This window comes from Dipodomys spectabilis, unplaced genomic scaffold (assembly GCF_019054845.1).
Source record: "Dipodomys spectabilis isolate Male_0828 unplaced genomic scaffold, ASM1905484v1 ptg000344l, whole genome shotgun sequence".
In the NCBI taxonomy this organism is placed as follows: domain Eukaryota; kingdom Metazoa; phylum Chordata; class Mammalia; order Rodentia; family Heteromyidae; genus Dipodomys; species Dipodomys spectabilis.
The window spans coordinates 2,740,105-2,812,193 of record NW_024871021.1 but is presented as its reverse complement, the minus strand read 5'-3'; the positions used below and the strand labels follow the sequence as shown (position 1 = coordinate 2,812,193).

Here is a 72,089-nt window from a genome sequence, read left to right as displayed (position 1 = left end):
TCATAGAGATCCTCCACTTCTTTGAGTATGTTAATTTCTAGGTAATTTATTTTTTGTGGGGCTATTACAAATAGAATTGTTTTCCGGGTTTCAGCACGATTTTCTCATTGTTGGCATACAGAAAGGCCATTGATTTTTGAAGGTTAATTTTATACCCTGTTACTTTACCAATATTTTGAATCAGCTTGAGTAATTTGAGAGTGGAGTCCGTGGGATTCTTTAAATACAAGATCATGTCATCTGCAAAGAGGGAAAGTTTTCCTTCTTCTTTCCCTATTTGGATCCCTCTAATGTTTGCATCTTGTTTTATGGTTAAATTAGGCATTTTAATTCTAAATTGAAGAGAAGTGTAGAGAGTGGATATCCTTGTCTCGTTCCTGAGTTAAGAGGAAATGGCTTTACCTTTTTACCATTAAGTATAATGCTGGCTGTAGGTTTGTCATATAGAGCCTTTGCTGTACTGAGGAATGTTTCCTGGATTCCTAATTGTTGCAGAATCTGCAACATAAAGGGGTGTTGGATCGTGTCAAATCCTTTTTCTGCATCTTTTGAGATAACCATGTGATTGTTGTTCTTGCTCTTGTTGATGTGATGAATTATATTAATTGATTTGCATTTATTGAACCAACTTAGCATGAAATGAAACCTGAAATGAATCCTGTTTGATCGTGGTGTATGATTTTTTGGATGAATTGTTGAAGTCGATTGGCCAAAAGTGTGTTGAGAATTCTTGCATTAATGATCATCCAAGAAATGGGTCTATAGTTCTCTTTCCTTGATGACTCCCTGCCTGGTTTTGGGATGAGGATTATGATGGCTTCATAGAATGAGTTTGGTCGTGAACTTTCTCTTTCAATTTCGTTGAGAATTTGGAGGAGTGTTGCTGAGAGCTCTTCTTTGAAGGCCTTGTAGAATTCCACTGTAAATCCATTGGGATCGGGGCTTTTGTTAGATGGGAGGACTGTTACTGCTGTTTCTACTTCAATGTTGGATATGGGCCTGTTAAGATGGTTTAACTCATCTTGGTTTAGTTTTGGCATGTCAATATTTGCTAGGAAAAGGTCCATTTCTGCCAAGTTCTCAAACTTATTAGCATAAAGTTTCTAGAAGTATTCCCTTAAAATGTTCTGAATCTTGGTTGTTTCTCTGGTGATGTTTCCATTCTCATCTCTGAGTGTATTTATTTGGGTGTGTTGTCTTCTTTTTCTGATAAGATTTGCTAAGGGTCTGTCAAATTTGTTAATTTTATCGATGGGGATTATCTTGTTGCTCTTATTCAAGGAGGCTCAGATATCTCATTAAATAGTTGGTTTCAGATCTCTACAAGTTGTTTGTGTTGCAACTCAGGGCTATAAACTTGTCTCTGAGTACTGCCTTTGCTGTGTCCCAGAGTAGGTGGTAATTTGTGTGTTCATCTTTGCTGAATATCATGAATACTTGATTTCCTTTCCAATGTATTTTATGATGCACTGGTCATTCCACAGTGTGTTTTTCAGCCTTCATGTGGTACAGGATGTTCTACGGTGGCTTTTGGTGTTGAGTTCTAATTTTATTCTCTTGTTGTGTGAGAGAATGCAAGGTATAACTCAATGCTTGTGAATTTGGAAAAGTTTGTTTTGTCATCTAAAATGTGGTCTATTTTGGAAAATGTTGCATGTGCTGCTGAGAAAAACGTGTGTTCTGATGAGGCTGGGTGAAATATAAGGTAGAAGTCTGTTAAATCTAGTTAATTTATGCAGTTGTTTAGATCTGCAATTTCTTTTACTTTTTTTTGAAATGCTTTAATTTTTTATTTTTTTATATTTTATTTTATTTTTTTTGTGAACACACTGTACAGAGGGGTTACAACTACATGGGCAGGATAATGCGTACATTTCTTATCAAGCATTGCAGCTTCCTTCTTTGTTTACCCTTCACAGCCCTTCTCAGCCTCCTTCCCCACCCAATCCTCCCCCCTCCCCCGCCAGGCCCCCCCGAGCATCAAGGTAGTAAAGCTCGTTTTCGACGTGACAACTTGTACTTCTCATTGTTGCAACAGGTCCACCTGTATCCTTAAACGACTTCTTTTTCCCCATCTCCTCCACAAGTTATACTGACAACAAATATAGTGAAAGCAGGGGTTATACTGTGGGGGAGGGACATACAAAGCAACAAAGAGATAATCTTATAAATGCATTAGAAACAAATGCATGAAAGAAAAAAACATTAAAATACATATCTAAGGGCTCATTTTCCTAACATCACATTATCTGACCTTTTCCGCTTGACTCACACATATACTAGATATTTCAAATAAGGGAAACCATGTGACCTGTGTTTCTTTGGTCCTGGCTTACTTCACTTAATATAATTTTTTCCAACTTTTTCCATTTCCTAACAAATGGGGCAATGTCATTCTTTCTGATGGAGGCATAGAATTCCATTGTGTATATATATATATATATATATATATATATATATACAACATTTTCTTGATCCATTCATCTACTGAGGGTTGGTTCCATATCTTAGCTATGGTAAATAATGCTGCAATAAACATAATTGTGCTGGTAGCTTTAGTGTCGGCCTGTTTGTAAACATTTGGGTAAATGCCCAAAAGTGGGATTGCTGAGTCATAGGGGAGCTCTATGGGAAGTTTTTTTGAGGAACCTCCACTCTGCTTTCCAAAGTGGATGAACAAGTTTACATTCCCTTCAACAATGAAGTAAGGTTCCCTTCTGTCCACATCCCCTCCAGCATCTGCTGTTGTTAGAGTTCTTGATTTTTGCCATTCTAACTGTAGTGAGGTGGTATCTCAATGTAGTTTTGATTTGCATTTCTTTTATGGCTAGGAATGTTGAGCATTTCCTCATGTGTCTATTGGCCATCCTTCCTTCTTCTTCAGATAAATTTCTCTTTAAGTCTTTATCACACTTATTAATTGGGCAGTTGTTTCTTTGAGGATTTGTTGTTGGGGGATTTAATTTTTTGAGTTCCAAGTATATTTTAGATATGAGACCCTTGTCTGTTTTATGGCTAGTGAAAATCTTCTCCCAATCCGTGGGCTTTCTATTGATCTTGCTAGCTATGTACTTTGCCATGCAGAAGCTCTGCAACTTCATGCAATCCCATTTTTCCAACCTTTCTTTCATTTGTTGTGTTTCCAGGTCTCTATACAGAAAATTTTGGCCTGAGCCAAAGAGACCTAGGGTTTCTCCTATTCCATCCTGTAGTGTTTTCAGAGTGTCTGCTTTGACTTCGAGGACTTTGATCCATTTGGAGTTGATGTGTGTGCAGGGTGATATATAAGGATCTAGCTTTAGTTTTTTACAAGCAGTTAACCAATTTTGCCATCACCATTTACTGAAGAGGCTGTTTTTCTTCCATTCTATTGTTTTAGCTCCCTTATCGAAGATTAGATGGCTATGGGTCTGTAGGTTCATTTCTGCGTTTTCAATTATATTCCATTGGTCCTGAGTTCTGTTCTTATGCCAAACCAAGCTGTTTTGATTACTATGGCTTTATAGTAGAGTTTGAAATTTGGTATTGATATTCCTCCAGCAGTGTTCTTTCTGTTGAGGAGCGTTTTTGCTATTTGGGGTCTTTTATTGTTCCATATGAATTTTTGGATTGCCTCTTCTATTTCCTTGAAGAATGAGGGTGGAATTTTGATAGGTATTGCGTTGAATTTGTAGAGAGCCTTGGGAATTATTGCCATTTTCATGATGTTAATCTTTCCAATCCAGGATCATGGGAGGTTTTGCCATTTTCTAATTTCTGTTTTAATTTCCTTTTTCAAGATTTTAAAGTTTTCATAATAGAGGTCCTTCACTTCTTGGGTTAAATTTATTCCTAGGTATTTTGTTTTTTGTGGGGTTATTACAAATGCAGTTGCTTTCCTAATTTCAGCCACACTTTTCTCATTGTTGGAATACAGAAAAGCCGTTGATTTTGGGGGTTAATTTTATACCCTGCTACTTTTCCAAAATTTTGAATCATCTTGAGTAATTTGGGAGTTGAGTATATGGGATTCTTTAAATACAAGATCATGTGTTCTGCAAAAAGGGAGAGTTTTATTTCTTCTTTCCCTATTTGGATCCCCTTTATGTTTGCCTCTTGTCTTATTGCTGTAGCTAGGCATTCTAATACTAGATTGAAGAGAAGTGGAGAGAGTGGACATCCTTGTCTTGTTCCTGAGTTAAGAGGAAAAGGCTTTAGTTTTTCTCCATTAAGTATAATGCTGGCTGAAGGTTTGTCATATACAGGCTTATTGTATTGAGGAATGTTCCATGGATTCCTAATTTTTCCAAAACCTTCATCATAAAGGGGTGTTGGATTTTGTCGAGTGCATTTTCTCCATCTATTGAGATAACCATGTGGTTCTTATCCTTGCTCCTGTTGATGTGATGAATAATATTAATTGATTTGCGTATATTGAAGCAGCTTTGCATCCCTGAAATGAATCCTGTTTGATAATGGTATATGATTTTTTGGATAAATTGTTGAAGTCGATTGGCCAAAATTTTGATGAGAAGTTTTGAATCAATGTTCATCAAAGAAATGGGCCTAGAGTTCTCTTTCTTTGATGAGTCTCTGCCTGGTTTTGGGATGAGGGTCATGATGGCTTCATAGAATGTGTTCGGTAGTGAACTTTCTCTTTCTGTTTCATGTAAGAATTGGAGGAGTATTGGTGAGAGCTCTGTATTGAAGGCCTTGTAGAATTCCGCTGTAAAACCATCTGGTCCTGGACTTTTCTTAGCTGGGAGGTCTCTTATTGCTGTTTCTATTTCAATGCTTGATATAGGCCTGTTAAGATGGTTTACCTCATCTTGATATTGTTTTGGCATTTCAATATTTGCTAGGGAATGGTCCGTTTCTGCCAAGTTCTCAAACTTATTAGCATAAGTTTTTGAGAAATATTCCCTTAAAATGTTCTGAATCTTGTTTTTTTCCATGGTGATGTTTCCATTCTCATCTCTGAGTGTATTTATTTGGGTGTGTTGTCTTCTTTTTCTGATAAGATTTGCTAAGGGTCTGTCAAATTTGTTAATTTTTTTGAAGAACCAACTCTTTGTTTTGTTGATTTTTTCTATAGTTTTTTTGGATTCTAATTCATTTAATTCTGATTTAATTATAAATATTTCTTTCCGTCTACTGGATTGGGGTTTATCTTGCTGCTCTTTTTCAAGGAGGTTTGGATGTTTCATTAAATTGTTGGTTTCATATCTCTCCAATTTGTTGGTGTGGGAGCTCAGAGCTATAAACTTGCCTCTGAATACTGCTTTGTTGTGTACCAGAGGAGCTGGTAATTTGTATGCTCATATTTGTTGAATAGCATGAACATTTTAATTTCCTTTCTAATCTCTTCCATGACCACTCGTGATTCAGCAGTGTGTTGTTCAGCCTCCATGTGTTACCGGACTTTCTTTGGTGGCTTTTGGTGTTGAGTTCTAATTTTATTCCCTTGTGGTCAGAGAGAATGCAAGGTATAACTTCAATGTTTCTGAATTTGGACAAGTTTGCATTGTGGCCTAAAATGTGGTCTATTTTAGAAAATGTTCCATGTGCTGCTGAGAAAAACGTGTATTCTGATGCTGCTGGGTGAAATATTCAGTAGATGTCTGTTAAATCTAGTTGATCTATGCAGCTGTTTAGATCTGCGGTTTCTCTGTTGAGTTTTTGCCAAGTTGATCTATCTAGTGGGGAGAGTGGTGTGTTAAAATCCCCAACAATTAATGTCTTTGGATCTATGTGGGATTTGATGGAAAGTAGTGTTTCTTGGATAAATTTGGGTGCTCCATTGTTTGGCGATTAGATATTTAGAATTGTAATATCCTCCTGAAGGAGAGATCCCTTAATTAGTATGTAGCGACCTTCTTTATCTCTTCTCACCAATTTTAATTTGAAATCTATTTTATCTGATATTAGGATTGCAACTCCTGCCTGTTTATGGGGGCCGTTTGCTTGGTAGATTTTGTTCCAGCCTTTAACATTGAAAATGTGTTTGTTTTTACGGGCAAGATGTGACTCCTGAAGGCAGCAGATAGAAAGATCTTGTTTTTTAATCCAACTTGACCGTCTATGTCGCTTCATTGGTGAGTTAAGTCCGTTAATTAAGAGATAGGAAGGAGAGGTATTTGGGTGTTCCTGCCATGTTATCCACCTTCTTGGGGGTTGCGAAAACTGGGTTCTTCCTATGGTTCTTGGATTCTCAGTTTGGGTGAAGTTTCTTGGCCTTTGTTGTGGTCTTGTTGGTTTACTATGTGTAGGACATCTTTAAGAATCTTTTGTAGGGCTGGTTTGGTGGAGATGTATTGTTTCATTTTTTCTTTGCTCTGGAAGGTTTTTATTTGGCCTTCAGTTATGAGCAGAGTTTAGCTGGGTACAGTATTCTTGGTTGATAGTTGTTTGTTTTGGGTGCTTGGCCTACATCATTCCAGGCTCTTCTTGCTTTGACTGTCTCTGCTGAAAAATCTGAGTTGATTCTAATTGGTTTCCCTTTATAGGTGATGAATCTTTTCTCCTTGACAGCTTTCAGGATCTTTTCCTTGATCTGAGTTGATGCTTTGTGGATTATAATGTGACGGTGGGATATCCTATTCTGGTCTGGTCTATTTCGAGTTCTAAAAGCTTCTTGTAACTGAATAGGCCTATCTTTTTGCATGTTTGGGAAGTTTTCTGCTAGGATCCTGTTAAACAAATTTCCTAGACCATTAACTTCTGTTTCTAGGTGCTCGTCTACACCCATTATCCTTAGATTAGGCCTTCTGATGGTGTCTTCCAAGTTTTGGATAGATCTATCATATTTCTTTGACTTGTCTTGGATGGTTGTATGTTCTTTCTCTATAATATCTAGGCTGTCTTCAATCCCTGAGATTTGATCTTCTGCATAGTCTAACATGCTGTCAAGATTTTCTACTTTGTTTTTTATCTATTTTCCTTCTAATTGGTCAGCTTTGATGGCTTCAAATTCTTTGTTGAAGCTTTGTTTCAGATCTTGTATGAACTTCTTTACTTCCTTTATTTGGTGTTTAGTGTTTATTCTCAAATCACTTAGTTGATTGGTTATGGTTTCCTTGGACTCCCATTCCTTCTGTTTGGTTCCATTCAGCATTCCCTTTGTGGTCTCCCTGACTTCCTTCAGCTCTTTGTTAATCGATTCCATGAATGCCTTTAGTGATCTTTGTGTATTCTCCTCCTGCTCTCTCAATTCCTGTAATCCTCTTTGATTAAATTCCTCCCGTTTGTGTGATTCCTGTAGTTCTCTTTGAGTGTTCTCAGCCTGCTCACACCATTCCTGCCTTTCTCTTTGAGTATTCTCAATTGAGCTGCTCATGCAAATCCTGTATCAGTTTTTGAGTAGCTTCCTCACGCTTATGTTATTCCTGTATAAACTTTTGGATTGCCTCCTCTCTCTCCCTATCACGCTCATACAGAGTCCTTTATATGTTTTCAAACTTTTCATTTATCATGTTTGCCAGCAGTGTTTGTAGAGCTATTTGGGAACTCTCCTCTGGGTTTTTCATATGAGCAGAATGGCTCAAAAGCTTTGTATATAGGACCATACAAGATCATGTTGAGCAAAATGAACACCTAGATATGGAAATAGAGATTTTTCTTTGTGGTTGTTTTTTTTAATGTACTATGTGATTTCTTTTTTCTTTTGTGTTTTCCCCTATAGTTTATCCCCTGCTGTATTTGATTTCAGTACTGTGTGTATTGCACATGCATTTATCTTAATTTGACAAGGCAAGAAAGGAAAAGTGTGAGAAAAATGAGGTAGTGGTTAAAATTTCAACATATTAGGTATTCACTACCTTAAAATTAATGCAACCCCTGTTTATATCACCTTAAAAATAAAATTAAACTAAAAATAAGTTACATAAAGTATAATTTCACTGTATTGCTATAGTAAATATTATTCTATGTGCATTACCTTTTTTAAAATGAACACTATTTGGCATCTAATTTGAATTAATTACACCTTTTTTATCAGAGGTTCATCAACATGAATGTTATCAAAATATACAATATTTTCACAATATACCTGCTATAATTTTCCAAAAAAATATAATTTCAGTATTGTCTCATAGTAAAACAGAAAACAGTTTAATTCTCTGGAAACTTCTAACTTTTAAAACTGAATAACTGTTCAAAGGACAGTATATACGTGTTTCAAATTTCTTACAAATACTAACTACTCATTTTCAAATTCTGAGCATTTCATATCAGAGATATTCAAAACAGTACCTGTTTGGAGGTTATTTAATTCTGCAATAGCTGCAGTTTCTAATGGGGTGTTACATATTGAGAAATCAACAGAAAAATAATAGCCATATTCTGGTGAAGGATATAACTACGAAGTATGTGTAATAATTAATTCCTCAAGAGTAAACATTTGTTTATCAGAGTAAGCAATTATTTCTGTGACCATCAATCCCAAGCTTTTGTGCCTTAACGTCTTCCTAGCCCAACAGTTGCCAATTTGTAAGGTACACCTTAAAATTCCCTTAATTCACATCATGAATAGCTTATCACTGTTGTGAAAAAATACTACAGTTGTGCTAATATGATGCCCTTCCTATTGTGGAATGTACACTACACTAAACTTTGCTGCAACATTTTTCTGATTTCAAGAAATCAGAACACATGCAAATATTATTATCTTTTTTATCTATCATAGATATTCAGGAGAATGAGATCAGAAGATTATGGTTCAAAGCCCACGCAGTCAGGAAGATTCCTTAGATTCTTCTCTCCAATAAATTTCTCAGGAAAAGACAGACTCAAGTGGCAGTGAGGTTGAAGAGGTAGGTCATGAGCCTTGAGCACAAACCAGCTCAAAGGGAGTGGCCAGGCCCAGAGTTCAAACCTGAGGACAAACCAAAAAATAAAAACCAACTCCAACCCTAGCATTTTTCTTATTGTATACAGAGGCATGTAATTAAGGAAATTTCTTCCTCTATTATGAGTAGATAGAAGACCTAAGACCTCACACAATTACTCTCTTCATACCAGGTTACACCAAAGCCTCAAAAAATTGCTTGTTCTAAATTTATAAATTAATATCATCCATTTGTTGGCAACTCTGTCTAGATTATTCACACTATCAATTTATACATGAACTGTTGGAATTATGAATTAACTAAGTTCTAATTATACCTCGCTTCAAAGAATATTTTAGGCAAATAAAATGCCTGATTCATGTGTGATTTTGTCAATTAAAACCTCTACTTAAAAAGAATTTTGTAGTATCCTATAGAATATGAAATTACAAACAAAATCAAAATATTTATTTTAAATCTAAATTCTAACTTAGCAAGGTCTATAAAGTCCTACATTAGATGAACTTTGTAGTTTTCTAGGCTTAAAATTTTGTAGTCTTTTATTATTTCTTTGAAATCCAACAGAATGATGCTTACTTTTTCAAATTTTTGATTGGGAATCATGAGCCATTTTCCATCCAGGAATCTTGTATAATGAAGAGAGCACTTAAAACACAACTGAGGATTATATATGAGTTGCATTTCAATAAGAAACTTGCCTTCTCAAAACATAATGACAAAATTAGCCCAAACTTCCAACTGTGTATTCCTTTCTTGTTGTTTGGCTTGTTTCATTGAGACAAAATTATACAACCTGGCCCAGGGAAGGTATCACTATGTAATCCCAATCTCTAATCTCCTGTCTTAGTCTGAGTGCTAGAATTCCAGGCTTGTATCAAATTGCCCTGCCATAGTTTGGTGGTTTATTTAATATAGGTACAGACTAGCAATTCTGAACTTCTCCTATGATCTTATCCATTAGACTGACTGCTGAAACTTTTTATGTACTATTTTCAAAGATGTTCTATCATTTGACAGAGGATATGATGATTTTCAGATGCACTTGCAGGGGTCTCTGATTCATTCTTCCATGGATCCAATCCCTTTAATAATGATTAATTGACTTTCTTATTATCTCTGGTCCCTAGGTATGTAATATTCTCAAACTTCTTTGAAGAAATTTCACTTGAGGACTTTCTAATATTAAAAATTATCACTTGATCTGGTCTTACTCAGGATATATTTTCAATTGTTTTCTAACATTTCTCCACATTCTGAGAGTTGTTTCATTTGTGCAGGTGGGTTTGTACATGTATGTGCCTCTGTGTGTATATGTATGTTTGTATGTATGTGTGCAAAAGCCTCAGCAACCTTATTCAGAAATCTTGCTCATGACTAGTATTCCATCACTTGAGCTCATGCCTATAATTCTAGCTACTCAGGTGGCTGAGATCTGAGGGTTGTGGTTCAAATCCATTATGAGTAGGAAAGAAATGTTCTGAGGCACTTATCTCCAATTAACCACCAGAAAGCTGGAAGTGGCGCTGTGGCCCAAGAGGTAGAACACTAGCCTTGAGCTGAATAGTGGAGAGATATTGACCAGGCCGAGTTCAAACTCTGCCACAACCGTCAAAAAAAAAAAAAAAGATAAAAGATAAAAGAAAGAAAAAGAAATGAGATCTTGGCCACCAGTTCTTTGCTAGTATAATTCCCACTTTCTCACCATGGACTTTTTTTCCAGTTAAGTCCATGCTCTTATATCTAACTTGCTTTGGAACCAGAATTATTCTTCCATTGTACATTTTCCAAATTTGAGTGATAAGGAAACATGATTTAGAGATAGAATTTGAAAGACAGTGGCCTCATCATTCATGTTCCTCTTAGTATTAATTATTTCTCTATGTCACTCCCATAGATCTACATAATGGCCTTGGCTTTATTGGTTCAATGTTGTCTTATTTGCAGAATCTTCTATAGTATATTAAACCATTATACTTAAACACAGAACTTTTCTTTCTCTTATTATTCCTATTGTTTCTTCTACTGTTAACTTGTGTACACTTGGGAAATAATGCAAAACACACACACACACAAATAAACTTTTCTGAGAATCTTCTCCCAGTTAAATTTAATTTAAGAGCACTGATGAAATTTGAACTTAATGTACTCCTAGGTAAAGGTTTCTTTTTTTATAGTAAAAATAGTGTACAGAGGGCTTAGAGTTACATAAGTAAGGTAATGAGTACACTTCCTATTGTTACATCCTCTTTTGTTTTTCCTGTGGTATCTGTTCCCTCCCCATCTACTCAATTCCCCCTCCACTCCCCACGTTGTAAAGTTCGTTTTCTACATAGTGTCTTGTTCATATCATTGTTAAAATAGGTCATCCTGAATCTTTGTTTCAGAATTTTGTTGTTTCCCTTCCCTCCCCACACTAGAAAAATGTACATGCAAGATGCAAGGCACCAACATCATAACCAGTTCAAACAGGAGTTATATCATGGGAGAAGAACATGGAGGAGAAATGAAAAAATCACATAGTACATTTGAGATACATTAAAAACAATTGCAATAAAGAAAAAAAACAAGTTGTGTCCCTATCTTGGGGTTCATTTGACTTAACATTATCTTATAAGGCCATATGTACATGAATAATGTTTTTATAAGCCATTTAAATTTTATATTTTGTATTTACTAAGTTGTCTCTGAAAGGCGCCTTACCTCATGTCCAAAGATGTCTTTGTGTTAGTTCAATGAAGCCTGAAAACATTCATTTTACCTGGAGCAGTGCCATAGATTGTTACTGGAAGTAAGTAGAAGCAAGTGTTACTGCAGGTGGAAACTGATCCCAAAGGAGAAATTGAACACAGAGAAATGACAAAGTGAAAGTTAATTTGTGTGTTCCTTTTTGCTATACAAGAAAAGACTCCATTGTCCAAATTCAGAAACATTGAAGTTATACATTGTATTCTCTCAGACCACAAGGGAATAAAATTAGAATTCAACAGCAAAAGTCAGCAAAGAAATTCCTTTATCACATGGAGGTTGAAGAATACACTGCTGAATCATGAGTGGGTAATGGAAGAGATTAGAAACGAAATTCAAATATTCATGATATTCAACAAAAATGAACACACAAATTATCAGCTCCTCTGGGACACAGCAAAGTCAATACTCAGAGACAAGTTTATAGCTCTGATTTCCTACATCAACAAATTGGAGAGATCTGAAACCAACAATTTAATTAGACATCTGAGCTTCCTTGAAAAAGAGCAGCAAGATAAACCTCAAAAGAGTAGATGGAAAGAAATAATTAAAATTAAATCAGAATTAAATAAATTAGAATCCAAAAAAAACATAGAAAGAATTACAAAACAAAAAGTTGGTTCTTTGAAAAAATTAACAAAATTGACAGACCCTTAGCAAATCTTAACAGAAAAAGAAGAGAACACACCCAAATAAATAAACACAGAGATGAGAATGGAAACATCACCACAGAAACACCAAGATTCAGAACATTATAAGGGAATACTTCTCACAAATTTATGCTAATAAGTTTGAGAACTGGGCAGAAATGGAACTTTTCCTAGCAAATACTGACATGCCAAAACTAAACCAATATAAGTTAAAGCTTCTTAAGGGGCCCATATCAAGCATTGAAATAGAAACAGCAATAAGAGACCTCCCATCTAAGAAAAGCCCAGGACCAGATGGTTTTACAGCAGAATTCTACAAGGCCTTCAAAGCAGAGCTCACACCAATACTCCTCCAAATCATCAATGAAATAACAGAAAGTTCACAACCGAACTCATTCTTTGAAGCCATCATAAACCTCATCCCAAAACCAGGGAGGGACTCATCAAAGAAAGAGAACTCAAAATCAATGGCTTTTCTGTATGCCAACAATGAGAAAGGTTTGGCTCAAATTAGTAAAGCAACTCCATTCGGTATAGCCCCACAAAAAATAAAATACCTAGGAATCAATTTAACCAAAGAAGTGAAGGACCTCTATGTTGAAGACTTAAAAATATGAAAAAGGAAATCAAAACAGAAATTAGAAAGTGGAAAAACCTCCCATGCTCCACGATTGGAAGGATCAATATGGTAAAAATGGCAATACTTCCCAAGGCTATCTACAAATTCAATGCCATACCTATCAATATTCAAACCTCATTCTTCAAGGATATAGAAAAGGCAATCCAAAAATTCATATGGAATAATAAAAGACCCTGAATAGTTGAAACGATATTTATCAGAAAGAACAGTGCTGGAGGAATATGAAAACCGAATTTGAATTCAACTACAAAGCCATAGTAATCAAAAGAGTTTGGGACTGGAACGCGAACAGACCTCAGGACCAATGGTATAGAATTGAAAACCCAGAAATGAACCTACAGACCTATAGTCATCTAATCTTCGATAAGGGAGCTAAAAATATAGAATAGAAGAAAGACACCCTCTTCAGTAAATGGTGCCGTCAAAATTGGTTAAATACTTGTAGAAAACTTAAGCTAGATCCTTATATATCACCCTGTACTAGAATCAACTGCAAATGGGTCAAAGACCTCGGAATGAAAGCATACACCTTGAAAACTTTACGTGATGGAATAGGAGAAACACTAGATCTCTTTGGCACAGGCCGAAATTTTCTTAATAGACACCCAGAAACACAGCAAATCAAAGAATGGTTGGACAAATGGGATTGCATGAAATTGCAGAGCTTCTGCATGGCAAAGGACATAGCTAGAAAGATCAGTTGAAATCCCACAGATTGGGAGAAGATCTTCATTAGCCATAGAATGGACAAGGGTCTCATATCTAAAATATAACTGGAACTCAAAAAATTAAATCCCCCCAAACAAAACTTCAAAGAAACAACTGCTCAATAAATAAGTGGGATAAAGACTTAAAGAGAAACTTCTCTGAAGAAGAAAGAAGGATTACCAAAAGACATATGAAGAAATGCTCAACCTCCCTAGACATTAAAGAAATGCAAATCAAAACAATATTGAGATATCACCTCACCCCAGTTAGAATGGCTATAATCAAGAACTCTAATAACAACAGAGGCTGGAGGGGATGTGGACAGAGGAAACCTTACTGCATTGTTGGTGGGAGTGTAAACATGTTCAACCACTTTGGAAAGCAGTATGGAGGTTCCTCAAAAGACTCCACATAGAGCTCCCCTAAGACCCAGCAATCCCAATTTTGGGCATTTACCCAAATGTTTACAAACAAGGCAACACTAGATGTACCAGCACGACTATGTTTATTGCAGTCTTATTTACCAGAGCTAAGGTATGGAACGAACCCCGATGCCCCTCAGTAGATGAATGGATGAAGAAAATGTGATATATATACACAATGGAATCCTATGCCTCCATCAGAAATAATGACATTGCCCCATTTGTTAGGAATTGGAAAGACTTGGAAAAAATCATATTAAATGAAGTAAGCCACACCCAAAGAATCATAGGTCCCACGGTTTTCTTTGTTTGCAATAATTAGTATATGTCTGAGTCAAACAGAATAGGTCAGATAATTTGATGTTATGGAAATGAACCCTGAGTTATGTATTCGAATGTTATTTTTCTTTCATGTGATTGTTTCTAACACGTTTATAAGATGATTTCCTTATTGCTTTGTATGTCCCTTCCCATGGCATAACAATAACCCCTGCTTTCACTGTATTTGATATAGCTATAATTTCTGGAGGGGAAGGGAAAAAAAAACAAATCATTTAAATAGGGATACAGAAGAGTTCCAGGAAGATGGCGGAGGAGAAGCTGGAATCTGAACAAGCTCTTCCATAGAAAATAGTTTCAGAGTTCCAGTGAACAGTCCCAAGCCAGAGAATCACACCAAGTGTGCCATCAAAGGACAGAGAGTTAGTCAAGAGAGGAGAAGCCAAGCAGACACATCTGAGCAGCTGCTGCTGCGGCGGCAGGGTCGCAGCGGCGACCACCGCCGCAGAGGCATACCTGAGACGCAGTCTGGGACGAAGGAGCCAGACGCAGCGGACGAGCGGATTCTACTCAACACCAGCAAGAACCGACAAGGAGCAGACAACTTCATCCTGCACTTTGCAGACCAGAGACGACCCGGGATCCAAGACTCCGCGTGAGTAGAAGCCCCACTTCCTCACTCCTTCTCTGGGAGCAGAGGAGGGAAGGCCACCCCTCCCCCCCCAGCACCGGTGATCTCCATCTTGGATACCGACAAAGCTCGGAGGAGCGGCTAGCTCCAGCTCAGGCCTTGGAATAAAACAAGTCATTTAGCAGGTCACAAGAACTTAACGGCGAAGTGACCTCACAGACTCAGTTCCATCCAGGGAAAAGTCACCCAGCTCAGGCGCCAGCCATTGGAGTGGCTCTCCTCACCGGGTAACCAGAGCCAGAGGCTACCCCTCCCTCTAGCAGCCACCACAATCAATTGATAAACAGAAACCCTGAGAATGGCTCCAGGCTGGGTGCTGTGAGTTTTTTTTCACAAAATAGCCCCAGGGAAAAGCTACTGTTTGTTGAAAGGCCTCAACTCTACCCAGAACCTAGCCTCATCACTGCATCCCCCTCTTTTGTGATTCTCAAAGCAGATCACCCTCCCAGTAAACTAACCTGGGAGGGGGATCTCAAAATCTTGGGTAAAGCAGAGCATTTTTCTGCCTGTTCCAACAAACTGACTTAAGAAACCAATCAAGCCACAGGACCTCAAGCTGACCAGAGACTCCAACCAGACTCTGATTACAGACAAAAGGGAGATACAGGACTCTTCCCACCCCTCCCAAAAAAAAAAAAAAAAAAATCAAAGAACTTTTTTTTTCTTCTTCTTCTTTTCTTTTTTTTCTTTTTCTTGTTTTGTTTTTTTTCATTTTTTGTTACCTTATATATATATAAAATTTTTTATTCTTTTCTAAAACTTTTATTAATCTTTAATTTTTGCCTCTTCTGAAAAAATAATTGTTTTCAATTAACTTTTTTTTTCTCCTCTTATAATTTTTATTTTAGGAATACGTGAATGTGTGTTTTCTTTTCTTTTCTTGTCTTCTTTCTCTTTTTCTTTCATTCTTAATTATCTTTTTGTTTTTTTTCTAGCTCTACTGAACTTCTGATCTTTTCTTCTCACTTTCCTATCCTTTCCATTTTTTCCTCTTTGTTCATCTTTATGTGACTTAACTCTTGTCCTGCACATCCTCAGATAAACCCGTAGTTAACCAGTAGACCCTATCCCCCATTGCGTACACACTTAATCCAAAAACTTATTACTCAATTCAAAACCTCTGAGACTTAAATTCATTAATAGCAGTACTACCTCTTTATACCTATATAATATTTTAAGCATTTTTTTAAAGTTTTTCTCATCTCCTCTATGTCCCTCCCTTTCTCTCAGCATATTCATATTCCTCTATAAATAGATGGTCTTTTAATCTCTAAAATAACATTAATTTTTACGTTTCTATTTTATTTTCTGGTCTCTTTTCATTCCCCTTTCCCTTTCTTCTTTTTCTCTCTCTCTCTACTTACATCCTACCCAACCTATTTCCTGCATTGTGATTAGGACATAGTTAACTCTCCCTGTGCCTCCCCACACCAATCTATTCCTATTTTTTACCCACATCTCTCCCTAACCCTAATAATTTCTGGTTTTCCAAATTCTTCTCTGCGGTTCGAAGCCCTTTAACATATAGTTGTTTGATGTCGAATAGATGTATCTGTTGAGCTAGATTGTATCTGTAGACTATTGACTGTACAAATGCAAACTTTGGTTGATGGTTGCCTTAAGATAGTGTTCCAGCACAAAACTGGTGCTATCTTCATCTCAAATGGGCAGAATAAGCCGGAAAAACACAAGAAAAATGGCAAATTCGGGTATCTCAATTCTCAATCCTGATAATCAGGGGTTAGAACAGATAATGAATAATCCAGAGGAGAGTTCCCAAACAGCTCTACAAACACTGGTGGCAAACATGATAAATGAAAAGTTTGACAACGTACAAAGGACTCTGTATGAGCATGATAGGGAGAGAGAGGAGGCATCCCAGAAGTTTATACAGGAATATCATAAGCATGAGGAAGCTACTCAAAAACTGATACAGGATTTGCATGAACAACTTGAGAATACTCAAAGAGAAAGAGAGGAATGGCTTGAGCAGGCTGAGAACACTCAAAGAGATCTGCAGGAATCCCACGAACTGGAGGAAGCTAATCAAAGAGTAATACAGGAATTGAGAGACCAGGTAGAGAACACACAAAGATCACTAAAGGCATTCATGGAATCGATTAACAAAGAGCTGAAGGAAGTCAGGGAGACCACAAAGGGAATGCTGAATGGAACCCAACAGAAGGAATGGGAGCCCAAAGAAACCATAACCAATCAACTAAGGGATTTGAGGATAAACACTGAACACCAAATTAAGGAAGTAAAGAAATTCATACAAGACCTAAAACAGAACTTCAACAAAGAACTTGAAGCCATCAAAGCTGACCAACTAGAAGGAAAAGAGATAAAAAACAAAGTAGAGAGTCTTGACAGCAGGTTAGACCATGCAGAAGATCGAATCTCAGGGATTGAAGACAGCCTAGATATTATAGAGAAAGAACATACAACCATCCAAGACAACTCCAAGAAATATGATAGATCTATACAACACCTGGAAGACACCATCAGAAGGCCTAATCTAAGGATAATGGGTGTAGAGGAGCACCTAGAAACAGAAGTTAATGGTCTAGGAAATCTGTTTAACAGGATCCTAGCAGAGAACTTCCCAAACATGCAAAAAGATAGGCCTGTCCAGATACAAGAAGCCTTTAGAACCCCAAATAGACCAGACCAGAATAGGACATCCCACCGTCACATTATAATCCACACAGGATCAACTCAGAACAAGGAAAAGATCCTTAAAGCTGTCAGAGAGAAAAGGGTAATCACTTATAAAGGGAAACCAATTAGAATCACCTCAGATTTCTCAGCAGAGACAATCAAAGCAAGAAGAGCCTGGAATGATGTATGCCATGCCCTAAAAACAAACAACTATCAACCAAGAATACTGTACCCAGCTAAACTCTCCTTCATAACTGAAGGCCAAATAAAAACCTTCCATAGCAAAGAAAAATTGAAACAATACATCTCCACCAAACCAGCCCTACAAAAGATTCTTAAAGATGTCCTACACATAGAAAACCAACAAGACCGCAATAAAGGCCAAGAAACTGCACTTAAACTGAGAATCCAAGAACCATAGGAAGAACCCAGTTTTTGCAGCCCCCAAGAAGGTAGATAACATGGCAGGAACTCCCAAATACCTCTCAGTCCTATCTCTTAATGTTAACGGACTGAACTCTCCAATTAAGCGACATAGACTGTCTAGTTGGATTAAAAAACAAGACCCTTCTATCTGCTGCCTGCAGGAGTCACATCTTGCCCGTAAAAACAAACACATTTTCAATGTTAAAGGCTGGAACAAAATCTACCAAGCAAACGGACCGCATAAACAGGCGGGAGTTGCAATCCTAATATCAGATAAAATAGACTTCAAATTAAAATTCGTGAAAAGAGATAAAGAAGGTCGCTACATACTAATTAAAGGATCTCTCCTTCAGGAGGATATTACAATTCTAAATATCTATTCGCCAAACAATGGAGCACCCAAATTTATCAAAGAAACACTACTTTCCCTCAAATCCCATATAGATCCAAAGACATTAATTGTTGGGGATTTTAACACACCACTCTCCCCACTAGATAGATCAACTCGGCACAAACTCAACAGAGAAACCGCAGATCTAAACAGCTGCATAGATCAACTAGACTTAACAGACATCTACCGAAAATTTCACCCAGCAGCATCAGAATACACGTTTTTCTCAGCAGCACATGGAACGTTTTCTAAAATAGACCACATTTTAGGCCACAGAGCTAACTTGTCTAAATTCAGAAACATTGAAGTTATACCTTGCATTCTCTCAGACCACAAGGGAATAAAATTAGAACTCAACACCAAAAGCCACCAAAGAAAGTCCAGTATCACATGGAGGCTGAACAACACACTGCTGAATCAAGAGTGGGTCAAGGAAGAGATTAGAAAGGAAATTCAAATGTTCATGCTATTCAACAAAAATGAACACACAAATTACCAGCTCCTCTGGGACACAGCAAAGGCAGTACTCAGAGGCAAGTTTATAGCTCTGAGCTCCTACATCAACAAATTGGAGAAATCTGAAACTAGCAATTTAATGACACATCTAAACCTCCTTGAAAAAGAGCAGCAAGATAAACCCCAATCCAGTAGACGGAAAGAAATAATCAAAATTAAGTCAGAATTAAATGAATTAGAATCCAAAAAAACTATAGAAAGAATCAACAAAACAAAGAGTTGGTTCTTCGAAAAACTTAACAAAATTGACAGACCCTTAGCAAATCTTATCAGAAAAAGAAGAGAACACACCCAAATTAATAAACTCAGAGATGAGAATGGAAACATCACCACGGAAACAAGCAAGATTCAGAACATTATAAGGGAATACTTCTCAAAACTTTATGCTAATAAGTTTGAGAACTTGACAGAAATGGACCTCTTCCTAGCAAATATTGACATGCCAAAACTAAACCAAGATGAGGCAAACTATCTTAACAGGCCCATATCAAGCATTGAAATAGAAACAGCAATAAGAGACCTCCCAGCTAAGAAAAGTCCAGGACAAGATGGTTTCACAGCGGAATTTTACAAGGCCTTCAAAGCAGAGCTCACACCAATTCTCCTCCAACTCTTCAATGAAATTGAAAGAGAAAGCTCACTACCGAACACATTCTATGAAGCCATCATAACCCTCATCCCAAAACCAGGCAGGGACTCATCAAAGAAAGAGAACTATAGACCCATTTCTTTGATGAACATTGATGCAAAACTTCTCAACAAAATTTTGGCCAACCGACTTCAACAATTCATCCAAAAAATCATCCACCACGATCAAACAGGATTCATTTCAGGGATGCAAAGCTGCTTCAATATACGCAAATCAATTAATATTATTCATCACATCAACAGGAGCAAGAATAAGAACCACATGGTTATCTCAATAGACGCAGAAAAAGCATTCGACAAGATCCAACACCCCTTTATGATGAAGGTTTTGGAAAAATTAGGAATCCATGGAACATTCCTCAATACAATAAAGGCTGTATATGACAAACCTACAGCCAGCATTATACTCAATGGTGAAAAACTAAAGCCATTTCCTCTTAACTCAGGAACAAGACAAGGATGCCCACTCTCTCCACTTCTCTTCAATCTAGTATTAGATTGCCTAGCTACAGCAATAAGACAAGATGCAGACATAAAGGGGATCCAAATAGGGAAAGAAGAAATAAAACTCTCCCTCTTTGCAGATGACATGATCTTGTATTTAAAGAATCCCATAGACTCCACTCCCAAATTACTCAAGCTGATTCAAAACTTTGGCAAAGTAGCAGGTTATAAAATTAACCCCCAAAAATCAATGGCTTTTCTGTATGCCAACAATGAGAAAAGTGTGGCTGAAATTAGGAAAGCAACTCCATTTGTAATAGCCCCACAAAAAATAAAATACCTAGGAATTAACTTTACTAAAGAAGTGAAGGACCTCTATGATGAAAACTTTAAAATCTTGAAAAAGGAAATCAACACAGAACTTAAAAAATGGCAAAACCTCCCATGCTCCTGGATTGGAAAGATTAACATCGTGAAAATGGCAATACTTCCCAAGGCTATCTACAAATTCAACGCAATACCTATCAAAATTCCACCCTCATTCTTCAAGGAAATAGAAGAGGCAATCCAAAAATTCATATGGAACAATAAAAGACCCCGAATAGCAAAAACGCTCCTCAACGGAAAGAACACTGCTGGAGGAATATCAATACCAAATTTCAAACTCTAATATAAACCCATAGTAATCAAAACAGCTTGGTATTGGCATAAGAACAGACCTCAGGACCAATGGAATAGAATTGAAAACCTAGAAATGAACCTACAGACCTATAGCCATCTAATCTTTGATAAGGGAGCTAAAACAATAGAATGGAAGACAGACAGCCTCTTCAGTAAATGGTGCAGGCAAAACTGGTTAAATACATGTAGAAAACTAAAGCTAGATCCTTATATATCACCCTGCACCAGAATCAACTCCAAATGGATCAAAGACCTTGAACTCAAAGCAGACACTCTGAAAACATTACAGGATGGAATAGGAGAAACCCTGGGTCTCCTCGGCTCAGGCCGAAATTTTCTGAATAGAGACCCGGAAACACAACAAATCAAAGAAAGGCTGGACAAATGGGATTGTATAAGGTTGCAGAGCTTCTGCAGGGCAAATGACATAGCTAGCAAGATCAATAGAAAGCCCACGGACTGGGAGAAGATCTTTACTAGCCATACAACGGACAAGGGTCTCATATCTAAAATATACTTGGAACTCAAAAAATTAAACCACCCAACAACAAATCCTCAAAGAAACAACTGCCCAATAAGTAAGTGGGCGAAAGACTTAAAGAGAAGCTTCTCTGAAGAAGAAAGAAGGATGGCCAATAGACACATGAAGAAATGTTCAACATCCCTAGCCATAAAAGAAATGCAAATCAAAACAACATTGAGATATCACCTCACTCCAGTTAGAACGGCAAAAATCAAGAACTCTAACAACAACAGATGCTGGAGGGGATGTGGACAGAAAGGAACCTTACTTCATTGTTGGTGGGAATGTAAACTTGTTCAACCACTTTGGAAAGCAGTATGGAGGTTCCTCAAAAGACTCCACATAGAGCTCCCCAATGACCCAGCAATCCCACTTTTGGGCATTTACCTAAATGATCACAAACAAGGCCACACTAAAGCTACCAGCACAACTATGTTTATTGCAGCATTATTTACCATAGCTAAGACATGGAACCAACCCAGATGCCCCTCAGTAGATGAATGGATCAAGAAGATGTGGTATATATACACAATGGAATTCTATGCCTCCATCAGAAAGAATGACATTTCCCCATTTGTTAGGAAATGGAAAGGCTTGGAAAAAATTATATTAAGTGAAGTAAGCCAGGCCCAAAGAAACATAGGTCCCATGGTTTCCCTTATTTGCAATATCTAGTATAGGTATGAGTCAAGCGGAAAAAGTCAGATAATGTGATGTTAGGAAAACGAAACCTCAAATATGTATTTTAATGTTTTTGTTTCTTTCATGCATGTGTTTCTAACGCATTTATAAGATTATTTCTTTGTTGCTTTGTATGTCCCTCCCCCACAGTGTAACCCCCGCTTTCACTATATTTGATGTCAGTATAACATGTGGAGGAGATGGGGACAAACAAGTCGTTTAAGGATTCAGGTGGACCTGTTGCAACAATGAGAAGTACAAAATGTCATGTCAAAACCAGCTTTACAATGTCGGTGGGGGGGGGGGGGTATGATTGGGTGGGAGGGAGGGGGGAGGCTGGGAAGGGAGGTGAAGGGTAAACAAAGGAGGAGGCTGCAATGCTTGGTAAGAAATGTATGCATTATCCTGCCCATGTAATTGTAACCCCTCTGTACAGTATGTTCTCAAATAAAATAAAATTAAATTAAAAAAAAATAAAATAAATAGGGATACAGTTGGACCCATTGCAAAAATGAGATATACAATTCGTTATGTCGAAAACGAACTTTACAACTTTTTTGGTGAGGGGAGGAGGATTGGATGGGGGGGGAGAGGTAAGAATGGGAAGGGATGGGAAGGGGAAACCAAGGAGTAGGCTACATTGCTTGATAAAAAATGTACTCATTATCTTGCCCATGTAATTGTAACCCCTCTGTACAGCATTTTCACTATTATGTATATATATATATATATATATATATATATATATATATATATATTCATTGTTAGAAAAAAAAAAAGAATCCAAGGCTTGAAGGAAACTCTGTCCCTGACTTTTTTCGAGTGTGTTCTTTATTCATATAAAAATTATCTGGAAGCCGGGCGCTGGTGGCTCACGCCTGTAATCCTAGCTACTCAGGAGGCTGAGATCTGAGGATCGCGGTTCAAAGCCACCTTGGGCAGGAAAGACCGTGAGACTCTTATCTCCAATAAACCACCAGAAAACCGGAAGTAGCGCTGTAGCTCAAGTGGTATAGCGCTCGCCTGAGCTGAAGAGCTGAGGGACAGAGCTCAGGCCCAGAGTTCAAGCCCCACGACCGACAAAAAAAAAAAAAAAAAAATTATCTGGAAACTTCTTCTTGAAAGTATTACAAAAGGAAACAATATGCCATTTGAAGGCCAGCATAGAATAAAAGGAAATAACGTTGTTTTAAAGTGTTCTATTAAAAGGAAACAAAGACTTGGAGGTTTTAAATTGTCTTATGCATGGATATTTCACTACTGAGATGATTCTGTTGTTGCAGAAGTCATTTATTAATTCCTTTAGTCTTGTCCTAAATTCTCCAGCGCAATTAGTATTCCAGAAAAGCCGGATCCACTAAGTATGATCAGCAAATGGAGCCTGTTCTCAAACCAGGATGGTCCCTAAGAAATATGTGCGTTTTTTTTTTTTTTTTTTGCTTGTGGGTTTGTGTAGTTTGTTCTTGTTCTGGAGCTTGAACTCAGAGGCTGACCTATGTCCCTGAACAAATGTCTTCCCTGGCCTACTTCCCCCAAAGCTAGTGCTCTACTGCTTTAGCAAAAACCACTTCTGGTGTTTTTGGTGTTTAGTTACAGATAATGTGATAGACTTTCCTGTCTGGGTTGGCTTTGAACTGAGAAAGTAAAAAAGCCATGTGACATCAACTGTATCAATATTTCTGTTTTGAACCAAGGAATACTAGACAAAGTTTATTATAAAGCTAATATTTGACAATTTTTTAAAGAAAAGAATATGTCTAACAAAGAATCCATAACTTAAATAACTCCACAAATGTAGGTGCACTGAATCATTTTGGAAGCATTTTTTCAACTGCTTGGGAAGATAACTATTGACTTCATAGATCCTTTTGGGGAAACTTAGTGATATTTCCCTGTTGTCACTGGCTTTGTACACGTGTATGCTGTACATACTTCAAAGGGTCTTACATAAAGGAAGTCTTGAAATTCTCAACAATATTTAAGTAAGATGCTCCCTATATTTCTTTTCACATTTGGGGATCACTAAGTACCAAAGTTATGTAGAAGGCTAGGGTTAGAATATGGACATGAAATCTGTCTCCTAATATTATAAAGATAATTTATGTCATTTTGAGTTACAGTTTCTAAAGTAATAAAAAATAAGGTAAAACAGTAACAGAAACATAATTTTCTATCTTTCCTAACTCTCCAACAGAAATTAGAGAATCCAGTAAAGTTACAGCAATCCCAGGATGGTATAGGATTTTATAGGATCACTAGATGGTGAAAAAGAAGGTAAAAAAATGGTTCCCCTGAAACAATGGGAAACAAAATCTGTACCTACAGATTGTGATAAAGCTGGAAAATAGTTTCCACTATGCTATGTGTTTGATATTTTAGGTTTGTTTACACAGCAACTTTCCTCTCTCAGGAAATTACTCTATTCCTACTTAAGGTTTTGCAGCTTATAACACATCAACAAATAATGCTTCTAAATATAAACAAGCATGATACTAAGAGTAACCAAGGCTACTTCCGTTGCCATAGGTGATAAATAACAATGCTGTTGGGGAATAGTCAAACAATTTTGAACTTTTTCATACCTTTCCTCTTCTCCAAAATGAGAAGTCCTAGTCATTATATGTAAAACATTAATAAAGGATTTTTATATTTTTTTATTTTTCACACTAAAGCAAATACACTTTTCTTCCTTGCAAGCCTGATTTTGAAAGAGTCACTCACAATTATTTTATAGACAAAAGTTTACTGCTTTGGCTTAGGTGTTTTCCTGCCTTTGGGTGTTGCTCTCTATTATTTTGGCAACTATATAGAAAAACAAGAAAAATCCATTATGCTTTTGTTGAATTTTTCAAAGTCAAGCTGTCTTCAAACACAGTTGTCTATTCCCTTCTTCACTGCTAATTAAAGTTTAATTATTGCACTTTAAATAACAAAAACATAGTTTAATGTATATTCTCATTGAAACCAATGAAAACAGGCGTGTCTGCCATTGCTTTTTAAATTGTTTCCAAGTATTTTCCTTGGCTATTTTCATTATTGCCTTTGTTCCAGTCTTCCAATCAGGAATACAGTGTTACACAAAAAGATCTTCCTAAGATATAGGATGTTAGGCAGAAAAAAAATAGATATATAATTAAAGATTTTCATCTCTTAAGAGACTGAAAAGCTCAGAAGACATTTTGCTATTACTGGCATGGTTCTTAAGCTAAGTGAAATGTATGTAAATGTGACAGTTATTCCAAACAATAATTATGGCTTATACTTTTCTGCTCCAATGAGATGAGGAACTTTACTGTCAATGAAATCTCTGACAAGATTGGAGGGCATATTGATTTTAGGGTAGGAAGGTTAGTGTTAGAAAGCCAAGGGAGATTCCTAAAACAGCACTGCCTATCACTTATCAGTTAATTATACTCATGGCATATAAATACATAAATATGAATTGATTGAAAAATGTGTGACTTACACAATTGATTCAATGGTTACCAAAACCAGAAAACACTTCTCATTTATTATTATATCTTTTATATCTAGTGAGGATTCAAAAATTTTTAGAATTATATTTTAACATTTATGCCAAAATATTTGTTTATTTTTAACAGTTTATTTTTAAATTTTGTCGGTCGTGGGGCTTGAAATCTGGGCCTGGACGTTGTCTCTCAGCTCTTGACCTCAATGCTAGTGCTCTACCACTTGAGCCACTGCCAGTTTTCTGGTGACTCATTGAAGATAATCTCAAAGAGCCGGCGCCAGTGGCTCACGGCTGTAATCCTAGCTACTATGGAGGCTGAGATCTGAGGATTGCAGTTCAAAGCCAGCTGGGGCAGGAAATTCTGTGTGACTCTTGTCTCCAATAAAACCACCAGAAAACCAGAAGTGGTCGTGTGGCTCAAGTGGTAGAATGCTCACCTTGAGCTGTAGAGTGTAGGGACAGTGCCCAGGCCCAGAGTTCAAGCCCGACGATAAACCAAAATTTAAAAAAGAAAGTCTCACGGACTATACTCCCTAGGCTGGCTTTGAACCATCATTCTCAGCCATCAGACTCCTTAGTAACTAGGATTACAAGCATGAACCACTGGCACCTAGCTACATAATTATTTTTTACACATTTATGAAGTATGGAGTGGTAATCCCATTCATTTATAGGTTGTGTAATGATCAAGCTATATCATATCCATTAGTTTCTGTATGTAACATTTCTTTTTAGTGATACTGCTCGAAAAGTTATCTTTTGGCTGTGATGAAATATCTATTCTTAACTATAATCACTTTGGTCCTTATGGTATACAATTAATATATTTACTTTTAGTATTAGAAGTCTGCTAATTAAACTCATAGAAAACATGAATTGTATGGTGAGAGAAGTTCATGGTTCCATTACTTGTTTTAGGAAAACAATTATGCCTTTTGTTTTCAATTATATTTCTGTGGGAATGTGAACTATTCACTGATTTAACTGTTAAAGTTGATAACTGTTACATTATATCAAGTTGATTTCAACTTGTATTTGAAAATTGCACATTTAACACAAATATGCTTGCACTTTCTTCTACCACATAACTAAAATAACAGTAAAGCAAAGCTTGGTGTTAGTGGGTCATGTGTAGAATCCTAGAAACTCAGGAGGCTAAAACCTGAAGAAATTTGGTTCAATGTCAGTCTAAACAGACAAAAATGTGAAAATTTATCTCCAATTGTCCAGCAAGAAGAAGAAGATGAGGGTATGGCTCAAAGGATAGAGTGTGTTCAGCCATGAGCAAAAAGTACCAGGAAGACAATTAAACATAGAGTTCAAGCCCTAAAAATGGCATAGACACACAAGACAACAATAAAAAGTACTATGAACATCAATTATGAAGACAAAATAGTAGAAAAGATCATGAGAAATATTGCATAAAGAGCTGGAAGACAGAAATCATTTGACAGAATTTTGATTCAGGAGAGGGAAAAATCACAGTCTCATTGGTACAATCACATTGTACTCATTTGTGTTGAAACCTCGATACTGGGTAACATGTGAAAGAGAAGATTGGATTACCTGACATAACAGACATTGCCTGTGACTGACTATGCACCATCCCACTCTGCAAAAATCTAAAATTGTGCTTGCTAATTTAAATAAAACCTCATATTAGATACTGTTTGGTCCACACAGACTGGGGGTCCTTATTTTGAGGCTTCAGACTTATGTGAGGCTTTTGTTAATAACCAGTCCTGTTGTACCCACTTTCCTTTGTGCACCTATACCTTACAAAGCTGACACCAAGCCAAGGCTTTGAACTAGACACCACGGCGTTAATCTCTCCCTTTCTCCAGCTACAACTCTTTTCACATGCTATCCCTGTCTTAGTATTAGTTGTTTTCTTACTAATCCCCACCAGGAAACTCTTATATTCATCTAAACTCACTATAAATATCCTAGTTCAAAAAGGGATTAAAGGTTTACCATTGGCTGAGGCTCTCATGTGTAGGTTTGCTCCCTAATAAATCTGTGCTACAATATCTCTCTTTTCTTCATGTCTTTTGAGTCTGACAAATGAATGATTCGGTTAGATGTAATCCCATTTATCCAACCTTACTTTGGAAGTTTTGACCTGTCCCAAGGAGCCCTCGTGTTTCCTCGAACTCTTCCTGTAAAATTCTAAGGTATCTGGAATTACATTAGGGTCTTCAATCTATTTGGAATCGATTATGGTGCAGGAGTATATATAAGGATCTAACTTCAGGTTTCTGTGTACACACAATTCCATCAGCGCAAGTTTTTGAAGAATTTGTCTTTCTTCCATCCTGTGTTTCTGGCTCCCTTATCAAAGATTATGTGCCTATAGGAGTGGATTCATTTCTGAGTCTTAAATTCTGTTCTATTGATGTAAATCTGTGCTTCTATTGGAAAGAATGGCATTATCACATTCCTGAGGAAATTGACTTCTCTGTAAACTGAAAAGCAAAATTCTAAGTTTATAAGATAAAATTGAGGAAAATTTTGAGCACATAAACTATAATATATAGAGAAAAATATGGGAGAGAAAAGATAAGATGAAAAGTAGAGTAGCTATCAATTGAAGAACTCATAAACAATTACCAAAACTATACAAGAGAGCTGGGGTAAAGCTCATTTGTAGGACTAGACTAATATATACAAAGCCATAGGTTCAATCTCCAAGAAGACCTAATAATAAGTTAATAAATAGTAATAATAAAATAATTACTTGAAATAAATGCTTTCATATTAGAGAGGCCTAAATCCTAAAACAGTAAACAAAATACCCTCAATTCTTGTATCCAATGACATGAAACTACAAGAATGAAGAGGAAATAGTTTTCCATTTCTCTCCTTTCTTTTCCTTTCCTGATTTCTTCTTTTCTTCTTTCCTTTGGCACTACTGGTGCTTGAAGTTGCTAAGGCTCTGACCACTTTAGATTATTTTTCAGATGAGGTATTCCTTTTTGGCCAAGCCTCCCTTGAGCAATAATCTCTTACCTATGGCTTCCACAAACGAGAGATAACAGGGAAATTACCCTATATCTTGCTTTCGTTTTGTACTTTCTCATGACTTTTTTTGGTCAGAACTGGCCCAGGATATCAGTCTTCTAAATCTCTGCCTTCTAATTAGCATGGCGTAATTCAATTAAAACTTGGACCCATACTATTTTTCATTGTAAACATTCAATATTGACTTCTGTTTTCTAGATATCATTAAATTCAATTGAGGTTAGTATGGATATTTATGATGTTATAAGAAGAACATAGAGAAATCCCTTGAATAGGTATTTTCAGTTTCTTTAAATATTTATAGTATGAGACTAAAAGTAGGACATTAATATTTCACAAGTATTATGCAGACTATATTTGTTTTAATGATTTGGTGCACACATTAAGTTCAATATAATTTTATCAACTCTATATGAATACTTACAGACACGTTTCTTTACCAAAAATAAGTCTGTCTCATGCTTCCCTTTTATAATTAAACCCACTACTTCTCTTGGTCCCATCCCAAACCTGTTTCATCCTGGAAACCAAAACATTTTTTTTTTCTGCGACTTCTAGATTATGCAATAAATAAGCTTTTAGGATTGCCCTCAAATCTATGGTAGAGTATTCCCCGTTGTTTTATGCGTTAATATTGTATTGTATTCACTCAATTAGCCTTTTGGTTCTGTTATTAGAGAATGTAGCACAATTCGTTTCCCATTCACCTGAAGAAAGCTTGAATTGATTTCCATTTCTTTAACTAGAGGAAATAATGTTGCTATCATCCTCTGTGTTTTGACGTTTGAGTGAATGTTAGTTTATTTTTATGAGACAAAGCCTGAAGAGCTCAATTCCTGTGCTATACTCTAGATGGTTGCATATTTCATATTCTAGGAACCTGTCAAAATGTTTTCAGAAGTGGCTTTCCCATTTGAGATTCCTGCCAGCATCCAGTTTCTCTGTTTCTTGATAGCATTTAGTATGGGCAATATTGTATTATGTGCAGTAATTCTCATACATGTTTTATGATGCCATTTTTGTTTTAATGTGCATTTATTTGATGACTAATGATGCTTTTCTTGGGCTTATTTTTCACAAGATATATTTATCTAGTTTCTAATTGATGTTCTTTTTAACATTAGTTTTTTTGATAGTTCTATGTAGAGTATAATTTGAGGCATTCTTTAGGTACAGGATTTGCAAATATTTTATTCTTGACTATGGGTACACTTCATCAACATTATCTTCATCATCATTATCATCATCATTATTATCATATGTTGGGTCTTCATCCATCCTACAAAAGACAGCCGGGGTCTGAGGAAATGTAAGTGCGGCAGCTCGCCTGTTACCCAGCCTCCCTCAGCCCAGGAAACAATCAGACCCATCAGGGAGTCAAGTCAAGCAGGAAGAAACTCGTTTATTAACACAGAGCAGCCCTTTTAAAGCAAAAAAGAGCAGGTGGCATGGCAAGGGAGGAAGAGGAACCAATCTCTGTCAAGGTCACACCCTATCATGAACCTAAGCTTCCACAGGCTGGTTATGCACTGAACGAAAGCAAATTGGGCTCTGCCCACTCAACTCCCTCTCAGCACCATCTTTGCCGCCCATGTGCCCTACAATCATCATCATCATCATCATCAATCATATCATCATCATCACTATTAGTAGTACTATTATTAGCTTTAAACGTGTATGTATGGTCCTGGGACATGAGCACAGGGTACCTGAGATTAGTTTCAATTTGTTAACAATTTACCATTTCAGTCATGCCTCATTTCTGGCTTTTTTGCTGATTAAACAGAGATAAGATTTTCAGGGATTTTATTTTGTGGGCTGCCGTCAAACAGCAATTCTCACATCACAGCCTACCAAGTAGTTAGGTTCAGATACATGAGTCCCCTGCTCCCAACTTCTATTCACTACGTGCATATGAGCTTTCACAGACTAAATTATTTTATACATTTTTGAGTTCTACTATATCGAGTTTTCCTTTCCTACAATTTTAATGCCAAATTTATGTATGTTTCATCTCCAAAATTGTCAAGGCATCTTCCTTTGTTATACATTTATATCACTCTTTTTGTTTTATATGCCACCGTCAAATCCTGCTTGAAGTTAATATTTGAATAAATTGTTATTTTAAGTCAATGTTCACTTTTTAATTCTCGCCAATATTGTCTAACCTATCACCACTTATTAAAGAGAATGTCGCTCCACAATTGTTTGGTTTTACACTCTTATTACATATTCTTTGATAACAATTAAGTGGCTCTAATCTGGTGTCCTACAGACACATTGAGCTGTATTATCTTTCCTCTACAAATATAACAATTTTACTCTAACATAGCTTTAATATTAGACAGAGAAATATATTCCAGTTTATTTTCCTTTGTCAATGAGTCAAAGAGTGATGGTCAGGTGTTTTTAGAAATTTTCATAAACATAAATAAAACTGTGAAGCTGGGCACTGTTAGCTCACGCTTATTATACTAGCTGGATAGGAGGCTGAGATCTGAGGATTGCGGTTCAAGGCAGCTGCAACATGAATGTCTGTGAGTCCCTTATCCCCAATTAACCACCAGAAAACCAGAAGTGGCACAGTTCCTCAAAGGGTAGAGCACTCACTTTGAGCTGAAGAGCTGAGGAACAGTGCCCAGGACCAGATTTCAAGCCCCATGTATGACCCAAAAAAAGGTGGTGGGGACAATTAATACCTTTGCTCAATTGTATCCTCCAATCCATAAAAAGTATATATTTCCATTTACTTAGATTTTTGCTTTTATATTCAGCATTGCATAATTTTCAATAAAGGTGAGTCAACAACACTTTAATAAATTTTGACGATATGTGGAGATGGAACAAAAAATTCACAGAAAACAGACGAAATATCAGGGGCAATGGGAATGGAGAAAGATAAAAATGAGTTAATCAAGCCCTTGATCAATATGTGAGTGTGTAAAATATTTCAATAACATTTCTTTGTACAATTAATATACACCAATTAATAAATATCTTCCAAAGGCATTGGTATTCAAGTATGTCATAAAGGATAAATAGAGATTTTGTGGTGAAATAAAAGATAGAAAATACATACTTATATTAATAGTTATAGTAATAATAAACTAAGAAATTTGGTCAACATTCTGAGGTCTCATGGCTCATTAGAATACTAAGCCATTGGTATCTAACATAAGACTAAAATGTTAGACTTGAGCCTATCTTTAAGACTGCTTAATGCTCTTGCCTTTTGAGTAAGTATTCTCTTTATTGTTGTTGTAGTTGCTGGTGGTGGTCGTGGGCCTTGAACTCTGGGCCTGGGCGCTGTCCCTCATCTATTCAGCACAAGGCTAGATCTCTACCACTTAAGCCACTTCTGTATTTCTGGTGGTTTATTGGAGATAAGAGTCTGATGGACTTTTTCTGCCCAGGCTGGCTTTGAACCATGATCCTCATTTCAGCTTCCTGAGTAGCTACAATTATAAAATGAGCCACTAGCACTGGGCTGGAAACAGTATTCTTAGTACAAAGAAAAAATACAAGTGATTTGGAACCAATATGTAGAAGGCTGCCTTTTTGGCTTCAGAAGAGAGCTGGCTGGTATCTTTTTTTTTTTTTTTTTTTTTTTTTGGTCGTAAGGCCTGAACTCTGGGCCTGGGCACTGTCCCTTGGCTCTTCAGCTCAAGGCTAGCACTCTACCACTAGAGTCACAGCTCCACTTCCGGCTTTTTCTGCTTATGTGGTGCTGAGGAATCGAACCCAGGTCCTCATGCATGCAAGGCAAGCACTCTACCACTGAGCCACCTTCCCAGCCCCTCTGGCTGGTATCTTATGAGTAGATAGATTTAGGAAAAATTGAACATATAAGTCCACATGGAAGGCTACAAAAAATTTTAGTGAAGTTCCAAAAATGATAAGGACATGAATTGCAATAACTAGCTTGGTAATAAGGGGCATGTTTGGAAGTTCGGTCTCTATTGTTACTTTTGTAAATGTACAATGTCATTTTATTCATTTTTGTTGTTGTTTCATTAGTATGTTCTTTCTCCTATGGAATATCCCCTGTTGTCACTGTACTCGATTTTGATACCCTGCATCTTGTATATACATGTCTAATCTGGGGAGGGTAAAGGGAATTACAAAACGCTGAAACTGGTTCATGTTAGGGAAGAAGATAACTTCAGAGTTAGAATCAGGAAATTTTTGGGAATTATGGCAAACTGTACTCATTTCCAGAGTGCAAACTGGAGTATTCTTTAGAATGATTAAAAACTAGAGTCTTTTTCTTAAACATTAGAATTGGACTATAATTAGGGTCAAAGTTAGGTCTCAGTTCCAGCTGGGATTAGTGTTAGCATTAAGGAAAACTTCATTTTCAACATAGTGTCTTGTGAGTATCATTTTTGAAATGGTTCATCCTATGTTGAACCTAAATTTTCTATTTCTCTAATCCTAATTCTAATTCTTTCTGGGATCCTAACCCTAACCATAAAACCATAATAGTAATGATAGCTCAATTCAAAAGTTAAAAAAGTATTCAATTTTTATTCATTCTATTAATCCACTTTACATCTTGAGTTAAGCTGCAGTTTAGCTTAACTTTTCCAAATTAGTTTATATGTGCATATATAAAGATGTAATTTTATGTGAAAAACAAGATCTTTGGAGGTACCAGTAATGAAAAGGAAATAATCAAATACTTTAAATATATTATGGAATTGCCACGTCTGACAATTAATATCCATTAACAAAATAACTAAAAATTAATAAAACACTGCCTTCTAGTGTTCTTTAAGAGAGCCATGACATGTCTTGTGAAATACTTACGTTAGATAAACTTTGTTCATGCATAATTTATATTATTATTGGCCAATTATTTAACTTAATGAATAAAAATATATCAAATAAGATTCCATGACAAAAAATATAAAACAGTTACTTAGTAATTGTTTGAGAAATAGTTATAGTCTTGCGTTTTAGGAAACTGAATTTCTGTTTCCCTACAAAGGAATGAATTAGGTTTACTAATCTAATATTTGTAGTAAGTTTAGAGAACATAATTGGCATGAAAAACATCTAACAGTTTCTTGATCCATTCATCTACTGAGGGGCATCTGGGTTGGTTCCATATCTTAGCTATGGTAAATAATGCTGCAATAAACATAGTTGTGCTGGTAGCTTTAGTGTGGTCTTGTTTGTAAACATTTGGGTAAATGCCCAAAAGTGGGATTGCTGGGTCATAGGGGAGTTCTATGTGAAGTCTTCTCAGGAACCTCCATACTGCTTTCCAAAGTGGTTGAACAAGTTTACATTCCCACCAACAATGAAGTAAGGTTCCTTTCTGTCCACATCCCCTCCAGCATCTGTTGTTGTTAGAGTTCTTGATTTTTGCCGTTCTAACTGGAGTGAGGTGATATCTCAATGTTGTTTTGATTTGCATTTCTTTTATGGCTAGGGATGTTGAGCATTTCTTCAAGTGTCTATTGGCCATCCTTCTTTCTTCTTCAGAGAAGTTTCTCTTTAAGTCTTTCGCCCACTTATTTATTGGGCAGTTGTTTCTTTGAGGATTTGTTGTTGGGGGGTTTAATATTTTGAGTTCCAAGTATATTTTAGATATGAGACCCTTGTCCGTTGTATGGCTAGTATGGAATTCTATGCCTTCATCAGAAAGAATGACATTGCCCCATTTGTTAGGAAATGGAAAAACTTGGAAAAAATTATATTAAGTGAAGTAAGCCAGGCCCAAAGAAACGTAGGTCCCATGGTTTCCCTTATTTGTAATATCTAGTATATGTATGAGTCAAGCGGAAAGGGTCAGATAATGTGATGTCAAGAAAATGAACCCTTAGATGTGTATTTTAATGTTTTTTTTCTTTCATGCATGTGTTTCTAACACATTTATAAGATTATCTCTTTGTTGCTTTGTATGTCCCTCCCCCACAATATAACCCCTGCTTTCACTATATTTGATGTCAGTATAACTTGTGGAGGAGATGGGGAAAAACCAGTTGTTTAAGGATACAGGTGGACCTGTTGCAACAATGAGAAGTACAAGTTGTCATGTCCAAAACGAGCTTTACAACGTTGGTGCGAGGGGGGGGGGAGGGGGGGAAGGAGAAGGATTGGGATTAGGGGGGGAGGGGGGAGGCTGGGAAGGGATGTGAAGGATAAACAAAGGAGGAGGCTGCAATGCTTGGTAAGAAATGTATGCATTATCCTGCCCATGTAACTGTAACTCCTCTCTACAGTATGTTCACAAATAAAATTAAATTAAATTTAAAAAAAAAAAAAAAGAAAAACATCTAACAGTACACCTTCTCTTGACTGAGTGATATTTTAAACATTGTCTTTTATTCAAATGAATACTTAGGTTTACATTTCAGAATAAATGCAATTTTATCTCCTTTCAGAATAAGTACTTGCCCTGCAATTAAATGTACTAGCATATTCAGATATTTAAAAGCTAAATTTTCTGTTTTATATGTAGCTCGACATATTCAGAATGACATGATTTTTTATTCATAAATATCTTACCTTAGATTTTTGCTTCACCAATATAAATTGTCTCATGAGGTTGTAGTGAAGGCTCCAGTAACCAGAGTGGTCAAAATCATTTCCTGAATTCTAAATTTTAAATCTAATAATTTTTAGGCTTTGATAGTATCATTTATTGTCTTTTCAGAGCAACTAAGCTAAAATAAATACTATTTTTAAACATTTCACTCACATTGTAAATAGTATTAACATAGGTTAAAAAGAGACTAATTATTTAAGATTCAACATATTTGGTGATCTTAGTGTGAAGAATGTAGAGAGTAGAGATTTTTATATTCAATAAATATTTTTGGTTAAATTAAATCATATATCTGGATTTCTAAATTGGAGGTTAATCACATGGAAACAGGAAAACAATAAAGGAGTAATTACTTTGGGAACATTTTTCTTCTTAAAACTATGAAGCAAAAGTATCTCTAAGAATATATTTTTCAATAAAATGTTTCAACTCTTCGTAAAGTGCATTATACTTTAATATAAAGTTTTTCTCAAAATAGAAATTCTGCAACTAATCTAATGTATGTTTTCATGCACAAAATTCTGTGACTTCTAGCCTTGTTATGTGATTTTGTTTATATTTTTTAGTTGTGACATGATCCCTATTTACATTTATTACAAACATCTGTAATTAAACAAATCATCCCTGTACACACTAATTTATGTAAGATAATATTCAAACAAAATTATCTTTTTTCCTGTCTCCAACCGGGAAGGATGATGTGCTGAAGTATATTAAATGAAAGTACTCTAACAAAGAGTTTTTATGGAATGAAAATTTGCAACATGTGGATGTTCTACTTGGCTGAACAGGAATTCTTGTTTCTACAGGGCTATCTTACCTTTTAAACCCAAGGAAAGCCACAAAATTTGAAGTTCATATGAAGGAATTGCATTCCTAAATTATGTGGCAACACTGCTCAAAAGTTTGATCTTATCACGAGTTTTTGTGCTTGCTGGCTGATCTATTTCCTTATCATACGTTCCATATTTTTAAGCATATTAGTAATTCAGCTGTGAGTACATTGCATGAGACTCCTGAATTCACAGCTATTGCTGTGTAATAATCAGAAGAGAGGAAAAAGATTATATTAATCTCCAATTCCTCCCTTTGACCTTCAATATACAAATTAATTGTCAAAACAATCATGTAAGATGTTAGTTAATTTTTCCCTTTCTAATTAGAGCTTAAGCAAGTGCTTTTAGCAGTTAAAAGTGGATTGTGTTACAGATACAAAGTCTTCTTCTATAGGCTCGTGAATTGAAAACTTGTCTTCCTATATTGAAAGCACAATTAACATTTACAATTTTCCAGTTATTTTGCTGACCTATCAGTTCTGATCATAAATCCTCTTATGAATTTTCATAGTATATTTGAATAAATCACATGATTTGCATGTACTTATCATCTTAAAGAAAGGCAGTCTACTTTTATATTTTTCATTGTATGTGACAAACCCTTATTTTTTGTTTCTCTATATGCTGAAAAAAATGTATACATGGAAACAAGATATTGACAGCAAATCTGAGTGTAATTTTCATTTTTCAAATTTCAAATATAATATAAACTTTGTTTTGACTCGTCATTTTTTAACAATGAGTGATATTCATGAACACTAATATTTTGGTGCTTTTAAGTAAATTGAGACTTGATGTGGTATGGTAGTTCTTGTGTCTAGTTGATTTAATCATTAGATTATTCATATATAAACATGTGCATTGCACTTTTTTATTTTTTTAATCTTTTTGTGGAGGGTTCCGGTCATGGGGCCTGTAATCTGGGCCTGGGCGCTGTCCCTCAGCTCCTCAGTTCAAGGCTAGCACTCTAGCACTTGAGCCATAGTGCCACTTCTGGCTTTTTTTTTCTGCTTATGTGGTGCTGAGGAATTGATCCGAGGGCCTCATGCATGAAAGGCAAGCGCTCTACCACTGAGCCACCTTCCCAGCCTCTACTTTTGTATTTTTATATATAAAATAGTCCCCAAGATTTCACTTTAAAGTATAATGGGGGAGGGTTGTCTTCATGTTAAAAACTTTATATATATTTCAATTAAAGTATTAGAATGGATTTATTGATTAAAACATAGAAAAGAGTAAATAGTCAGGTTTCTTGCTTGAGACTGCATAAATTTCATATGAATGCAGCTCAAGATGAGACTGAGAGATAAATTAATATTTATATCAATGAGATATACATCACAATATAGGAAATATAGGCATTTTAAAGAATTAGTCATTCAAAGCCCTTGATATATAATGGAGGAAGAATGGAATTGAAAATAGCAGAGGATAACAAATCAATATGCAGAGATTATGATTTTCTAATACTAATCTGAAAGAATTGAAGCTTTAGTCTTCTGAAAAAGAAAGTTTAGCGTGTAAATTCAATATAAGGCATCAGCTGTGATGAGTCTTATATCTTTCCTCCAAGATATCCAATAGTACTATACTCATCCTCTAAAAAATAAATAAGTAATTATTTTAATAAGCTTTGCTTAATATTAATTTACTTGAAGAAAAAAGGTTAAAATGTCTGCTCTTTCATTCAATGTAATAATATACATTTCATATTATTACTGTCTCTTCATACAAGCCTGAAATCACTATTTCAAAGTAACATAAACAGAAATACAGAAATAACTGGAAGTGAACAGACAAAATATTACCTCCTCTGGGACACAAGAACACAGGCAATACTCAGGAAAATTTATAGCTTTGAGTATATACATCAACAAATTAGAACAATCTTAAATCAGCACTAATAATTCAGCACTAGGTCCTTGAAAAACAGGAATAAGCCAATTCAAAAACTGGTAGATAGAAATCATACAAATTAGATTAAAGAAATAAATGAATTAGAGTCTCAGAAAAACATACAATCATAATTGACTTCTAACTACTAGTAGCTCAGAAATTCGCCCAATAATGTAAATGTAGCTATTTTCAGAGATAGACTCAACCAGCTCAAACCAATGAACAAAACATACTCATAAGATTCTAAGAAAATGCTTTGTTCGACTTTTAAAATAAATTTACTCTGTTGTTAAGTTGATTTATAGATGGATTACAATTATATGAGTCAGGTAATGAGTACATTTCCTTTTATGAAATGTCTTCAGTTCCCTCATATTTTCCCATTCCCTACCTTCTTTCCCCACCCATGTGTTAAATAGTTCACTTTCATCAATATTCATGGAACTCCACTGCTTCATTTTTTCACCCTTTCCCTAAAGCTCTGTGCCCACCCCCACCTTCCTGAAGATGTAGAATGAATATACCATGCATAAGGTAAAGAAGACAGAATCATCACAAACTATAAATAACAACAACATACACTAAACAAAAAACGGAGTCTTCTGTTTCCATACCTCATAGTTTGTTTCAGGATGTTTATCATGTTAAATAAATGTAATTGTTTTTATAATAAAGTCAATTCAGGGATTAAGGTATGATAAACTTATAATTTTCTTTCTATTTAGTAATGCTTTTATTTTACATTAATATTGTAAGTAACACAATTCAAATCCTAGTGAAATTTGAAGGTTCAGATTTAAAGTTAAATATTCGAAAGGTCTAATATTTCCATTTTGGCAACCAAACTGAAAAACAGGCATGTTTTATCCTCAGGAATGTCATTATGTCATATGCAATTTTCATATGTAATTTTACCTACATTTTCTCTTATATGATAACATATTATCTGCTAATCAGAGAGATAGAAAAAGATTTTTAATTATGATATGAAAAATGCATTGACATGAATGAATGAAATCAGGGAGTAGATGGCCAGAGCGGGGTGGTTCTGTTAAATATTCTCACGATTTTGAATGATCTGGTGTTTTTGTATGTGTGGAATTATGAATGTATTTTGTCTGGACAAGAAAGTTTGATTAAAAGATCATTGTCTGATACCCAATATCTGGAATCTAACCTGAGTCAGAGTGGTAAGTACGTGTGTGTGTGTGTGTGTGTGTGTGTGTGTGTGTGTGTGTGTGTGTGTGTATGTGTGCATGTGTGTGGGTGTGGGTATCTCTCTGTCTGCCTGCAAGTCTGGATTTAGAAGGAAGTATTTTATTTCCCTGAGGGTATATACTTAATTCTATTAGGTATACTCCATTAATGACAGCAGATAAAGTTAATTAACATTTTGTGCCATATATTTATGTTCCTATGATTGCATGAACAAACTAAAAATTATGTTTGGGGTATGAGTTTGTAAAAGGTCAGCTGAAAGTATAAACATTTGTAATCTTGAGAAAGATATCAATGGCAATCATTTCAGTGTAGATAAATTTTGACAACACTTGTAGTGATAGGTAAGCCTATATCAAAATGCAATATTTATTGATTTTCCATAGCTACACTATTCTATAAATTTGTAGGAAAACAAGTTAAATTATGGAATCATAAAAGTAATGTGATTATTTATTGCAAACAGTTTTACAGTTAGGTCCTGATTGTAAGCGCTAGGATCAACAGAAATAAAAACACAATATACAACATGGAGTTATATATTTTTAATGAAGCACATTTTAATATACTCTACATTGTTAGAAAGACTAGAACGTTGGGTGAGCTTTATAACCTACCATAATAAGTGATATTTTCCATTTATTAAGCAGAAAGGCTTACTCAGATTTACAAGACTGAATGTTTCAGTGTATGTTCAGCTGGTTTTATTGCTTTGCGGGCCAGTGCCAAGACAATGTCAAGGAGAAGAGTATGTCAAAGAGAAATGTTTTTTACCTAGAATGATTAAAAGATAAAAGAAGAAAGAAGATGAGAGTCTTTTTCTCATGGGTTTCACTCTGAAGAACTTAATCTCCAGAAGAACTATTCAGGTATGCTCCACAGTCTGGGAGGAATTGGAATGTCATTTTTCTTTAACACATAGGTCTTTCGGGGGCATTCTAAAATCAAATGGCAACATCTTCACCAATGATAATAACTTGTCCAGGGGTGGAAGCCATTAGATATTTCTATAAATTCTAATCAGATCTCAGCAGACTAAATATTTTATGGAATTCCCATTAAAATATTTTCTTGCAGACTGACTGGGTCTTCATAATGTGTATCTGTGTGTTTCTATGTGTGTGTTTGAATAAACTAATAAAACAATGTGGCAGATAAAAGTATTAGTATGGTCTTTTGTTTTTCTTCTCATACTATGAAAGTCTTTCACAATTCCCAATCAAATCCCATCCAAGCTTCAAACATTAATGCGGTCCCAAAATTTCTTTATGTTAACCTAAGTACATCCATCTCATTTCAGATGGCCATGGTATAGGAAATTTTTAAGTCTTCCAATTTCGTTGTCAACAAGGAAACAACATAAAATATTGCTTTAAAAAAACCTAGAATGTAGAACATTTTAGCCAGAAAATTGAAGGAGTATACATTATAGGATGTAATTTAAATATTTAGTCACATAAATGGGTACTCTTTATCCCCAACTCAGAGCCCTTTTAAACTACGTAATTGCACAACTCATCTATTACCATCTTCCATGAAGACAGTCCTTGCGGTAAACAAACCAGATGTGGTGAACAAATTAACATGTACACCATTGTTACATGCTGCTGTTCTAAAGCATGGAAATGAAAGAGCATTTAATGTCTGTGAAGTGCTGGTTCTAAGGACTATGGAAAGTGATTACTTTGCACCATAAATAGAAAAATCCACAGATGTTTTAAGTTGTGTTTTGTTGTTGGCATTTGTGAGATATATTTTGGAAAGCACAATGAATGAAAGAATGCTATTTTGTAAAACTTTGCTGGCAGACACATTTACTGAAATGCTTCATATGAGAAGGCAAACAATAGGGTGGGTAGGATGTAGTATGCAGCTTTAAATACAGACAAGCAAAACAAAGAATGGGAATATTTTTTCTTAACAAATGCTTTCTGGTTATATTGTGCTATACACTATAATGATGAAATAAACATTTCTTTGGAAAAGTAAGGAGAAAACACTGTCACCTGTTGAATTTCTTTTTAAAGTAAATCTTAAATGTCAAGGTCAAAGAAATTTAAAAGCCTTGTATATGACAAACCTACAGCCAGCATTATACTTAATGGTGAAAAACTAAAGCCATTTCCTCTTAACTCAGGAACAAGACAAGGATATCCACTCTCACCACTTCTCTTCAATCTAGTATTAGAATGCCTAGCTACAGCAATAAGACAAGATGCAGACATAAAGGGGATCCAAATAAGGAAAGAAGAAATAAAACTCTCACTCTTTGCAAATGACATGGTCTTGTATTTAAAGAATCCCATAACTCCACTCCCAAATTTTTCAAGCTAATTCAAAACTTTGGCAAAGTAGCAGGGTATAAAATTAACCCCCAAAAATCAATGGGTTTTCTGTAGGCCAACAATGAGAAAAGTGTGGCTGAAATTAGGAAAGCAACCCCATTTGTAATAGCACCACAAAAAAATAAAATACCTAGGAATTAACTTAACCAAAGAAGTGAAGGACCTCTATGATGAAAACTTTAAAATCTTGAAGAAGGAAATCAAAACAGAACTTAGAAAATGGCAAAACCTCCCACGCTCCTGGATTTTAAAGATTAACATCATGAAAATGGCAATACTTGCCAAGGCTATCTACAAATTCAACGCGATACCTATCAAAATTCCAACCTTATTCTTCAAGGAACTAGAAGAGGCAATCCAAAAATTCATATGGAACAATAAAAGACCCCGAATAGCAAAAACGCTCCTCAACGGAAAGAACACTGCTGGAGGAATATCAATACCAAATTTCAAACTCTAATATAAAGCCATAGTAATCAAAACAGCTTGGTATTGGCATAAGAACAGAACTCAGGACCAATGGAATAGAATTGAAAACCCAGAAAGAAACCTACAAACCTATAGCCATCTAATCTTTGATAAGGTAGCTAAAACAATAGAATGGAAGAAAGACAGCCTCTGTAGTAAATGGTGCTGGCAAAATTGGTTAACTACTTGTAGAAATCTAAAGCTAGATCCTTATATATCACCCTGCACCAGAATCAACTCCAAATGGATCAAAGTCCTCGAAGTCAAAGCAGACACACTGAAAACACAACAGGATGGAACAGGAGAAACCCTAGGTCTCCTTGGCTCAGGCCGAAATTTCCTGAATAGAGACCCGGAAACACAACAAATCAAAGAAAGTTTGGACAAATGGGATTGCATGAAGTTGCAGAGCTTCTGCATGGCCAAGAACATAGCTAGCAAGATCAATAGAAAGCCCACGGATTGGGAGAATATCTTCACTAGCCATACAATTGACAAGGGTCTCATATCTAAAATATACTTGGAACTCGAAAAATTAAATTCCCCAACTACAAATCCTCAAAGAAATAACTGCCCAATAAATAAGTGTGATAAAGACTTAAAGAGAAATTTCTCTGAAGAAGAAAGAAGGATGGCCAATAGACACTTGAAGAAATGCTCAACATCCCTAGCCATAAAAGAAATGCAAAGCAAAACAACATTGAGATACCACCTCACTACAGTTAGAATGGCAAAAATTAAGAACTCTAACAACAGCAGATGCTGGAGGGGATGTGGACAGAAGGGATGCTTTCTTCATTGTTGATGGGAATGTAAACTTGTTTAACCACTTTGGAAAGCAGTATGGAGGTTCCTGAGAAGACTTCACATAGAACTCCCCTATGACTCAGCAATCCCACTTTTGGGCATTTACCCAAATGTTTACAAACAAGACCACACTAAAGCTAACAGCACAACTATGTTTATTGCAGCATTATTTACCATAGCTAAGATATGGAACCAACCCAGATGCCCCTCAGTAGATGAATGGATCAAGAATATGTGGTATATACACACAACGGAATTCTATGCCTCCATCAGAAAGAATGGCATTGCCCCATATGTTAGGAAATGGAAAAACTTGGAAAAAATTATATTAAATGAAGTAAGCCAGGCCCAAAGAAACACAGGATCCATGGTTTCCCTTCTTTGCAATATCTAGTATATGTATGAGTCAAGCGGAAAAGGTCAGATAATGTGAGGTTAGGAAAATGAACCCTTAGATATGTATTTTAATGTTTTTTTCTTTCATGCATTTTTTCTAATCCATTTATAAGATTATCTCTTTGTTGCTTTGTATGTCCCTCCCCCACAATATAACCCCTGCTTTCACTATATTTGTTGTCAGTATAACTTGTGGAGGAGATGGGGAAAAACAAGTCGTTTAAGGATACAGGTGGACCTGTTGCAACAATGAGAAGTACAAGTTGTCATGTTGAAAACGAGCTTTACAACTTTGGTGTAGGGAGGGCGGGGTGTGCGGGGGGGGGGGGGGCGGGTGGATTCTGTGGGGTTGGGGGAGTGGCTGGGAAGGGATGTGAAGGGTAAACAAAGGAGGAGGCTGCATTGCTTGATAAGAAATGTACACATTATCCTACCCGTGTAATTGTAACCCCTCTGTACAATATGTTCACAAAAAATAAAATACAATAAAATAAAATAAACAAAATTTTAAAAGAAGAAAATGAATAAGTATTACTGGGTTATCATCTAAATAAAAAATAAATAATCCACAAATCCAAAAAAAAGATATTTAAATGTTTTAATATAATATTATCAAGTATTACTTTCATTTTTGATAAAAAAGTTAAAACAAACTGACAGACTGTTAGTCCATTAAAATTTATAAGTTTCCTGCTATATATTTCCTATTTTGCCTCTTTTTTGGGGTGATATATATGTTTTTTTAGAATGGCAACTTGGTCTTAACCATTACCCACAAAATTTATGCTGTCATAGAATCAGAGAGTTTTTGTTTTCTTGTTGTTGTTTTATTTTGTGTCTTTGGTCAATCTTGGGGCTTGAACTTGGCCTCGGCACTGGTCCTACACTCTTCAGCTCACGGTGATCGCTCTACCGCTTGAGCCACAGTGCCACTTCTGGTTTTCTAGTGGCTTATTGGAGATAAAAGTCTCACAGACTTTCCTGCCTGGGCTGTCTTTGAACTGAGATCCTCATATATCAGCCTCCTGAATAGCTAGGATTACAAGCATGAGCCACCGTTGCCCAGCCAGAGAGTTTTATTTTATTAAATTAAGGCTAGAGTAGGCTCATTGTATGCCAACACCAATGACAATTTTTCTTAAAAAAATAACACTCATAAAAAAATCATGAGATTCAGAGGAAGATGGAAGAAGAGAAGCTGAAGGCTAAACAAGCTCTCCTATAGAAAGCATTTTAGTATTCCAGTGAACAGTCTTAGGCTACAGAGTCACACCAAGTGTGTCATCTCAATAGAGAGAGTTTGGACAGAGAGGGAAAATCCAAGCAAAGAAACAGATCTGAACACATGCAGCTAGCCATGGCTGCAGTGGCAGGGTTGGTAGCAGAGACACTCATAGCAGCCATAACTACAGAGAGAATCTGGGACAAAGGCTCCAGATGTGGCGAACACGTGGATTCTACGCAACAGAAGCAAGAACTGACAAGGAGCAGATATATTCATCCTGCAGATCACAGACCAGAAACTGTCCAGGAACAAGACTCTAGCATGAGTAGAACCCAGATCTCCTCATTTCTCCTCAGGGAGCAGAGGAGGGAAGGCTGCGTGTTCCCTACCACTGGAGATCTCCATCTTTGATACTAACAAAGGCCCAGTTGAGCAACTAGCTCCAACTCAGGCCTTGGAAGCAAAGAGAAGAGTCATTTAGCAGGTCACAGGAATCTGCGCTGACCTGCCAGGCTCAGCTTTACCCAGGGGAAAGTCAACCAGCCCAGACAAAGAAAAATCTGCCCCCAGAGGAGTGACTTTCACCACAGGGTAAACAGAGCCAGAGGCTGCCCCTCCCTACAGCAGCCTAGACAAACAATTGAAACTCAGTAAACATAAACCCTGAGAATGGCTCCAAGCTGGGCTCTCTGAGAGTCTCAGGAGCTAGCCCAGCAAGGAAAAGCTACTGATTGCTGAAAGGCCTCAACTCTACCCATAACCTAGTCTCAGCACAGCATCTTCAAACTAGAGGAAATTCCCATCTCCCTCTTTTGGGATACTCAAAGCAAATCTACCTCCCACTGAACTAGCCTGGGAGAAGGATCACAAAACAATGGGTTATGCAAAGCATTTTTCTGCCTGCTCAAACACTGACTTAAGAAAACAATCAAGCCACTGGAAAACCAAACACCACAAGCAGACCAGAGACTCCACCAAGAGACTGGTTATGACACGGGAGATACACAATCATCCCATTGCCCCAATACACTCCCCCACAAAATATCAAAGAACTCTTTTTTTAAAATTTAGTTTAGTTTTTTATTGTGAGAATACAGTACAGAGGAGTTACAATTACATGGGCAAGATATAGAGTATTCTTATCAAGCATTGTTGCTTCCTAGTTGTTTCCCCTTCCCATCCCTTCCCATACTTCCCCTTCCCCCCACTCCATCCTTCCCCCACCCCCCACCAAAATTGTTAAGTTCATTTTTCGACATAATGAATTGTACAATGAATTTCATTGTTGCAATCAAAGAACTCTTATGTGAACTTTAAAAACTTTTTTAATTGTTAAAATTGTTTTCTATTAATCTTATTTTCCTCCCATAATTTTTATTTTAAGTGTATACGTGTGTGTGTGTGTGTGTGTGTGTGTGTGTGTGTGTGTGTGTGTGTGCTTTTTTATATCTTCTGAACTTTTGGTCCTTTTTAAGTATTCTTTTCATTTTTTTTCTCTTTCTTTCTTTTTTTGCGTGACTAAATTGCTGTTCGGCTCATTCCCAGATATATACCCGTCATCGATTATTAGACCTTATACCCCATTTTGTATACATTTAATCCAGAAAATTATTACTCAATTCACAACCTCTTAGGCTTAAATTCTTTAATAGCAGTATTATCACTTCATATGTATATAATTTTCAAGTAACTAATTTTAAGAATTTTTATTTTTTAGTTTTCATTTCTCCTTTCAATCCATCCCTTCGTCTCATCTTATCCTGTTCTTTTCTCAATATCATTTGTTTAAACTTACATAATTTTTAAGTGTTTCACTACTTAAATTTAAATTTTGGTTTTTCCATTTTTTCTTGTTCGTTTTTTTGTAATCTCTGTCCTATCATTCTATCCAAACCATTTCCCTATCTAAGATTAGGACTTGGTTAAATGCCACATTTTCTCGATCCATCCATCTACTGAGGGGCATCTGTGTTGATTCCATATCTTAGCTATGTTAAATAATGCTGCAATAAATATAGTTGTTCTGGTAATGCTAGTGTGGTCTTGTTTGTGATCATTTGGGTAAATGCCCAAAAGGTAGATTGCTGGGTCATAGGGAAGTTCTAGGTGGAATCTTTTGACGAACCTCCATACTACGCCAAAGTAGTTGAACAAGTTACATTCCCACCAACAATGCAGTAAGGTTCCCTTCTGGCCACATCCCCTGAAGGATATGTTGTTATTAGAGTTCTTGATTTACCCATTCTAAACGGGGTAAGGTAGTATCTCAATGTTGTTTTGATTTGCTTTTCTTTTATGGCTTGGGAGGTTGAGCATTTCTTCATGTGTCTATTGGCCTTCCTTCTTTTCTTTTCAAAGAAGATTGCCTTGAAGTCTTTAGCCCACTTATTTATTGGGCAGTTGTTTCTTTGAGGATTTGTTATTGGGGGATTTAATGTTTTGAGTTCCAAGTATATTTTAGATATGAGATCCTTCTCTATTGTATGGCTAGTGAAGATCTTCTCCCAATCAATGGGCTTTCTATTGATCTTGCTAGCTATGTCCTTTGCCATTCAGAAGCTCTGCAATTTCATACAATACCATTTGCCCAAACTTTCTTTGATTTCTTGTGCTTCTGGGTCTCTATTAAGAAAATTTCATCCTCTGCACAGGAGACCTTGGGTATGTCCTACTTCATCCTGTAATGTTTTCAGGGTGTCTGCTTTGACTCTGAGGTCTTTGATACATTTGGAGTTGATTCAGTACAGGATGATATACAAGGATATAGTTTTAGTTTTCTATGAGTGATTAACCAATTTTGCCAGCACTTTTACTGAAGAAGCTCAGTACTGTACAGAGAGGTTATAGTTACATAAGTAAGGTAATGCGTACATTTCTTATTGAGCATTGTTACCACCTCCTTTGTTTTCTCCTACTATTCCTTACCTTCACACATCCCAAATACCTCCGTCTACCCCCCTCTAATAGTATCTTGCAAATCTCATTGTTACAATGGGTCAACCTGTATACTTTCCTTGCATCTTAAATGAAGAAATGCTGGCTTGTTTCATGCTGATTCTACTTGTGTAGACACACTTAAAAACACTTTCCAAGTCCAAAAGCAAATAAATGAAATGCACATCATCTTTTGTCAGTTGGTATAATTGTGTTCTACACATAAAAAACTTTCTTTTTTTCTCATATTCGTGGCCAGGACATCTGTATGACCTCAGTCAGAACTGCTCACTTTAGACTTTTCATATGGGTTGGTTAAATTTTGACCTGCGCTCCAGTCTTCTGGGGAGTCACTCATCTGCTTAGGAATTGATGCTCGCTGTTGGAAAAGAGCCCAAGGAAGGATGCCATTTAAAGCCTTATAACTTTATTCTTAACAAGGATATTGTCCTACTACTTTGGATGTTGAGAGTGTCTACAAGAGCAGGCATTCCATGGGGAGCAGGGAGACACCATATGACCAATACTTATTGAGATTTGCGAGTGACTTGCTATCACTTACACTGCACTTTTCAAGTCGAATCTCTCTAAACCTACCAGTTGGAAGAGATAAGAGGAGTGGTAAAAGAACTCTTAGAGACGAATACATCTTCAACACATTTTTTTCCAAGCATTCTGTCTAAGGCATATTTAACAACTAGTGAAACTTGTGTTGGCTATATCTATGTGTCTTTTTCCATTTGTGCATGTGTACATGTGTGTACGTATGTGTGTATTTGTGTGTACAGTGACATTCATGTGTACATATATGGGCCGATATACACATATATGCATATATAAATAAATATACATATATAAATATATGTGCATATATATATCAGGTGTTCAGTGATTTAATCTAGAGTTCCCAGCACGTTGTCCTTATCACAAAATGTACATAATAAACTACTCTAAGGATCTGTGCTATATGAAGGGTATCCTTTGTACTCACTTCCCCCATTAACTTGTTTTTCATCCCTGTGAACAACTTCAGCCACTTTCCCATAGGATAGCTTTGTTTTTGTTACTTACTGATAATAAAAGAAAAAGGTTGTTTGTAAAAGAAAAAGAACTTTTAGGTCCCAGGCTAAAAGTATATTATCAGTCCCAATTATTCATATGAGATAAAATTTATAATAGTACTAAAAGTGAAAAGGAATTCCTAGATCTGTTCTTTTGCCATTTAGAATGGCAAAGAATAATTTCACGTCACTGTTATAACTCTTAAAGAATGCAAGGGTAACTGATGGTCCCTATCATGTTCCCACAAAACCAGTAGATCCTGAAGGATAATAGTAGACCATCAGAAATTCTAAGTAGCAGATATGGAGCATGAAAGAGAAAGAGCAGAAATGAGAGAGAGTGAAAGAGAGAAAAATATCATAATATTAACGTGCATAACAGATAAACAAGAGGTGTATGAGAATATTCATACTGCTATCTTGAGACACTACATGTACTTTTGAAGGTATTTGATTTATGATAACTTATCAACATAAAAAATAAAGTGATTTTGATAATAAATAAAAATGGCTCAGAAGAAATTATAAATGCAAAAACATTCTTCACAGAAGCAAACTCTCAGAAATATTTCTTGACTTTGAAAAGGATAAATTTTCTGCAGCTAGTATAAATTTAGAAGTATGACAGTTCACAAAAATATAAAAATGTGTTCACATATTTCATTATATAACCAAAAGCAGAAAGCAAATATTGTTCAGATGATTTTTAAATCACAGTTTCTCAGGAGCTGGAAAGGTGACTCAGTGGTAGAGTGCTTGCCTTGCATGCATGAGGTCCTGGATTTCATTCCTCAGCACGACATAAGCAGAAAAAGATGAAAGTGGTGCTGTGGATCAAGTGATAACGCTAGCCTTGAGCTGAAGAGCTGAGGGACAGTACCTAAGACCCAGAGTTCAAGCCCCACAACCAACAAAACCAAAGCAAAAAACAGCAAAACAAAGCACAGTTTCTCAATTTTGTGGCCTCAACTCTGTAATACCACTACTTCAGACTAGGGATAAGATTTTAGGTATGGATATTTATCAACACTCCTGATTCAGACTCTACTTGATATAATTTTTAATCAATATTTTGTTTTTAGTTTTGCTCTTTCTAAATTTACATGGACCTATGAAAAATGGTGTGGCCATCCCAATAATATTCTCAAAGTACCTCTTAATCACGACTCACAAAAAGTTGTATTATATTACAACAAGGAAAAAATGCTATAAATAAAGAAAACAATAATTATATATTAATGATTACTAAAATAAAAACAAAACAATTACCAAGGCTCTGATTATTTGAAGAGTATATAGTAGATTTTACTATTTTCTCATATTCCTGTACATTTAAAACTGGATAAAGCTATGAGTAGCCTTTAAATTTACCCACTAAGGTTACTATTTATAGTTCATCTCATCATTTGTATGTGGCTTATTTCATTATTTGTTCATCACTAACATATAACGTAAGGGAGCCCTAAAGATTTAAGAGAAACTGTGTACTTAAAATCTTAACTCTTCACTCTACTTCTTTACACAGTCTTTGCAACTTCTCATTAGTAAAGTTTCTATAAACTCTGAAATGTACATACATACTAGTACATGCTACCAGAAATACTATATACTTTATCGAAAAATTTTATGACCTGCCAAACAGTCTTAATTTTGCCATATAAGCAAATCCCAAAATGAAAGATATTTAAAACATTAAAACTTTTAACAAAGCTTAACATTTGCTGCAATGATCATTATGACAGGTGCCTTGTGTAGAATAATTGAATTCCTCCTCCTACACATCTCATGAACAACAAATACCTGAAATTATTTTGTTTTTGGCATGTCAATCTTGACTTTATTCTTAAATGTGTGCTTATGTAAGAAATACATGGTTGCAAAATTTCACAATTCTTTTGAACTTACTTGTTGTTGAATTGTCTCGTTTAAGAAAATCAATTACACTTTATATATAAAAAAATGTTCTGTGCTCAATTTGGCTGCACATATACTAAAATTGGAACATACAGAGAAGATTAGCATGGTTCCTGCACAAGGATGAATAGTTCCATATGTTTACACCAACAGATGCTGGAAGGGATGTGGCCAGAAGGGAAGCCTACTGCATTCTTGGTGGGAGTGTAAACTTGTTCATTCACTTTGGAAAGCGGTTTGGAGGTTCCTCAAAAGACTCCACATAGAGCTCTCCTATTACACAGCAATCCCACTTTTGGGCATTCACCCAAATGATCACAAACAAGTCCATACTAAAACTACCACCACAACAATGTTTATTGTAGCATTATTTGCCATAGCTAAGATAGGGAACCAACCCCGATACCCCTCAGTAGAAGAATGGATCAAGAAAACGTTCTCTGTGTGTGTGTGTGTGTGTGTGTGTGTGTGTGTGTGTGTGTGTGTGTGTGTGAATGTACACTTACACAATCACTTTGGAAAGCAGTCTGGTGAGTCCTCAGAAAGCTAATTATTGACCTTCCTTATGGCCTACTCATACCACTTCTAGGCATCTATCCTGAACAACAGGTACCAATATTCAAGGACACATGCACCTCATGTTTATTGTAGCACTGTTCACAATAGCCAGGATAGGAAAACAACCCATATGTCCCACCAGAGATGAATGGATCCAAAAACTGTTGTAACTATACACAACAGAATATTTTCCAGCCATTAGAAAGGACAAAATAATGGCATTAGCAGGGAAATCAATCAAGCTACAGGAAATCATGTTGAGCGAGGTAAGACAAAAGCAAGAGACAAACCACATGGTCTCCATGGTAAGTGGATGTTAAATCCAAAATGTAAGGTGATACAACAAAATTAACAACACTTAAGAAACCAAGGACTTCCACTCATCTGATTGAATCACTACTAAATAACCCCATTCTGCTGATAATATGTGCACACTGAAGGGAAACCAGGAGGACGACACAGAACTAGAGGGAATCAGGGAAAAACATACAACAGTGGGATCCATCAGCTGCACTGGACATTGACCAAAATGAACTAAGCAACTCAATGTCACTGAAGGGAGGGAGGGAACAAGTGGGAAAGAGGGAACAGCAGACGCTATGCAAAACAAAAGAAATATACATATTTCCAAACAAAAAAAGTATACATATGGAAGAAATAACTCTATTGCAAAGCTCATAGAACTCATAAGTGTTGTAGACCATGATAGACAATTTGCTCCATCAAAGTTAGAATATGTTTGTGACTTTAACTAAGCATCACTATCCCACAATATTGTGAAATTTGGGAAATTATGTAACCACTTTATCACAAGAAAAACATTTGAAAAAATGATGAAGATGGAAAACTAAGTTGCTCTAAAAAACAAAAAACTAAAATGTTCTCTGTGTATATGTGTGTACACACACACACACACATATACTATATATATATACATATATATGTGTATATATATTAATTCTATGCCTCCATCAGAAAGAATGACATCGCCCAATTTTTAGGAAATGGAAAGACTTGGAAAAAAATTATATTAACTGATGTAAGCCAAGTCCAAAGAAACATAGGTCCCATGGTATCCCTTATTTGCAATAACTAGTATATGTCTGGGATAAGCAGAAAAGTTGAAAAGCTATGTGTATATGACTAGATAAGTAGATGTTAAGCTAAATGACCCCCAAGATAGAGACACAAGTGGTTTTTTCTTTCTTGCTGTTGTTTCTCACATATTTATAATGTACGACGTGATTTTTTTTTGTTTTTTATACATTCCTCCCCAACAATATAACCCCTATTTTCACTTTATTTGATTTGGTGCACCTGCATCTTGTATATACACTTCTCTAATTTGGGGAAGGAAAGGGAAAAAAAACATACTTAAATAGGAATACATTTTGACCCACTGTATAACAATAGATGCACAAGACATTATTTTGAAGAACGAACTTTACAATTTAGGCTGGGGACATTGGGTGGGGCTTGCGGGTGTGAGGAGTGTACTTGTGGAGGTGGAAGGGAAGGAATGGTGGGGGAAAAACAAAGGAGGAGGTAACAATGCTTGATAGGAAATGTACTTATTACTTTGCTCATGTAACTATAACCCCTCTGTACAGTATTTTTACAACAAAAAATGTATAAAAATGTTTTGAGATGGAAGTTTATTTTGCCTATTTTACCCATATAATATCGTTAACAAAGAAAATAATGCAAAACACTGATATGAAGATATTTGGAAAAGTGAGTGTGTGTGCATTCCTGCGTGTTGGCATGCTCAGAGTTTGAAATTAGGCCCTTTGTTAGTTCTTTAAATTTTTGGAAAAATAATCTCATAAATTTATTTTGCCCTGATTGGCTTCCAAATGTTATCCACAGATCTCAGGCTCCTTAGTAGGTATCCCGAGTAGTTAGGATTACAGGTGTGACAAACCAGCACAAGGCTTTCAGAACAATTTTAAAAGTAGAAGAAAATTTACTTCACAGAGGCCTGTTTTATCATCTCCTAGTTTTAAAGCATTTTGGATTGATTATATGTGATTTTTTTCATTCTTGAATTCTTAAAATACAGTAAGTGATGATATTTAAAAGATTTAGTACTTTTAAAAATGATACTGGAACTATGGGACAGAAGAAATTTGCCTCTTTTTGGACCATAATTTATAAGCTCAGCTCTGTGCATGATAATCCAATGTCACCAACACAGTCTGTGTTGAAGAAAAATGTAACAGAAAACAATCACCATGGGCAATAATTGCTATGCTATTATTTCTTGGACAATATGAATATTGAATTGAGAGTATCAGAGAATGGAGAGAATTTATCTACTTGTTGTGTATTGCTGAAAGACTTTTGGAAAATTTGACTCATTTCCTTCCTCACTGTGTGTCTTGGGCCATGCACTTACTGCCTTTAATTACAATTTTTTCCAGCACTAAAATGGTAATAACATTGGCATTATAGCAAATGTTATCTTAAGAATTAAGGGTCCTTAGAATGCTGAACTCTTTCTCATTCTTGTAGAGGTATAATCAGATGAGAGGAACTGTATTTTTTGTTTGCTTACTTCCATTTATTCTTCAGTTTGAAATCTGAACTACTTAAGACTGAAAGAAACCAAAATTAGACACGCAAGCTTTGGAAAGAGCAATAAATGTAAAATAAATAAAATACATATAGCTATGTAAAAGGTCTAACTAAATTGTTATATAGTCTCAAGCATAAACAGAAAATGATTTAAGCAATATCATGTTATTGAAAATTGAAAAATGTTAGAAGTTGCTTAATTTTTTTCCTTTTTACTACCTTGAATTAATTATTTTTGTATAGAGAGATTAAAGATGAGATTAACAAGACACTTGATTAAAAATGGACAAAAGTTCAAATAGACATGTTTTCCATAAAGCCCTCTATATCACCAGTGGGTTTACACAGTTGTGTTTAATACAACTTCTGTGTTGGCTTAATGCTTTGTGAGCAGAAGTCATTAGAGAAATGTAATTCAAAATTACTATGATACTACTTCATAACTATTAGAACTCTTATTAAAAAAAAATCAAAGGAACCAGGTGTGGTGGTAAAGGTATGTAATTGCAAGCATTTAGGAGGTTGGATTTCAGTCTTAAGCGAGTCTGGGGTAGTGAAGATAGTAAAAACTTGCCCTTTATTACTTTTTGAATAAAAGGTAATAATGTTGGTGAGAGTGTGAAGAAAAGGAAATTATCTACACTCTTGATCAAAATACAGGTTAATATTCTCCTTGTAGAAAGTAGTATGCAGTTTTCTAAAGAAATCATAGTTGAAATATCATCTGATCCACCAATCATGTGATTATTTCTCTCTGGGTAACTCGTAATTATATCTGTAGTTCATTGTTATTCACATTATTCACAACAACAGCCAAGATATAAATCGAAGTTCAGTGTTCAACTACACTAATAAAGCAACTCTGGTAGATGCAGAAATATCTTTTTGTTTCATCCTTAAATTAACGAGAGACTTCTCCCATTAGCCACAACTTACAATGACCTGAAAGATGTATTCGAAATGAAGAAAAATGTTATGTTCTGATCTTTGGAAACACACACACACACACACACACACACACACACACAACACACACACACACAAAATCCGCAAACATTAAGAGAATTTTTTTTTTAAGTAAAGCAAAGTGGAACTTCTGGGGCATTTATGCATAAGATACTAGATATACATTATGACCAGGTATAGAGTTGTAATGTACAACATGAAGATACAGGGGACAACATTGGCCTTACGTAGGAATGAAGCTAAGTAAGTAGGAGTTGTTCTTCCTAGTAGTGGTTCCTCTTTTAGTTTTTCTTCCTTCAATAATGGATAAGATTAATGTAATTCTTTAAGTATACCTGCCTGTTTTCAGAAATAATAACAAACAATATAGCAATAATATTGCACGTTCAACATAGAACAAAATGTCAAATTAAAATATATGAGATTATCCTTGATGTAAACTAATTATTACAAATAAGGGAAACCATGGGACCTATGTTTCTTTAAGTTTGGTTTAATTCACTTAATATGATTTTTTCCAAGTTCTTCCATTTCGTTACAAATGAGGTGGTCACATTCTTTGTGATGGAAGCATAAGATTTCCACTTGTGTTTATCTCTGTGTGTGTGTGTGCTTGTGTGTGTGTGTGTGTGTGTGTGTGTCATTTTTGGTAAATATTACTGTGATACACAGTAGTAACTTTACTGTGGCCTTGTTTGTGATCACCTGGTTATATGCCCAGAAGTGGGATTACTGGGTAATAAGGGAGCATTATTGTGTACATTAAGGATAGAGCAGAATAGCTCAGTAGCTACTTACATATGACCGAATAAGGTGATTCCAAGTGAAATGAACTCCAAGACATGTTCTTTGTTGTTGTTGTTCTTAATGAACTATGTGATTTCTTTTTATCTTTTTGTGTTTTCCCCACTTATGGTTTATCCCCTGTAGTCACTGTATTGGATTTTTATACCCTGGGTATTTTAAATACGTTGATCTGAACTAGGGAAGGGAAAGGAAAAAAAAACAAAATGGTGAGACAAAGGAAAAAGGGGGAACCTATGCAACAGTAGTACTCACAAGACAATATGTTGTAAATAATCTTGGGGGGGTGCTGAGAGTGAAGAGGGAGAAAAATAGGGAAAAGGGTAACAAGTTAGAAAAAAAATAAATTAATTACCTTACTTATGTAAGGTAATTACATCTGTACATTACCTTGACAATAAAATTTAAATAAAAAATAAAATAAAATATATGAGAGCAGCAATACAGGAGATGGGACTGGGGGAAATACTGTAGTATTGTAGAGTAGAAGAGCTGTGGAAAGCAGTAATTTTACATTAACATAGCAAGTAATAAACTAGCATATAGCTTTTCAGCCTCATGTCAGTCATTAAAAAGGTTAAACAAAATGCATAATCAGCAAACCAATAGAGATAAAATAGAAAACTAAACAATTAAGATGAAGAGAAGACTTGGACCGAGAATAACAAATGACACAATTAAGAAACAAATAACAAGCTGCTGGGCTGGGAAGGTGACTCAGTGGTAGAGTGCTTGCCTTGCATGCCTGAGGCCCTGGGTTTGATTCCTCAGCACCACATAAGCAAAAAGAAACAAGCCGGAAGTGGTGCTGTGTCGCAAGTTGTAGAGCGCTAGCCTTGAGCTGAAATGATTAGGCAGGGCGCCCAGGCCCAGAGTTCAGGCCCCACTAGCGGACCCAAAAAATAAAATAAAATAAAAAAATACAAGCTGCTAAGTTTAAAAATGATCACCCATAATTCTATTGACTTGTTTAGATCACAATTTGTTAGAAGTATAATTCAAATCACAGTTTAATAGTATATCATTTTAATAATAGTTTACTTATTATTGATTTCTTAATATTGAATGTTTAATATATAATTTTAATTTCAGCGGCTATAGAAAAGAAGAAAGTGAAAATAATTTTAATAATATATTTATGAATTGTAAAATTGAGAAGCATTAGAGTTTAAACAAATAATATATCATTATTGCTTCATTTCTGTAATTTAATGTAATAATTCAAAGTGTATTCCACACTTAGCACTCATCTTAACATCAAATAATAAATTATTGCACATGACTCTTGGTATTAGTTGGAAGGGTTCAGCACTGTGGTAAAATTCACACCGCATAGTACACGAAGGTATGACCCCTCTCATATAGCTTAAATTGTGGAAATTTGGTTTCTACATTCATGTTAAATTCTTGTCTAGGTGACATCTATAAAATTATTTACAATTATATACACGAGGACTATTTCAGATGATTCTTAAAAGTCATATTCATTAATTAAATTTTTATTATTTCATACCAAATAAATATTTACAGGGAGACTGAATTTTTGTGTAGATGATGGTGTATGTGTGCCAGATTATAGGTATTAAGGCTTATTTTATATTCCTGACATTGTTTGTAGAGTTGGATTTATTTTTCCATTATGGGTTAAGTGTATTATATTGGATATATGAAAGTAAACTGAATGTTTATTCCATCCATCCTTTGTCTAATCCCAATATAAATTATTCATGTGTTTGAAATAATGAAAATAACAATAGATAAAAGCAAGGTAAATCAGTCTGTAGTAGACAAGTATTTACACCATTATTTTGAGAGTTGGTCCTCTTTTACACTACAGAATATTCTTGGGAATATGTGCTCCAGGCTGGCCACAACTGAAGAATATTACGATTTGATCTATCATAAGAGAAGGAAGGAAGGGGAACCTTCCTTCCAAATGTCTGATCCCAAGAACGTGATCTGCTTTGTGGTGGCTACTTGGAAATGAACATTTTTCACAGTCAACCTTGAAAAGCCATCTTGATAGATGACCTCTGTAAGTGGTTACAAAGCATTATTGATGGCTTTGCAAGGATGCCTGATTGCCTTAGTTTGAGACAATTAACAGGAATTTAGTCAATTTTTCTTTGTATCTTTATGAGAAAAACCCATTGACTCTAGGCCAGGGGATCACAGGGGCCCAGAGAAACTACTACCTTGAATAGTAATCCTAGACATCTAAAACAAAACACACACACACACACACACACACACACACACACACACACACACACACACACACACACACACACACTCCAGTAAGCACAGCCAGACAGGGTTGCTATCATAGCCTACATGAAGTCAGGCAAAAAACAGAAGCTGAGAGTCATTTAGTTGATAACTAATATATTTTTTATGAGGCCGACTCAAATGAGACTCCAGAGAAAGGACAGAAAGACTGATCAGAGAGACTAAAATTGGTCACATAAAGATTGGAAAGGAGAATTCCTTGTAGAACAAATAAATCATAGAATGCTTGTGCATGTAAGAACAAGACAGAAGACCAAATTCCAGAAACGCACATTTTCTTAGAAGTCAGCTTAATCAATTATCAATGCAAATCTTTGAACTCTTAAATATTTGACCACATGTGGGAGAAGGTTGAAAAGAAAGAAAATTTCATCACTCTATTACGAAGTCCAATATCACATTAGGAAGTAATCAAGCACTGATTTGTAATAAAAAGAGTAAACAATTATTCCAAATGAGGGTTTCATTTCTTTTGATGTAAAAGTTCTTAAATTAGGTATTAGCAAATACCATACAATTGAACCAGTCCCCCAGCTGAGTTGATATTGATTGCAGTATTACCACATGAAGGAAAAGAGAAAATTTACAAATGTCTGATGAAATGAGGTGAAGGTGACTTGTTCTAATAGTCCTATCTGAGGTTTAGACACACGTGAAGAGGTGGATTTTCTTTTCTAAAAATCGTGCCAGTGGCTCACAGCTGTAATCCTAGCTACTCAAGAAGCTGAGATCTGAGGACTACGGTCCAAAGCCAGCCTGGGTAAGAAAGACTATTATTTCCATTTAACCATCATAAAACCAGAAGTGGCACTGTCGCTCAAGTGGTAGAGCACCCACCTTGAGTTGAAGAGTTCAGGGACAGTGCCTAAGTATGGACTTCAAGCCCCTCGAACAGCAGCAACAAAAAATCTCCTTTTCATGGACTATCTACATCTCTTTCTAACATTCAACAAAGGAGTCATTTTATCACCCACTATATTTAAGTCCTAATCTACCTACAGCAAATAGATTGATTTGGTATCTTATATAAAATGGTTCATATTTGCAGAAACAAATACCAGCAGTGGTAACTTTTTTCCAGTCCTTGAACTCTGGGCCTGAGACCTGAACATGGTTATACTGGTAGCTTTCATGTGAGCTTGTTTGTTATTTATTGGATTATTGCCCATAAGGGGAATTACTGGGTCTTAAGGGAGATCTATATTTACTCTTTTCAGGAAACTCCGTACTGCATTCCACAGTGGTTGATCATGTTTAATTCCCCATTAACAGTGTAATCGAGTTCCCAATTGGCTACATCCATGCCACCGTTGGTTATTGTTAGTTTTCTTAGTAATGGCCATTCTAATGGACGAGGTAGAATCTGTCTTGTTTACCTATAGATTTGTATTCATCTTCTAGCTACAATAAATGAATGAATCCATGAAAACTTTATTGCTCTGAGTCTGCATTCCTTTCTCTTTTCTCTTAATATAATTTTCCCAAGCCTTTCATTTTCCTTACCACTGGTGAAAAGTCATCTTTCTGATGGGTGAATATAATTCCATTGTGTGTGTGTGTGTGTGTGTGTATGTTTGTGTGTGTAAGATGACTATAGGCCCAAGAATTCACTTCTAAGCATTCTGTTTCATCTGTAATTTTGTAATTCCATATTATAGTTGCATTGCTTTCTCTTCTACATTGAAGAATATTGTTGGGATTTTGATGAGTATTGCATTGCCAATTGTTTAGAGGAAGTATTGCAGTTTTCAAAATGTTAATTCTTCCAACTAAGTACTTTGAAAGACTTTCTATTTCCTTGAATCTCCTTCAATTTCCCTTTTTATATTTTTAAAGTTTTCACATATAGGTCCTTCACAATTTTAGTTAATTAATTCCTAGTTTTGTTGTTGTTGTTTTGTTTTGTTTAGATTTGATTTGATTTTGAGGCTAGTATATGAGGTTGTTTTTTGGATTTCAGCGTGGATCTTCCCATTGTTGGTAACAGAAAAACTACTGATTCTTGTGGTTTTTATATCCTGCTACATTGATGAAGGTTAGCATCGCCTTTACTAACTTGTGGGAGGAATCCATAGGGTCCTTTAAATACAGGGTCATTTCATCTGTAAAAAGGGATAGTTTTACTTCTTCCCTATTTGGATCTGCTTTATGTTTTTCTTTTGTCTATTGCTCTTGCAAGCAAGTCCACTACCATATTGAAGAGTAGTAGAGAGTGAACATCCTTTTCTCATTCTTCATGCTTCCACACTTAGCTAAATGCTAATTATCTCTTTCATGTACATACACAGTTTAATATTGAGGAATGTTCCATGCATTCCTAGGTTCTCAGATTTTTAATCATAAAGGAGTATTGGAGCTTGTTAAAAGCTATTTCTCCACCCTATTGACTATCATGTGTTTTTTGTCCCTGCTTCTGCTGATGGTTTGTATTATGTTTATTGACAAGAATATTGAAGCAAATCGTATCCAAGATGAATCCTATTTGATCATACCATATGATTTTTTTGTTAGTTGCTGAAATTGGTTAGTGAGAATTTTATTAAGAAGTTCTGCATTAATGCTTATCAAAGAGTTTGGTTCATCGTTCTCTTTCTTTGGTGGATCCCTATGTGATTTGGGGAGGAGTGTAACTCTAGCTTCATAGAATGTGTTTGATAATGTGTCTCTCATAGATACTAGATGGATGCATCTTGGCTTTTGATACTACTATCTAATCTATGTCTTCTATTTGGAAATTTAAGCCCATTGATATTGAGGGTTAAGACAGAAATATCTGATAAGTCCTGCTATGTTATACACCTGTTATTAGGAGCTGTGCCTCATCTACTCTTAACATATTTACCTTGTTCTCTGGTAGGGAGAATTTTATATAACCAGTTCCTCTTCTTCCTTATCTTCTCTATGTAGTATATATTTGATTATATTCTATCCTGATAATTTGGTGGACATACGTTGTTTCAAGTTTTCTTTCTCATGAAATATGTTTATATATTCTTTAAATGTAAAGGAGAGTTGGGACTGTATTCATGGTTGTTAGTTGTTTACCTTTAATGTTTGTCATGTATAATGCCAGGCTTTCCCTTTTACCATATCAGCTAAGAAACCTGTATTTATTCTGACTGTATATCCTTTATAAGTAATCAATCTTTTCTCTATGGCATCTTTAAGAATTCTTTCCTTGATCTTTAATAGTCCTCCAATGGATTATGATATCATGGTGGATTGTTCAGTTCTAGAATTCTGATTGGTTTCTAAAGGCTTCTCTTCCTTGAATGAGCCTATCTCTTTAGATGTTTGTCATGTTGTCTGCTAGAATTCTGTAATATGCTTCCCATCCATTTAGTTTCTTGCTCTTCTCCTTCCTGATACCTATCTCCCTGAAATTTGATCTTCTAACTGAGTCTTGAAGTTCTGGCAAGATCATTTCTTATTTCTTGGATTTGTTCTAAATGATTATTTCCTCTTTCCTATTAGATCTATTCTGTCTTTGACCCTGAGATTATCTTCTATCTCATCTATTTGCTGTGTAGACTTTCTACTTTGTTTTTTATTTCCCTGTCTTCTAATTGGTCATTTTTTAGGGGTTCTGTCTCTTTATTAATGCTTTGTTTTAGGTCTTATATGGACTTTCTGTACATTTTTTCTTTGGTTTGGGGAGATGTAAGGGTTGTTTTATTAGCTGTGTCTTCTCTCATATCATTTAACTAGGCATCCATTTTTTTCTTGGACTCCATTGCCTTCTCAGAATTTATTTATATTTCTGTTTGAAGTCTCCATGAATTATTTTGCTAATGACTGGTTGGTCTCATCTTGTTCACAAATTTCCATGTAGAGGTTTTCTATCTTTCCATTAATCACATTTTTTCAGCAGCATCGGTAATACATTTTGATAACTATCTTCTACGTCCTTGATTGTTTATTCTAATGCCTGGTTATTTACTGTGTGAATTATACTACTTTGACATCACTTTTCTTGTATTTTTCTGATTTGTTCTGTCCATTTGGAGGCTTTCTTTTAGGGGATCTATGATATTAATGGGTGACTCTCTATGTTCTGGGTTGATTTCCAGGGTCTTGGTTTGGTTTCCTGTTGTGATTTGTTTTTCTGGAATTGCATTTTTGTCGAGTCCATTAAGTGTAGGAATAGAAATCAGTTGTGGTGAGATGTTGTGATGTTAATATTTGTGGTTCCAGTGACCATTTGGACTGTCCAGTGGTATGGTGAATTGTCTATGTATATGGATGTGGCTTTCTCTGATGTACACTTCTGTTCCTGCTTTTTTCCATGCTGCCCTTTTATTTCCACATTGCACATGTGCTTTTGAATGTGTTGCCCAATGTGTTCCTGGCTGGCACCTTTTCATAGATTTCTGATTTCTTGTGAAGACAGTATAAAATTTTCTTTTGAATTGTATGTCTATAATTATGTCTATATTTATAGCTGCAAATCTATAATTATAGCTGATTTGATGTGACCCTCTAGATGTGCAGTACCTGCTAGGACTCTAAATCTCTGTTTCATTAGTGATTACTAGGATAATTTTCTGTGGTTATTCTGTCATTGCTTTTCCTCTTCCTCAGATTTATTTTTTATATTGTGGAATTTTTCACATAATTTAGGATTTGTGATTGTTGTATCAAGTTATTTTGTTTTCCTGCTTATACTAATTTGAAATAGTGATTTCAGGCTTGTAAGAAGAAACAAAGAGACAGAAATGTATGTTATTAAATTGAGAGAAAGAGAAGACATTTAAAACTATTTACTACAAGTAAATTAATATTAAGCAAAGCTAATGAAAATAATTACTTATTTACTCTTCAGAGGATGAGTATAGTACTCTTGGATATCTCAGAGGAAAAGTCTTTAGACTCATTACAATTGATGACTTACATTGAAATTACTGGCTAAACGTTCTTCTTCAGAAAGGGAAAAGCTCCATTACTTCCATATTAGTATTATAAAATCATAATGGCTGCATGTTGAATTATTTTCCCTTTGCTATTTTCAATTCAATTCTTCATCCATTATGTATCTAGGGCTTTGAATGACCAATTCCTTAAAATACTTATATTGCTTATATTGTCATGTAAATCTCAGTAATATAAATATTAATTTATCTGTGAGTCTCATCTTGAGCTACATTCATATGAAATTTATGCAGTCTCAAGCAAGAAACCTGACTTATTTTTTACTCTATTCTATGTTTTAATCAATAAATTCTTTCTCTTTAGAAATGTGTTCTCAGCTTTTAAATTGCTCCAGTAAACATGATGTGTTTCTAGTACTTTTAATGAAGTAAATGAAAAGTTTGGAACATGAAGACAATTCCCCTATTATCACTTTAAAGTAAACCTTTTGGGATTATTTTATATATAAAAATAAAAAATGCAATGCAATGCTTATACATGAATAATGTGATGGTTAAGTCAATTAGACACATGAACTACCATAGCAATTCTCAATTAACATAAAGGCATCACAATATTGTGTTCATGAATATCACTCATTTTTTAAAAATGACTAGTCAATACAAAGTTCATATTATATTTGAAATTTACAAAATGAAAATTACACTGAGATTTGCTGTCAATATCCTGTTTCCTGGAATACATTTATTCAGCAAACGGAAACAAAAAATAAGGGTTTGTCACAAAGAATGAAAAATGAAGAAGCAGACTGTGTTTCCTTAAGATGTTAAGTATCTGCAAATCGTGTGATTTATTCAAAGATACTGTACACATAAGAGAATTTGTGATCAGAAGTGATAGGTAAGCAAAACAACTGAAAAACTGTATGGTTAAATTGACCTTTCAATATAGGATGACAAGTTTTCAATAAATGAGCCTATTAATCTGTATCTCTAACACAAATACAACGTTCTACATTTTCCCACATACTCCCGTTCTCTTAACTCAGTTCCTGATCGATATTCTTCTATTTCATGATTTCAATTCCTTCTAAAATAACAAGGTGGGCGTTTTTTTTTTGTCTCTAGATCCAATACATTATAGTATCTTGGAACAGTAGTATGAATTCATGGAGTTTGACTTGAATGTCAAGTATGAAGATATTGTATTCAGGGTACTCTTAATTGGCTTGGAACTTAGAAAGATACACAGTATACTAAGAACAAGGGACTTGATCTCAGGGAAACATGCAGGTCCAGGCAAGATCCTGAAGCAAAGAAAAGCAAGGGATCGCAAACATCAATCAACTATACTTACAAAGGAATGGAACTGATCTCTGATGTGTCTGGGTGGTAGCTCTATGTTTTTCTGTGTGTGTATGTGTGTGTGTGTGTGTGTGAGTAGAGAGAGAGAAAGAGAGACAGACAGAGAGAGAATTTAGTGTGGCTTCCATATTTAAAGTACATAGAGCATTACTTGTTAGGGAGGAGGTACTCATATCAGAGCTGTGATACTACTGTCATCACCTTACTACAAAAAGACACTTGCTTAATCTCTAATTAAATAGGGAAAATAAACTAACATCTTACACGATTGTTTTGACAATTGATTAGTATATTGAAGGACAAAGGGAGGAATTGGAGATCAATATAATCTTTTTCCTCTCTTCTAAATATTACACTGCAATAGATGTGATTTCAGGAGTCTCCTGCCATGTACTTCCAGTTGAATTACTAATATGCTTAATAATATGAAACATGTGATAAAGAAATAGATCAGCCAGCAAGCACAAAGAATTTGTGATAAGATTGAGCTTTTGAGCAGGGTTGCCACAACTTTTAGGAATGTAATTCGTTCATATTAACTTCAAATTTTGTGGCTTTCCCTGTGTGATTAAATGGGAAGAAAGTTCAAGAATTCTTGTTCAGCCAAGTAAAAAGTGTTCATGTTCCCATCCTCACGCTGTAAGTTTCCATTCCATTCATTTAATATACTTCAGCACCTCATGCTTACCTGTGGGAGACAAGAAAAAAGATAATTTTGTTTGTGTATTAAATTATGTAAATTACCATGTACAGGCATGATTTGTATAGTTACCGAAGTTTGTAATAAATATAAGTAGGGCTCATTTCACAATAAAAATATAATTAAAATCACATAATAAGACTAGAAGTCACAGAATTTTGTGCATGAAAACATACATTAGATTAGTTGCAGAATTTCTATTTTTAGATAAACTTTATATTGAAGTATAATGCACTTTACCTAAGGATTGAAACATTTTATTGAAAAATATATTTCTTAGAGATATTTTTGCTTCATAATGTTAGGGATACCGTTGGACCCATTGAAATAATGAGATGTACAAGACGTTATGTCGAAAGACGAACTTTACAACTTTGGCTGGTGAGGGTGTGGAGATGGGTAAGGATGGGAAGGGGAAACAAAGGAAGAGGAAACAATGCTTGATAAGAAATGTACTCATTACTTTGCCCATATAATTGTAACCTCTCTGTACGATATTTTCACAATAAAAAAATAAGAAGAAAATGATCCCAAAGTAATCATGTTTTTATTATTTTCCTATTTCCATGTGATTTACATGCAATTTAGAAATTTAGATATATAATTTAAGTTAAGTTAACCAAAAATATTATTGAGTATAAGGTTCTTATACTCTCTACATTCTTCACACTGAGATTATCAAATATGGTGAGTTTGAAATGATTAGTCTGTGTTTGACCCATGTTAATATTATTTAAAATGTGAGTGAAATGTTTAAAATGTAGTATTTATTTTAGTTGCTCTGAAGAGACAATAACTGATATAATCAAAGGCTAAAAAATATTAGATTTAAAATTTAGAATTCATGAAATGTTTTTGACCACACTGGTTACTGGAGCCTTCACAAAAACTTCATGAGATAATTTATATTGATGAAGCAAAAATCCCACACTGGTTACTGGAGCTTTCAGAAAAACCTCATGAGACAATTTATATTGATGAAGCAAGAATCCCAGAGTTTAGACATTTACAAATAGAAAAATCATGTCGTTCTGAATATGTAGAGCTACATAACAAACATAGAAAATTTAGCTTTTAAATATCTGAATATACTAATACATTTAATTGCAGGGCAAGTACTTGTTCTGAAAGGAGATAAAATTGCATTTATTTTGAAAACAAAACCTAAGTATTAATTTGAATAAAAGACAATGTTTAAAATATCATTCATCCAAGAAACAAGATGTACGGTTCATTGTTTTTCATGCCTATTATGTTCTCTAAACTTACTACAAATACTAGATTAGTAAACCTAAACCATTGCTTTGTAGGGAAATAGAAACATTTTAAAACTCATGATTATAACTTTTTCTCAAACAATTACTAGGTAACTGTTTTATATTTTTTGTCATGGAATCCTATTTGATAAAGTTTTATTCATTAAGTTAAATAATTGACCAATAACAATATAAATTATGCATGAACAAAGTTTAGAACAAGTATTTCTTTCACAAGACATATCATGGCTCTCTTAAAGAACACTGGAAGGCTGTGTGTTATTTATTTATTTTTAGTTATTTTATTAATGGTTATTAATTTTCAGAAGTGGCAGTTTCGTTACTCTCTTTCCATAATATATTTAAAACATTTGATTATACTCCCTCTATTTCCTTTTTGTTACTCCTTCCTCCAAAGATCATGTTTTTTACATAAAATTATATTTTTATATATGCACATATAAACTCACTGGAAGATTTAAGCTAAACCTCAACTTAATTCAAGATGTACAGAGGATTAACAGGATGAACAAAAATGAATATTTTTTGTTAACTTCTGAATTGAACTATCATTATTATTATGGTTAGAGTTAGGATGCCAGACAGAATTAGAATTAGGGTTAGAGAAATAGCAAATTCAGATTCTACAGAGGATGACCTATTGCAACAATAATACTCACAGCACACTGTACTGAAAATGAATTTTACACCATGGGGAGAGGAGAGTGATGTAGATGGGAGAGGGAAGGGATAGGTGGACAACAACAAAGAAGGGAGCAACAATGGTCAACAAGAAATGTACTCATTATCTTACACATTTAACTGTAATCCCTCTGTCAGCCTCATTACCTACTCAGGAAGCTGATTTCTGAGGACCGCAGTTCAAAGCCAGCCCAGGCAGAAAAGTCTGTGAGAATTTTATCTCCAATTAACTACCAGGAAACTAGAAAGTGGTGCTGTGTCTCAAGAGGTACAAGCACACATCTTGAGCTAAAGAACTCAGGGATTGTGCCCAGGCCCAGAGTTCAAGCCCCACGACCAACAAAAGGAATAAAAAAGAATGTGTTAAATGTTAAGTAAAGCTGAACTTTTGTAGGTTCTAGGAATTCAGGGAAATGTGGGATAATGGAAGTACAATGTATTTCATAATATCAGGATTTGAGCTCAATGGTTATAATGATACCTGTTATGGAACAAGATAGGTTCAGAGATAAGAGTCAGAAAATCTGTAGGGTTTAGGAAAACCTGCAATTTATTTTGAGGATTACAGTGGAATTTCAGGTAGGATTGCAGAAAACGAGCATTTTTCATAAATTTTAGAATTCAGATAGCTTTAGTATTAAGGTTATGGTTAGGATTCCAGCCATGGTTGGGGTTAGAGGGAAGGAGAAAAAAATAGGGACAAATTGAAGGTAAATTGTAATAAAAGCCTGGTAAGAATTAGAATGAATGTGAACTAGAGTATTGCTATTAATATTAGAATCTGCTTGCAATTAGGCTTATATTTATTCTCAATATTCCAGTTAAGATTAAGTTTAGGGTTAGAAAATGACTAAGATATTGGAAAAAAATTGAAACCTAGGTTTGGATGGCTTATTTTAATCAAATAGGATGAATGAAAACTAGTGTAACACTAACTAGTTAGTGTTAGTATAGACATTATTTGGATTAAAATCAGGGTCAGTATTTTGATCTGATTATGATTAGTGTTATGAATAGGAAAGTTTTACTATAAAATTGAGTTTTCACTAACAAGTAGAAGCAAAAATGTGAGCCTGAATAGTAACTAGAGCATTATCATTATATTTATTTCTCAGTGATAATTCTTGTAATGATTAATGAGAGTTTTCCAGCCAGGTTTAGGTTGAGAGTTAACGTTAAGTAAAAGACTGGATGATATACAAATCTGAAATTGTTTTAGGATACAGTGGTTCAGGAAAATGTAGGATTAATGGAAACTACAGTATTTTTCCTGGTAAGAGAATTTGAGGACAAGTAATATAATGCTTCATGTTAGGGAAGAAGATAACTTCACAGGTAGAGTCAGGAAATTTGTTGGAATTTAAGGCAAATTGAAACTCATTTCCAGAGTGCAAACTGGAATATTCATTACAATGAATAAAAACTAGAGTATTTTTTAATATTAATTTTGGACTATTATTAGGTTGAAAATTAGGTTTCAGTTCCAGCTGGGCTTAGTGTTAGCATCAGGGGAATGGAATATTTAGGGTCAAACTGAAAGTAAATCTTTGAATAACAAGTCAAGATCGAATTAGGATGAATATGAAATAGGAAACTGCTAATAATATTCGGATTAGGGTATGATTAATGTGAGGGTTAGCCTGAATGTTGTGTTAGAAAAATGGCAAGATATTGAGTAAAACTAAAAAATATTTTACGAAAGATGAGTTGAAGCAAAGACAGGATGTATAAATTTAGTGTAATTTTGTGGCTTTTAGAATCCAAAGGCAATTGGTTCTAGGGTTAGGGTTACTTTTCTAATTTATGAACTAATGAATTAAAGGCACAATTCTTTCATTCTTACAAACCAAGACAGTCAGGAGTTGGGGAAAAAACAATTTTCTACATGAAAATGTGTTTTCAAATATTTTCCAACCAGGATTAAATAATAGTGAACATGGTGTCATTTATTAAAATTAGGTAAGCTGATGATAAAACTTTCAAAAATATCCAAACACATAAGATTGGAACTCAGATATGTTATTGGGAAAACAGATACTTGCTCTAGCTGGGAAATTGTGTGTGTGTGTGTGTGTGTATGTGTGTGTGTGTGTGTGTGTGTGTGTGTGTGTGTGTGTGTGTGTGTGTGTGTGTGTGTGTATGCACCCACCACCGGTCTTCAAATCAGGCCTGGGTCCTTTCATCAGCTTATTCTGTGGAAGTATAGCACTAAACCACGTAGCCAAAGGCTTTCCTCTGGCTTTTTAGTAGTTGTTTTGAGATAAGTACCTCATGAATTTTCCTTTCTGGACTTAATCTTCTGATCCCCAGTAATCCTTGGGTTAGTGTTACTATGGGTGCTACCACAAAGTTACAGTTCATTAAACTGTGAGCAATATGGAAGTACTCCTGCAAGACATGAAGTAACCAGTTCATTAATGTGGGAGTAACAGGATCACATTAGATTGCCTTCAAACACATTACTTCTGATGAGTTTAACTGAAGCCCAAAGCATAATCCAAACCTATTAGCCACACTGTATTAAGCAGCACATATTCATGATGTAGAATATGTACAATGAATTGAATCCTGATTCAAAAGACTTTGTTTGGTTGGCACGAAAGAAATAGAGTGTCATTGAAATGAAGTCCAGACTGGAGGCCTGTAGCAAGCAGGAGAGCATCTGCTTAGTGTGTGTCCCACCCCCAGGAAGATAAAGAAGTAGAAGAGAAAGTGTAAGAAAAAGAGGAAAGGAAAGGAGTAGAAGGGGTAAGAGAGGAGGAAGGGCAAAGCAGGAAGGAGAAGAGGAGGGGACAGGGAGAAAGTAGAGGTAGGAGAGAAGGAAGAGGGAAACAGGACCCTGGGGAAGAGGAGCAGGAGAGGAGACAGGAGGAGGGAGATAAATACAATATAACAGCAAGAATTGTTGGACAACATTTTGCATAAGTGATTTGCATGTGCATGGCAGGATTATTTTCTAATCAGAAAGACAGCTAGCACAGTGACAATATGGGTGTTACCTGTTGCTCAGTCATTTTATTCTCTTTCTTCAGTGAGGAGTTCAGAAGAAATACTGAGTTCGGTGTTTTACAGATATACTTCAGGATTTCTTTTTCATGAATCAAACAATGGAAAGAACTAAATGCAACTTCCCTTAATTAAAAAAAGAATAGAAGTTATATTTATTTGTATTACTATGCATGAAGAAATCCTGGAGATTTCTGGTTAATTCAGAGGAACGCATGCAAAAATATAATACAAGAGGAAAATAAAACTCTTTTTAATGTATAATAGGTTATTACTGATGAAAAGTTTTACTGGAATTTTTTCGTTTTTCTTTTTGTTTTTTTGTTTTTGTTTTTGCCAGTTGTTCATTGCTCCAAGGCTGTGCCCTGGAGCCCTTTGCAAGTCACCACGTGAAACTCCATTTCTGTAGTCCCTGTGGGTGTGGTTGCCTCCTCAGGTCACCCGTTGAGATGTGTGGCCAACTCTTTTATGGTGGATGTACAGTGAATGGATGTGTGTGCATGCTCCCCAGCATTGCCAGAGGAGCCACGCCCGCCCTTCCCACCTAACTTCCCAGTCTCAGTTGCTCCATTTCACCCAGGAGCTGGCAGCCATGGGTCTGGAGTTGAGGCCACTGCTGCCCTCTCCTCCTACAGTTGTGCTGGTACTGGTCTTCTGTGCTCCTGAGTGCATGGCCCATCTTAGGGAGACTCTGTTCTGGGGTCACTGCCTGCCCCCTTGAGTGTGGTGTGGGGGACACCATGTTTGTACACTGCACAGTCCATGTGTAAAGGAAGGCTGGTCAATGCAGTCTGCCCCCTTGGGGCCAGGCAGCCCAGCCGTGGTTCACCTCATCAGTCTTTAAGGGGGTCTGGGTACTGGAGCCATGTGTTGGCCCCTCTGCCAGCTGGCTTGTGACAGCTGCAGCAGCTAAGCAACCTGGAGCCCCTTTAGCATCTCTGTGGACCTCCATTTTCTGGTCCTTGTGGACTCGGGTACAGAGCCAATCATACATATGCCAATAAGTGCCAGAGAAGCCTGGACTTGCAGCATACCAGCTGCAGCACCGAGGGAATGAAGGCCCTCTTGCTTTGCTGCGTAGCCTCCTCCTTCGCCCTTCTGGCCCACATGGGCCCAGCTCTGGGTGCCATTCCAGGGATACTCCATTTGGAGGCAATGGGGTCACCCCCTACCCTCATTGTTCTCCAAAGCAGGGGAAAGGACATGGCCTTGGCAATGTAGGCTTCAGAGATGGAAGGCAGGACATGGCGTCTGCCCTGCCTTCCTCGCTGGCTTTGGCACCTGAGTCTGGGTTGCATGGCTTGGTCACTAATGGAACCTTGTTGGCTACAGCCCACCTCAAAGGTCCTGCATCTGCTGCAGCAGCAATGCGGTGTCCTGGACCACCTTAGGGTCCCCACATGGACCTCGGATGGGTCTACTTGGGCTGGGTGTGGTTTTCATCTCAGGACTCCCATTAGGAAATGCCACACCCTTCCTGGTACTGTGACAAGAGGTCACTCTAACCCTCACCCTGAAACTAACCCTAACCGTAATCCTCACCCTAACAATAAACATAACCCTCACTCTCAACCTAACCCTCACCGTCACCCTAACCCTCACCCTAAACCTAACTCTAACCCAGACCCTAACACTCACCCTCACCCTAACCCTCACCCTCACCCTAACCCTCACCCTAATCGTCAATCTAACAATCACCCTAACCTTTACTTCACACTTACCCTAACTCTAACCCTAACCCTCATATTCACACTAAACCTAACCCTCACCATAACCCTAATCCTAACCCTCATATTAACCCTCACCCTAACCCTAACCCTCACCCTCACACTCCCCCTCACCCTCAGCCTAACACTAAGCCTAACCCTAATCCTAAACCTAACCCTCACCCCCTCCCTCACCCTAACCCTAACCTTAACCCTAATGATAACGCTCACTCTCACCCTAACACTAACAATAATCCTAACCCTAACTCTAACCCTAATCCTAACCCTAACCCTCACTCTAATCTTAAACATAACCCTATAACTCACCCTAACCCTAACCTTAACCCTAATGATAACGCTCACTCTCACCCTAACCCTAACACTAACAATAATCCTAACCCTAACCCTAACCCTAATCCTAACCCTAACCCTCACTCTAATCTTAAACATAACCCTATAACTCACCCTAACCCTAATCCTAACCCTAACCCTCATCCTAACACTAACCTTCACCCTAATCCTAAACCTAACCCTCACCCTAAACCTAACCATCAACCTAACCCTCACATTAACCCTAAAGCTAACCCTAATCCTCACCCTCACCTAATCTTCACCCTAACCCGTATCCTCACACTAACCCTAAACCTAACCCTAACCCTAACCCTCACACAAACCCTCACTCTCACCCTAACCCTAACCCTACACCTCACGCTAACCCTCACCCTTACCCTAACGCTAAACCTAACCCTCACCCTAACCCTAAATCTAACACTAACACTCACCCTCAACCTCACCCTCACCCTCAAAAGACACCTCACTCTAAACATCACCCTAACACTAACGCTCACCCTAACCCAAAACCTAACTCTCAACCTAACCCTAACCCTCAACCTAACCCCACCATCAACAAAATCCTCACCCTAACCCTAACCCTGACCCTAACCTACCCGAAACCCTAACCCACATCCTCACCCTCGCCCTAACCCTCACCCTCACCCTACCCCTCACCCTAAACTTAACCCTCACCCTTGCCCTAACACTAACCCTCACCCTCACCCTCACCCTACACCAAATCCTAAACCTAACCCTCACCCTAACCCTAACCCTCACCTTAACCCTAACCCTAACCCTCACCCTAACCCTCACCCTAACCCTAACCCTCACCCTAAGCCTAAAGCTCACCCGAACCCTCACCCTAACCCTAACCCTAAA

At 35.9% G+C, this 72,089-nt stretch overlaps 1 pseudogene; it reads left to right on the top strand.

Moving 5' to 3' along the window:
- Nucleotides 1-50,132: 50,132 nt before the first annotated feature.
- LOC122095346 lies at nucleotides 50,133-50,223 on the top strand (annotated as a pseudogene).
- Nucleotides 50,224-72,089: the final 21,866 nt, after the last annotated feature.